General features: G+C 38.0%; 2 protein-coding genes across 2 annotated transcripts; one reads left to right on the top strand and one right to left on the bottom strand.

The window, feature by feature from the left end:
* Window positions 1-15,968: 15,968 nt before the first annotated feature.
* On the bottom strand, window positions 15,969-23,803 carry wnt9b (wingless-type MMTV integration site family, member 9B). The gene is made up of 4 exons (XM_046865412.1): window positions 23,603-23,803; window positions 22,423-22,679; window positions 20,282-20,547; window positions 15,969-18,591 (listed from the first exon to the last, which is right to left on the bottom strand). Exons 1-4 carry the CDS (start codon window positions 23,683-23,685, stop codon window positions 18,121-18,123), a joined length of 1,077 nt encoding a protein of 358 aa, XP_046721368.1. The 5' UTR covers window positions 23,686-23,803; the 3' UTR covers window positions 15,969-18,120.
* Window positions 23,804-36,952: 13,149 nt separating this feature from the next.
* Window positions 36,953-47,723, top strand: arf2a (ADP-ribosylation factor 2a). Its single transcript, XM_046866395.1, has 5 exons — window positions 36,953-37,056; window positions 44,211-44,368; window positions 45,000-45,110; window positions 45,214-45,338; window positions 45,830-47,723. The coding sequence occupies exons 2-5, from the start codon at window positions 44,221-44,223 to the stop codon at window positions 45,989-45,991; spliced, it is 546 nt and encodes a 181-aa protein (XP_046722351.1). The 5' UTR covers window positions 36,953-37,056; window positions 44,211-44,220; the 3' UTR covers window positions 45,992-47,723.
* Window positions 47,724-59,543: the final 11,820 nt, after the last annotated feature.

Below are 59,543 nucleotides of genomic sequence, written 5' to 3'. Positions count from 1 at the left end.
TTTGAAACCCTTTATGATATTATGTAATCAGAGTAATGAGATATTTTTGCATTTCCACAATTTGTAGTCACAGTCTTTAAAAGATTGGCAAAGCTCTGCGCATCTTTACTTCTAAAAGAATCCGCCTCTCTAAGATACACCATTTATACCAGTCATCTTATGCACTTGTTGCCCTGTCCCAACGTTTTTGAGACCTGTTGCAGCCATTATATCCATAATTACCTTATTGTTTTCCTTAAACTGGTACATTTCCTCAGTTACAACACTTGATATGTTTTCTATGATTTTCTATGATATGATTTATTGTGAATAAAATACAGGTTTATAAGATTTACAAATCATTGCATTTTGTTTCTATGTACATTTTACCCAGTGTCCCAACTTTTTTGGAATTGGGATTGTAATATATCTGATAAAAAGTAAGGCCTACATGAGAATCAGAACATAGAACCCAACTTCAAGTGGATTGACCTTTTCAACCTATGGCAGAGCTAATAACACTGCAAGAATTTCTGTATTTCTCTATGACCTGTATCAGCTCAGCGTGTATGTATCTGATTTCTGATAAATATTTCTGATCGAAATACTGGCATCTTTATAGGAGCTTCTCTGTTGTTTTTTTCTTCAATTCTACTTAACAGTTATAGTCAATCAGGTGTCACTGGGAGAACAACAATGGAGCAAGCATCAAGATCATTTGATGAACTTCTTCATTTGCTTTCCATCCAACACATTGTACATACTCATAATCCCTGAAGTTCTCCAAAACGTATTTAATTGGAAGTGATTATACGTGCCTTTTCATAAAGGTCTAGTATATCAGTTTCAACTACGAACCTCCAAAGGCATCTCCTCAATTTCAACCTGGAGTGCTATTGAGATTGTTTTGATTAAATTGTGTTAAATACGATCTCATTGTGGCAGGAAATGATTTATGAGCCACACCTGAATCAACCCAAGATGTTAGCAATCCATTTGACTTGTTTGCCCTGACATACCACTATGTATGACTCTGAAATTCCCCACATATCTGACATCTGTATTAATGAGCACATCATTTTCTCTGTAAGCTGAATCACCCATCAGTTGTACTCTTTTATAAAATCAGGTATTATTTTTCACCACGGACAAAATTGGCACCTGGAGACTGAAACGTTGACTTCACTGACAGGAAGACTAATGACAGAGCATCTCCGGGCTAAATTATGTCAACTCCCACACTCAAGTTGTCTTGACTAATTGTGCATGTTTCTGCAGTTCTGTAACGAAGCAGCAACGAGCCTTTTTTGCCCCAAGTCACAGAAGTGAGTGGTGACATCAAACATTAAATGTGGGAAGAAGAGGGAGAGAGAGATGAAGAGAGAGAGAGAAGTACTGGGTGACAGATTGTTTGTTGACGTGCGTGTCTGAGTTTTTGACATGACAGGGAGGAAGAAGGAAGACATTGATTATTCTACATTAAGAGGTTTTTGGGGGATTTTGGGTGGGTGGGTAGGTGGGGGGGTGTTTTACCCTCTGGTAAAATTTCAACAATGTATTCTCCGATCTCACTATCTCACAAAAAAAACTTGAATTAAAAAGAGGATGCTTTTGTTCTAATTGTATTCAATGCTCTAGTAATAGCTAGAAGTCAGATTTCTGAGATTATCATGTGTCATGGACAGTAGGGAAAGGGGTTTAAATTCAAGTGCTTGATAATTGATGCAAGTAGAGAATTTCAATGGGAAATGGCACAACAATCAAAATGGACACAATGTACAACTCCAATTCCAAAAAGTTGTGACACTGTGTAAAATGTAAATACAAACAAAATGCAATGATTAGCATATAGCCATATTTTAGTCACGATAAAACATAGAAAAACATATCAAATGTTTAAACATAAGAATACACAGTATATAATTCTAAGGAAAAAAAATAAGGTCTTGATGGATGCAACAGGTCTCAAAATCTCGAAAAATTTGAGACAGTGTAATTTTTAGCATCACGTCTTCTGTCCGTATATATTTGGAAACTGAGGAGACTAGTTGCTGAAGTTTTAGGAGAGAAATGTTGTCCCATATGTGTCAGGATGCAGAATTATAGCTGGTCAACAGTTCTGGGTGTCCTTTGTTGTATTTTTTTATTTTATGGTGCACCTAATGTTTCCAATAGATGAAAGGTCTAGACTGCAGGCAGGCCAGTGCAGCATTTGGACTGTTCTACTACAAAGTCATTTTTGCTATACTTTTTATTCTCTCCCATACCATCAGAGTTATGACTTTCTGTGTCTGATAACAAGCCAGATGGTCCTTCTCCTCTTTAGTCCGGAGGACGTGGTGTCCGTGGTTTTTCTATAGAAATTAAAAATTTAATTCGTCTGAACACAAAACATTTTTCCACTTTGCCTCAGTAATATTTTAAATAAGCTTTGGTCCAGAGAGGATAGTGTCATTTCTGAATTATGCTCATGCCATCATGCCTTATAGATATTAAACCAGCATTTGTGAAGGACATGACAAACTGTGTGTTCACAGACAATGATTTCTGGAGGTGTTAACCCACATAGCAATTTTTCTTTGGCCCAGCTCTGGCCCACACAACCAGCTTTTGCTTGGCCCACATACCGCAATGAATTACGGTCCTAGTGTGGACCAGGTCTGGATTCCAGACAAGGGCCACACAAGGGCCACACTCAGCCAAGTTAAATACCCATAACTGGTCCTGAATTGTGCCAGGTCAAAATATGACATTTGAACCAAAATACAACCATAAGTAAACCATATCAACAGCAGAAAGCCCAAAACTTAGCCACACCTGAGCATAATCCAGAGGTTAACTAAACCTGGCAGCCAAAATATGGGCCATAAAAGGGCAATGACAGAGCCATAGCTCACCCACCTGTATGACTATAGCTGGCCCTATTGTGGTCCTATACACTGGACCAGATAGGTTCCACATGTCAGCCTTAAAAAAACCATAACCAGGCCACTTGAAAGACACCCCTCCCAAATGAATAGTCACAACAACGACAGTATTCTGAACAAATATTTAATTATATGTAACATCAAAACATTTAAACCTGACATATACACTTGTACAAACAACTCAATAAAATAGCACCCCGTCAGTTCAGCAATTAAAAAATGACTTTTTTCCCCCTTAAAATGCTGCATTTCCTCAGTTCGAACAGTGTTCTAGGTTCTATTGTGAATAAAATATGGGGTTTATTTCCATTTACATTTTACACTGCATTCAAACTTTTTTCAAATTTGGGTCGTACTTGAAAGGTGACGTCACATTGCTTGGAGCTGCATGACAGCACCCTATCCTTCATTATTTGTCTATAACAGCATGTACCTTTCTATGTTGTATTCCTCTCTTAGCAGATACTTTAATTCAGCATTATAGAACTGTACATGTTAACATTCACACAAATACTAAATGTTGCTGGGATATAGGTGTCAAAAAACAAAACGTAGCATATGGAACGTTATTAGAAAAGTGTTTAGAATGATAACATTCGGAAAATGTTTATAAAACAGAAAATCATTTTCTTTGCTAGGTTTAACAGTTGCGTGTTAAATTTATAACACTAATAATACAATTGTTCCCACTATCTATCTTGCCTTGCCTCGCACTCACCACCAGGAGTGCTCTGAGTGTGTCATAAAGCCAGGAATGAGTGTGTGTATGAACGTGCGTGTGTTGTATGCGTGTTTGTTGTGTATCTTCACAGCGGCTAAGACAGACAGCTATGTAGAGAGGATCCTTGAAAATGCTAGTTGCTGGTTGATGCTTGTCCGCTGTGTCTCTGACACTGTTTCTTCTCTGCCCTCCAGCCCTGACTTCATTCATGCTGCTTCTTGCTCTCTTACACTCTCCATCTCTGTCTAACTCCTTCTCCATCCTCTGTGTCACAACACACCCTGAGGCCACAAGCAATATTTCACAAGGGAGTGTACTTATCCAAAATAATTAGGTATACAGGTGTAAAACGAACCCAAGACAAATATTAAAATGGGGAACACTGATAAGCGGTGGTGCTTAAATTACTACCTGGCATATAAAATATATAATCCAGGTCAGACATGTAGTTAAACCTGCCGAAGGCTGCTTAAGCCTGAGTGACGTGTTATGTCGGGACCTTTTTTTTTCCCTCCTCGGTCTGAGGTTACGTGGGTCGACCTTTCCTGCCTTTCCTCCAGCGACAAGGCATCTTTCAGTCCTCTCCTATCATACACACATACACACAAGCACCTGAGTACCAGAGGCAGAAGATGCTGTCCAGGTGCGTTACAAAGTGTATAGAATGGCCTGGTTGACCCAAAATACCTTTTTTTCTTCGAAAATATGGATAGCAAACATTCGAATGAACAACCATGGAACGTCTCACCTTTCAGATTTGGCATGACTAGCAAGTTTTGTACGTTTGCTGAATACACAGAAGTGCATTTTTTCCCCCTTTCAGAGAGATGATGATAGTTGTTGGTGGCATGTTATTCATTTGTTCACAATTCACATTCATTATCCTGTTCATTAGGTATTCTTACCAGTGGTGGACGAAGTATACAAACCATGTTCTTGAGTTAGAATAAAGAAATACTCAGTGAAATATGACTCCAATAAAAGTGCTCAAACTTTCACTTGAGTAAAAGTACAAAAGTATTTGCCTTCAAATAACTATGATTTATTATGGCTATAATGTTCCTAGTATCATTTTGGACACATGACTCTTTGCTTAATCAACTCAGTTCATGTGAAAAGACTCTAAAGTTACTATTAGCACACTGATCTATTAATAGAATGATATTAATGCATCAAATACTGATTGACAATTGTGTAAATGATCATTAGCCCAAAACCTTCTTATCAACTACTTCAATAAATCACACAAACAAGGCTGCTGGTGTTGTGGCAAGTTCGAGTCTGGAGTTTCATCTATCATTCTCTCTAAATGTTCTGCTTGCTGTTGAACTGACACTGAACTGTATGTTTGTGCGTAGATTGTAGATACCACAGTTCATTACAGAGTGCACGCTCTACCCTGATTGGTGGTTGAGGAGTTACGTTTTTATCGACCCATAAATAAAAAGAAATGACTGGTTTCACAAAATGTAGTTGAGTAAAAAGTAAGTATTTGACTTTGTAATGTAGTGAAGTTAAATGTTTTGTAAATGTTTTCCCTAATAAAACAATACTCCAGTAAAGTACAGATACATGAAAAAGTTACAAATTACATTTACTTTGTTACTGTCCACCACTGATTGTTACTCAGGAAGTAATAAAGGAAGTGAGGATAGTAGCAATTTTGGGGGGCGGCATTCGAAACTATTCTGCTTCTCCACTCCATGACCACCTTTAAACATCAGTTTATTCCACTGCAGTGTTCAAAACAGCTCAATTGGGCTGATATCTGGTTCCAAAAGATGATCTCTTAGCAGCCTATTCTAATCTCTGTTTCTCAGAACAGACACCATTTACAGAATGTCAATATAAAATAGTTATTAGTGACATGCAACAATTCACTGCTTGTTTTTTTTTAATGAATTTATTGCAAACGCTGATGCGATCCTTCGTTCACACTAAACCCATTTATGTAACCCATATGTAAAGTCCATATTGCATCTATTTGTCTAACGTGCACATGTATGTACATTTACACTTACAATTATGGCATTTAGCAGATGCTATTATGAATGTTCTTTTTTTTTTTTACATAAAGACATAAAACACACAGGGGAAATAAGTGCTAGTTTACGTGTTTAATGAAAAGGTACAGTAGGTCCTCACCTGTTGTTTGAAATTCAGACATGTAGCGGAAGTTCATTCCACCACCTACCTACCTTTGTGTCTACCTCTTACCCCAAGAAATGGTGTATGTATGTGTGTGTTTTTACATGTGTGCCCATTTTTATATTGTGGTCAGGCACGTTTTAATACATTTTATGTTCATGGATTTGGGTTGTAGTTAATGCATTCTTCAAAATCTTTTGTCAGAATGAAGTACACATTGACTTGGTGAGGATGGTTCCTACAGCTCCTACAGATCCATGAAGTTACTGAGCAACTTAAGAATTAAGAGGTTAGATTTAAACTGCATTTTATATAAATAGTCTGCTACAATGGTACTGCAATTTGCATGAACAGTTCTGCATTTAAGTGCCTGAACATTACACGTTTACAATGATGGAACTGCAACGAATGAATATTCGGTGCCACCCAGAAAAGGATGGGTTCCTTTGTGAGTCTGGTTTCTTTCAAGGTTTCTTCCTCATGTCATCTCAGGAAATTTCTTCGTGTCAAGCAGCATCATATTTGTTTATATTTGTGCAACAAATAACGCAATGATTTAACATTTTATTTTCCTCAGTATGATTTTGATGATGGTATGTGAAACCCAAATCAGGAACTTGTCCAGGAACTGGCTGCGTTTTTACTTTAAAAAGAGTACCATAACTTTTTAGTCCCACAGAAGGTTCATTAATCATGTTGGAAATTCTTCTATGAAGTAATTTTTAATAGAAGGGGAGAGATTTTTTCCTGTTTTTCCTCACAGGCTCTTTCATTACGTCTGCAACGTATTTTTTTCTTCTAAACACCAGGACCTTGCAGCTGCCAGCAACACACATAAACACACACCATGCCCTTTGGCTATACCACCTGTGAGATGGAACACCTTTGCCCCTCCAGCTTCACCTCCCTACTTAAGAGATGAGCGATCTTGTCTTATATCGCTCGCTCTCTGTCTCAGGACGTTATCGTAAACAACACTTCCTTTTTTGCCCTTGTCCACTGATTGACAGCTTGTGACATCCACTTATTGACATTAAGAGGTCATGTAGGAACGGGGCGCATGCTGGGACTCTAGGTTCCTGTGGGTTAGGGTTCCTTTGTTGCATCCATGAGTTCACACAGTACAGTCAAAAATATATATTAAAATTATTTTCCTTGAAAATATTCTGTATAATATAATATAATATAATATAATATAATATAATATAATATAATATAATATAATATAATGGATTGGATTGAATCTTGGTAAGATGGTTATATAAGTGTGATATAGAGTGAATTTGAATGTGTGTGTGTGTGTGTGTGTGTGTGTGTGTGTGTGTGTGTGTGTGTGTGTGTGTGTGTGTCTGAAGAGAACAGTTCACACTGGCCGGTATCTTTCCTTATAGGAGATAAGGAGGTTGTTGGTCTGGGAAAGTCTTGCTTTCTCTGCTACTGGAGGTCAGAATGGGAGAAAACTTGATGCTTGTGTGTGTGTGTGTGTGTGTGTGTGTGTGTGTGTGTGTGTGTGTGTGTGTGTGTGTGTGTGTGTGTGGGTGTGTGTGTGTGCACAAAACAGAATTTTATGACATATGTATATCATTCCAAACTGATATTTGCTCAGCAGAGGGCACTGCTCTGGTGTGTTAAAGCCCATAGCAGCAGACAGTGTGTGTGTGTGTGTGTGTGTGTGTGTGTGTGTGTGTGTGTGTGTGTGTGTGTGTGCTTCAGGCCTCCAGGTGTTTCTGTAGCACTGCTGCACATATGCTGATGGGAAATCCTCCCTTACCACTTTCCCAGCTCTCAGACACCAAGATGGGATTGCTGGAAGACTTAAACCCAGATTATGTGTGTGTGTGTGTGTGTGTGTGTGTGTGTGTGTGTGTGTGTGTGTGTGTGTGTGTTTGTGTCAAAGGAGCAGGGAGCATGTTTAAGAGACTGGACATTTTAAATAATACATACTGTTTAGAACAATTAGTGATTGTTGAAACTTGAATGGAATAAAGACCAGGTGACTTTTTTCAATCTTCATCAGTCCATTTTTTGTAACCTCTGGATTTCAGCTAAGCAGACTGAAAGCCAGTGTTACCTTCTGCCACTGTTTGACACATTCTTTGATGCTTTTTTGCTCAGTGCAGTTGTAAAGAGTGGCTATTTGTCCATAGCTTTTTTCTCAGCAGTGTTTATACTTGCAAAATAGTTCTCACTGGATGTTTTTTATGTTTACCTCATCATTTTTTTATATATACTGTAGAGGCCATTGTATATAAAGATTGCACAAGGTTTTCTTCCATTACCTGCCATTAACAACCATGCATCAATTAAGTCATTCTGATGTATGTCATGATTGGATAATTGCTTAAATGCCCAGTTCTGCAGTGTCCCTTATAAACTGCACATTGATATATAGCAGGCCATTGGGGCCAGAAAGGGCCTAAATTTTATCAGAAACAATGAATTACATTACTTTATTTTTGTCAATGATTATGTATATAATTATTCCCAATAGCCTATTCTTATCAATTCATAGCATTGCTTTTGTTTCTGCTGCTTCCTAAAGTGTACATTTAGTTTAGAGTTTCTATCCAATCAGATTTCAGCCCTCACATCATGTATTGCTGGGGTCAAAGGTATCATGTAGCGTTAAAATCCATGCTGCTTGAACCTGTTGCTTTAACTAATCAGATTGCTAGCACGTGTATAAGAATGTCAACATTTTCACATCCCAAACACACTTTTGGGTGATCAATCCAATTTTGAAGCAGTGAGTTCAACTATATTTGAGAGGGTTCTCTGTGCAGAGGTATGGACGAAGAGAGGAGTGGATCTAGTTATGAAGGGATAAAAGGATAAAAGGATGAAGAGCAGTATGAAGGGTCAAAATGAAAGGATATGGAAGCGGGAGCGTGTCATGTGGGATGAAAGAAAAGAGAGAGAGGGAAAGAATGGCAAAGGTATGAAGAGAACAAAGGAAGCATGCAGCAGAAGAATGTGAAGGCAGAGGGATGATGGGATGGAGGGACAGAGGTATGGAGGTGCTTAACCCCATCATAGCTCCAGGCTCTGGGTGTTCTTGAGCAACAGCATTAGTCATTCCAAATCTCACTTTTTCTTCTCTCTCTCTCTCTCTCTCTCTCTCTCTCTCTCTCTCTCTCTCTCTATCACACACTCACCTGTCTTCTCTCTCTTGTTTCTTGTTCTTTTGTTGCATTTATGCTGAATGTACAGTGGCCTTTACCATCAGGTTCACGGTTCATATTAACTCGGATTCGCTTCGGGCAGCGGCAGGCTAGCCGCCATGCTACGCTAAACATCTATGTGTACCAATGGGTGATGTATAAACCTGCAATCCACCTAAAAATATGTAACTCACAACATATAAAGGACTTTTGCAAGTAACTAAGCAACAGGAAATAATATTTATGAAAATGTTCAAAAGTCAATGACCCGCTGACCTCAGCCTTCTGCCCCTATAAAGAGAGAGGCGTAATCCTGTGTGACTCGTTTGTGGTTGTCCATTTGCTTTTTAATGCCTTTAATGGCTGCTAGTGTAACTATCAGTGGTTTTTCTCTCTCTCACTTTATGAGTGTGTGTGTGTGTGTGTGTGTGTGTGTGTGTGTGTGTGTGTGTGTGTGTGTGTGTGTGTGTGTGTTGTTTCCTGTTCGTTAGTCTAAAGATGGCAGATAAAGTGTCTCGTCCTGAGGGAGTAGCAGATTTATCTTCTTTACTCCAATGAGAAAACAAGTTGGAGATGTCACTACTCACACACACACACATACACACACACACACATACACACACATGCACAAACAGTTCCCTAGTGGGAGCCTCTTGTCCTTGGGATGTGTGCGTGAGAAGTGGACTATGTTCTCTCTAGATGCTCAGTTTTGGGGAAATGAAGGCTTTACTATTCGTTATTAAACTAGTTCGGTGGCAGGGTCTTCAGACCCCATGGGGGTCACTTCATTGACCTCTACATACACACGTGCACACACAAACACACATGCACCTTCGAATGTATACAGAAAAGCAGCATTGCATTGAAATCTGGCTTTATTGTCTTAAGGAATGTAATCCTAAGAAAACAATACTTTCAGTGATACAATGATATGATTTCCTGAATACAGAATTAAGTATTAAACCTCTTACAGATGTGACCCTAGACTGATCACATCTCAAAGTCATGGTGGTAAGGCTCATTTTACAGGTGTCCTCCATTTAGAATGCTACTACCACTCTGCAATGCATATTATTGTCATGTAAACTAATTTTACAGTATATTTTATATATTTTACATGATGGTTCCTACATGCTCTATTTATTCATTTATGTCCTTCATTGGACATATTTATTCTATTTATTGTCTTCTCCAAGAAGCATTGTAGATGTTGATACTAAAGCCTTGAAGAACACTTTTTTTTTTTACATTATTTTACAATTTTCTAACCTTCAACACCTCGATCAGTTTAATAAAATGACATCAGTTTAACCCTCAAGATCTTAGAAGTATCTTCACTGTACATTATTGTACAATGTACTGCTTTTTATCTTGATACACACCTTTTATGTGACACTTTATGATGTAATTTTGATTCCAATACCAATTTTAGTACTAATCTGGCTCAGGCATTATTGATGTAGCCTGTGGAGTAAAAAGGAAAAGAGAAATACAATAATAATAATAATAATAATAATAATAATAATAATAATAATAATAATAATAATAATCTGGATCTGTGTTTCTTTTTTTTTTAAAGGTAAAAGGTAAAAATAAAAAAAAAATCACTTCAATATACAAATATGCTACATATTTTCCTGATGTGATTAATATTTTAGTCGTTGGATTACACTTCACTAAGTAACAGTGTGGGGGTGTGAGATTGATGTTTGAGATGTTTGCTGTATGCCAATGACCGGCTCTCTGCTTCATTAATCCTCTGGTTTCTATGTTAGAGATGTCAAATAGTGACTCACCTGTCTGCCGTTGTGCATGGCCTCACACGGACACACAAAAGATTTGCACGTCGCAAAAACAGGCCACGTTCAAGCATCACGTTTTGTTTACTGCTGCTCTAATCTGAAAATCCTCATCTCAGGTCCTGTATTTACAATCTGCTCATTCTAAACATCGCTCAGCACTCTGTAATTAATAAAAACGTCTACTACAATGGTTTAGAACCACAGTTTGCATGAACAGTTTTGCGTTTAACGTGATTGAAGTGTAATGAATGGACATTTGGTGCCACCCAGATGAGAATGGGTTTCCCTTTTGAGTCTGGTTCCTCTCAAGATTTCTTGCCACAGCCCATTAGGAATAAACTTACAATTATAAGAAACAAACCTATAGGCACTAAGCTTACACTCTTTTATACAACTTCATAACCTCTTTATCTCTGTAAAGCTGCTTTGAGACGATGTCCATTGGTAAACACACAATACAAATGAAAATGAATTGAAGTGAGTACTGTTCTTCTTGATGTTTCTTCCTCGTAGCATCTTAGGAATCCGCCATCTATCTGCACAATATTCTCCACAATTCTTGTGTATTTGTTTGTTTAATAATACAGAGTTGAGCTGGAATGATAAGATAAATGACAGTTGTCCATCATTCATGCATTCCTTGCAGTGTTTTGTTTCTCTGTTTCGCTTTCTCTCTTTTAAATACCCTGAGGGTCAAAAATTCCTTTGTGAAAGTGTATGTCTGTCTATGTGTTTATCCTTGTGTGAGTATAGATGTGTGTGTGTGTGTGTGTGTGTGTGTGTGTGTGTGTGTGTGTGTGTGTGTGTGTGTGTACAGGAAAAACAAGAAAATATGAACACATTTTTTTAAGTTTTACACTAAATCACCTTTATCCCCAAAGCAAGCCTATAAAGAGGCTTGTTCTCTTGTAGACTTCAAACCTGTTCCACTTGGCCTCCTAAACCCTTTAAATCCTCCTCTTTCTCTCTTGATTGCTCTGTTTAATAAAGATAAATGCTGATAAACAGTGATTAGGAGGGTCTTGTCCATTGGAGGTGCCCCAGCAGCGAGAGTGGGTAATAGCTCAGGTCTATTATAGTCATTACATCTTTACCAAAGAGAGACTGGACATCGTGTTATTACCGTCACACGCATCAAAAAAGCCACGGTGAATACCAATATGCTCACACTGCAGCACTCTGTTTGTGTGTGTGTTTTGGGTTAGCTGTTATGGCTGCCATGGCAGCTAGTAATAAAATGTTGGATGTTTTACACACTAACATCTGCATACTCTAATCCACAATTTGTTCTCATTCTATCATTGCAATTTCTTCTGGAACATTCTTTAAATCTTCAAATTTCTGTATTGTTGTAAATTCAAGACATCTACACGTTGAACAAAACCTGCCGTTCTGTCTGTTAACACACAATAAGACTCCCTCCGAGAGAAATCTGTGGCGAAGAGAAAAGTCAAACTAAGGTCAAGTAGCTTTCAGAGGTCAGTCGTCTTCTCTTTACTGAAATATTTAATAAAACACAGCTCCCTTTATTCCTCTGTAATAGCCCTGACTGGCAGGACTAATCTGGCAAAATTAGAGTGAACATTTGGTTGATGCATAATTGTGCTTTTTTTTTTTTAAAGACATAATTAATGCCTGTCTTATATCTCAGAGGGAAAACTGTATTATCTGGTCTGTTTTCCTGTCAGAGGACTGTACTACTTTTTGGCAATAACATTCACTGGAATTGCCAAGCCTTTGTTAATGTGTCATTGGGCAATTCTCGCAATTTAAACAAAGCAACTAAGCAGGTTGAGTTTAAGAGCATATGTTTTTCTAGTGTTTGGAATGTGAGTTACTATATATATATATATATATATATATATATATATATATATATATATATATATATATATATATATATATATATATACAGTATAGACCAAAAGTTTGGACACACCTTCTCATTCAAAGAGTTTTCTTTATTTTCATGACTATGAAAATTGTAGATTCACACTGAAGGCATCAAAACTATGAATTAACACATGTGGAATTATATATGGAATTATATACATAACAAAAAGTGTGAAACAACTGAAAATTTCATATTCTAGGTTCTTCAAAGTAGCCACCTTTTGCTTTGATTACTGCTTTGCACACTCTTGGCATTCTCTTGATGAGCTTCAAGAGGTAGTCACCTGAAATGGTCTTCCAACAGTCTTGAAGGAGTTTCCTGAGAGATGCTTGGCACTTGTTGGCCCTTTTGCCTTCACTCTGCGGTCCAGCTCACCCCTAAACCATCTCGATTGGGTTCAGGTCCAGTGACTGTGGAGGCCAGGTCATCTGGCGCAGCACACCATCACTCTCCTTCTTGGTCAAATAGCCCTTGATGCCTTCAGTGTGACTCTACAATTTTCATATATATATATATATATATATATATATATATATAGTATTTCACATTTCAGCAACCATTTTATTATATGTTTTCAAGGGTCAATACTATAATTGCATATATTTTAGAGTAGTCAATGTGCATATTGTATAGCAGTACAGATTTACTGTCCTCCGAGGAAAATAATTTTTATCAAAATAGCTGCCAACAAAAGTGAGTACACCCTGAGTGAACATGTCAAATCTGTGTCCAAAGTCTCAATATTTTGTGTGAGCACAGGTTGTTGCTGGGATCCTCTTCCACTCCCCCATAATAGCATGACGGAAATGCTGCATGTTAGACACATGGCGCTTCTCCACTTTCCGCTTGAGGATGCCACACAGGTGCTCAACAGGGTTCTAAACTGGATACATACTTGGCCGCTCCATCACCCTTACCTTCAGCTTAATTAGCAAGGCAGTTGTGATCTTGGCAGTGTGTTTGGGGTCGTTGTTGTGCTGGAAATCTGAAGTTTCTGAAGGGAGGGCATCATGTTCTGCTTCAGAATGTCATAGTACATGCTGGAATCCATGTTTCTCTCAATGAGCTGCAGCTCCCCAGTACCAGCAGCACCCATGCAGCCCCAGACCATGATGCTACCACCACCATGCTTGACTGTAGGTATTCCTCACCAGGGTGTCACCACACATGCTGAACACCATCTGAGCCAAACAAGTTTATCTTGGTTCCAGTAATTAATGGTATTGGACACGTTGTCTTCAGCAAACTGTTTCCAGGCTTTCCAGTAAACCAGCTTTAGAAGAAGCATCCTTCTTGGACAATGGCCTGCAAAACGACTTGTTACAGTGTGTGGCCTACAGTCTGAGCACTGACAAGTGGAACGTCCTCTTCTGCAACCTCTAAAGCAACACTGCAGCACTCTATTTTTTTTTTATGTCTGTTTTTTGAAGCAGCTTCTCCACTTGAAGCACAGCACGAGGAATCAACTTCTTTGATGGACCCTTGCGAGGCCTGTTTCAAGTAGAACCCGCCTTGGAAAACCTCTGTATGACCCTGACCACTGTAATGTAACTCAGTTTCAGGGTGGTATCGATCGTATTATATCCTCGGCATCTTTGTGGAGGGCAAGAATTCTAACTTTCAAATTCTCAGAGTCTTTCCCATGAGGTACCATGTTGAACATCCAGTAGTCAGTATGAGAGAATTGTACTCAAAGAAGCAAATTTTATCTGCTCTAATACAAGATACACAAATTTGTATTTGTAACATGAACATGATTAATAGGAAGTGTGGCTTTGCAAGGTTACACAACGTACTGCTGTTATCACTTAGGGTGTACTCACTTTTGTTGCCAGCTATTTTGACAACGATGGCTGTATGTTGAGTTATTTTTCAGAGGACAGTAAATCTGTACTGCTAGACAAGCTGCACATTGACTACTCTAAAACAGTGGTCCCCAACCAACAGCTGGTACACCCAACTAGTGTGTGGCATAACAAAAAGGTGGAAGATCCCTGGACTAGAGGGTACAACCATCATCAACAAAACCTGGATGGTGTGTGCTGGGCAGGACATGACTTAAATACGAGTCTAATCATTCATGTAAAATTTTCCAGCGAGGTGCGATGGGTGAAGGTGAATTTTCATCGTAGTCGGCATAACCATGGCAGATTCATCCCTAGTAATTACCTGGTCAGGGTTCCAGATAAGTTTGTATATGTTTATATAAATAGCACAATTAAAAATTATGCTGGAGGCTGGTGCACAAGAGTTTCTTCCCCACAAGAGTTTCTTCTCCACAAGAGTTTCTTCTCCACCTTCTTCAGTTGCACAAAACTTTAAATGTTTGTTTCCAAAAAATCGGGTTTTGTTGCTTTATTATATTACACTCAGATCCCAGTTCCGAATTCGTTTCAATCCAGATTTATTAAAAAGTTTTCCTGCTTCCACAAATGTTTTTAATACTTTTATAGTAACATAAAAACTCAATATTAAGAATAAAAATATCTGTAGTTAGACTTGAACCTGAAGCATGGAATGTCCTGAACTAGATGATGTTAAAAATAAATCAATTATATAATTTATTATAAAATATAATAAATGATAAAAAAAACAATATAATAAATATATAAAATATATATAAATATGTATGATAAAAATATAATACATAAATAAAAATATTTAAATGTATATTGAAATATAAATGCGTGTGTATGGGGAAGTGGTGGTTGTGGTTGCCATATAGATTTTCTCCAGAACATTTTTACCCAGTTGCATCTTTTCCACTGTCTGGAACTGGCTTACAACCAGGTGGGTGGGGATCTTTGCTCCAGTCTATTTATATCTTTTCCACAAGATAATAGTTTTGCTATCGATAGTTTATTTCAATATCATTTGTGTATATTTTAAATAAATAACACACCCTTACACCTGCCCCTGTGACAAATACCTGACAGAATTTTCTTTGTCCTACAATTTTATATTCGACAGCTCACCTTCCTGAAATAGATTTTTTTTGTTGTTGTCTCACTGGTCTTTGTAGTTGTATCACAAATATATTATCTTTCCAACCCCAACAATATGTTCTTATCTGGCAACACAGGATATCTTGAGTGTACAAGATTCTCTCATTTCTCAATACTCACAATGTTCTTAGATTTTGAATGTCACATGAAGGGCATATTTACAAATATTTAATGAAATGACAGTCTAAAACCATGGCATGATGTTGAACAAGACACCAGAGAGGGTAGTCACCATTCCCTCAGTGGGCTGCATAGTGATGAGCTCTCATTTAACTAAAACCACTCACACGAGGAGCTTTTACACAGGTGTTCGACCACACAAACAGAGCGATTAGGTCAAAGTTTCAGCTTTATTTGGGGATTTTTCAAAAGCTGATATCAAATATATAAACCAGTCTATACAAAGGTTAACATCATAACTATTATTCAAGAAACAATATAAGTATTAAATAAAGAAATAGGTCAGAATGTGCATTTCTAAAGGTGTACACACTAGCTCTGAGGTGTTTTGCTTGTAGCTCTTGTTTTAAATATCTATTGAGATCTAAATATAACAATTTCTTTTTTCTTAAATATTCAATTTTCCCAAAAAGCAGGTGAGGTAGAAAGAAAAAGGTCCCACAGGAGAAAATGTGCCTTATTTGGAGTAAAATATACTGTTAAAAGATCATGAAGGCAAACCTACAGCTACGTAACGAACGATTATAATAAAACACTGTATGCATTTTACATTTTAGCACACACACACACACACACACACACACACACACACACACACACACACACACACACACACATAGACACACACACACATGGATATGTAAGGAACTGTCTTGCTTCTGCAATGGTTTGGAGACATTTGCATGTGCTCCCTCAATGAGTGTATCTCTCTCACGCTGACATTCAGGCATAATCGCACTTATTGTAAAGATATCCTCAGTCTGGGTCTCTAAAGCTCAAATATTGCAAAGGAAAATAGGATTTAAACAGCTTACAGCTTTTTCCTCATGCTTGTGAATTGAAATGAGTGTGGAGAATATAAAATACATGAGATATATTAATGTCTTTCTTTCCTTTTTTTAAATGTTGACAGGATTACACACAACCTTTGTTTTTGTGTGTTTTTTATATATATATATAGCCAAAACCATATAAAAAACCCTTATGGAAAGTGAAATGTCCAGAAGCAAACCGCGTTTTTACGTCCCTCGGTTCACCAACCGTGAGACTTGGACCTTCAACAGCTTGATTGATGTGGGCGATTTTTTTCTCTTCCTGTGCACACAATCACATGCACTTTTTCTATTCCTTTCTCTCACACACACACACACATATTGCACAAGTAAGAACATATTCTCTAACAGGTTTCAGCTTTGGGTTTGATAATATTTAACTGCATGTAAATGCATATGGTTTCTGAATGTTCATAAAAAGTAGTACTTCAGCAGTAGTACTTTAGCTCTATGACGGATTTGCACAATATATAGAGATGCAAATATGTATGTATGTAACACAAAACACATCCAACGTTAAAGACATTAAGGCTGCATGACTAAGACTTGCTGTGCGGTCCATGTGTGACCTCTGAGACGAGCGCCGAGTGATTAAGAGTTGTTATGTCCTCTGATTAGTAAGAGAGAAAATAATAATGGGGTGCAATGAGAAATTTCAAAGACTTTCGCCAGACATGAAAGAGCTTTAGATGATGCCAAAGTGGGCAGTAAGTTTGTTCTGGGAATGAGGTCATCATATGTCTTTGCTGGCAAAGTGCACTCTAAAGACACTACAATAAGTGAGCAGATGTTTCACAAATTTTACGCAGCTGTCGGAAATCTTGACCGCACACTATCAACATACTGGAGTGCTCACTTGTGTGTTGGGTTGCCTGTTACAGGATTTCTGAACACTTGAGGTCAAGACTAATGTACATTGCCGCGGTGTCAGACAAATGATTGCGTGGTTTTTTTTAAGAATGTGATACAGTATAATGTATAATAATGATACATTAATGATACATTTTCCTCCTACCAAACACACACCAATCGCATGATAAATTTAAGTGCTTTATAATATCAGCATAATATTTGACCCTTATGTTTTTTTTTAAACACAGGCAGAAGGACAGATTGACATACAGGTAAATAATCTGTATACTGTCTCAAAGTTTTTTTCAAATCCATTCGGAGTCCACCAATGTGATTCATGGCACCTGCTCGTGAGGATTTTCCATTGAGTACATTCAGAGAGAAGGAGATAAGACCTCTATGAGTGACTTCTTGCATGGAGCAAACTTGTGGGGTGAGGATCACAGAATTCCCACAATGTTCCTTTTTCTTCCATGCCAGCAAGAGCACAACCCTATTTCAGACAGCGATGCCTTGGTGGGAGGAGGGTTTGGGGGTCTTGTCCAACTTTGCCCAGAAATTGAGGCATTAAATCCATTCAAATCACCTTTAACTCTTTACTCTCTTTCTCTATTTTAATCAGTGCTTCTTGCACGTGTATACCTCCTCTTCTCGGACACAGGTTTGGCATTCGACATGGCAGCACCACCGTACCTGGCAGTTGCAGGACAGCGTGACGAGACGTAGAGCCGTGTTGTAGCCGCGTCCACAGCAAAGGCTGCTGCAGCTCGTGTCCTTGGCGCAGGTGCGACCAGATGTACCGGCTGAGTACCGAGACGGGCGGCAGAAGCTAGGTGACTCTTCTAGGAACACCAGCTCAGAGAGGTGAGGCCGAGGAGCTGTGTCGCCTCGACGTGCAGGTCCGGCCAGCTCGGTGTCACCGGTGGCCACGTTGGTGACACTGAGGACGCGTACGGCCGTGTCATAGCGATACTTCAGGAGCTGGCCTGTCACATAAAAAGGTGAGAGCTGCTTCCAGCACGTGCGGACTGCACATGAGCCGGAGACGCCGTGACACTTGCAGGTCATCACCAGCCCGTTCTTTACAGCCTGAAAGATAAACAGGCTGTAAACATTGGAGTACAGCATAAATATAGCAAAACTAGAATATTACATGAATTAGCAAAAGTTTGGCTTTGTATGTGACATAAATGTGCAGGGTATATCAAGGCTTCTGTGTGTGTTTTAGAAGTCTGTGTGTGTATCCTGGAATGCATTGGTACTGCTAAATCCTGAAGTATTGGTGATAAAGCATGGCATGTGGTGGAGATCTTGGCTGTAGCATCGCTTCCCTGGATCTCCCCTTTCTCGTGCTATCAATCTGTACTCACTTTAAAATGTCTATTTTACCTTTTTTGTACATTCTGCTTTCTACCTCTTCTCACATCAGATGGACTGATAAATCAGAGATATATGGTCAAGAGTTTTGCCACTAGGCCTCCAAAGAAAGAGACAGGAGGGCAGGAAGAGGTCATTTAACCATTCGGTCAGGCGGTGAGGTTGAAACCCTGGGGAAATATGTGAAGAGGGAGGGGGCAGCACACCTTATTCCACCCAGCACAGGTATGAAGTGCCCTGAGGGCCATGTTTTCTCCTCTCTCCCATCTCTCACTCATTTGCTTAGAGATACAGCAAGATGAATAGATAGAAGGAGCAAAGAGGCGAGGGGAGGAGGAGGGGTGGTGACAATCATTTAGGCAACGAGTTTGTTTTTGTCTTTGAGTGTACTCAGGGAAATCTGAGATTGATAATGGTTATCTTCTCTCATGGTGTCACTCTTTCTCTATCTCTGCCTGAGGCTGCTTATTTCCCAACTTTCTCTGTAAGACATTGTAAGAATTTATGGACAGCTTTAGTATGGCCATGTAGAAGACATGTGGCCTAGAAAGGCAAGAACGGAAAAAAAAAATCGGTCATATATTACACAGACCTCTTCCCGGTATAATCATCCCATTAGCAACCCTCTAATTTGGGGGCCTCACAGCATGCCTAGGCCAGAGGAAGAAACACCTGGCTCCAGAGGGGCCAAACAGTGACTATCTATCTTGCTTGCCTAGGGCAAAAAATTTAAGCTTTGGGCAGCTGTCAAGGAGGGTCACATCCCACCAATAAGAAAAACAATACATATCTATGAGATGGAAAGTTGGAGTGAAGCCTTATAGAGGTTTTTCACCAAGGGCAATGAGCAGGACAACTTCACTAGTGACATCTATTAGCTTATATATCATACCTGTGATCGTGTCCCAGGGTGGACCGAACACTGTATATTATAAGAGTCTAGTGCCATTTGTTGACTTCTACATGCAGAACCAGAGTAAAGAGAGTAATTGCAACTATTAGGACAAAAGCAGCGTAATACATGCTTCATGTCCTGTTTATCAAAAAAACTTGTCATGCTTTTAACCTTTATAGTTAATGTCTTGGAATTTCCAAGATGGTTCCTCATTTCTCTCCTGACTCCTTATTGACTGTTACAAAGTGGGAGACTCCTTGACTCCTTCAGAAAAATGTTTCTTACCATGTTAAATATTTAGAATTTCAATAAAACACAATAAAAAAATGTTTATTAGACTTGTTAGACTTATAGATTAATTCCTTGTCCTTGAGTTACACATTGTAGAATCAAATGATCATTTGTATTAGAGCTAGCACAACCCCCAGACACCTTGTCAAGCAGTCAGAATTAAGAATTCATGAGATAATTAAGCGTTCGTCTCCCAAAAGAGGTCGAATGACTTACCCGGATGCCGGCGTTTATATTATGTGAATCGACCTGAGCCCGCAGGTCCTTGCTAACCCGTTTCTGGCCCAGGAACTTCTTAAGGAACCTGGTGCTGTATTTCAGGTTGTCTCCACACACTCCCCACTGCCAGGCTTCACGCTGTTGAAGACCCGGAGTGTCGTCACATGTGCAGCGCTCCATACGGCCTGAACTGCATGCTTTGGCCAGTGTGTGTGACAGAGCTGCTGAGGACACTGCCAGGAGGAATGCCGTCTCTTTGAAAGCTGTTGAGAAAAAGATAGTTAACTTTTATTTGCTTATTTATCTGAACAGACTAAAACATGTCTGTCTGTCTGTCTGTCTGTCTGTCTGTCTGTCTGTCTGTCTGTGTGTCTGACTTTTTAACAGTTTTGTAATCAGCCCAGAGACGACCTCATGGATATATTTCTATCCAATTAATTGTTATTTTGACTAGGGTTTTTTTCCCCCCTTTCCTATGATGAAAGTCCGCCGCCCTTTTCCGTATGGAACCGGGTGCTCTCCCTGTAGTTAAATATAGCAAAACAGGCTTTGCAAAAAAAAAAGAAAAAAAAGCCCCGCCACATTTCCCCTCGAGCCCGTAATTACCATGCAGACCTGCGGATGGATCTCACATTCCCATCCCGGTGACCAGCGTTTTACACACACGTCCTTCTTAAAATAGCCAGCTTTTAAAATGTTAATGTTGTAAAGATATTCCCCATAGAAACATCAGGATTTTGAGGCCATCCCAGAGTTCAAGCAGCTGTTGAGAACAATAATAGAGGTCTGCATCGCAAACTGGACTTTCAGCATAAAAAAAGGGAAAAACCAAAAACATTTTTTACAGTATTTGTAAATAATATCTAATAGGTTACATTGGAAACAGGCAATGTTTATGTGCTTATATATTCAGACTGTATAATTGAGGGTGGAAATGGGTTTTGCTTAATTATCCATTACATACAATTTATTCTAGAAAAAAATGGTCATGTAAAATATTCTGAAATATTCAAAAAATGTTTGTTACACAAATCAGTATGCTTTTGTGGCAGCTACATTATTATATACATGAACTAGGGAGATTTCCTGCATTGTTGCTTTGGCCCACACTACACTCACTGAGCCTCTGCTGTGGTAAAAATCCAAACCCACATCAAAATATCCATTGTTGAAATCACACCAGTGTTTATACGAGACACAAAACAAAGTCTTGATGCGAGCAGTGCGTAGGTGTGAATTCAGCACTATAATGCGAACACAGATTTACAGATTTCACACAACCGCTGCCCCGAAGTCATCGTTTAACACTGAGGGTTTTACTAAGGGTTGATGGCATATGACGTTGCCAAAGCTAACTCAAGTCTAAGCACGTTTTATATAATGTTTTATATGTTTAAAAAACATCACAAGCCTAATCCAAACTCAACGATCCATCAATAGACTGAAAAGTGTCTTATCTCTGTCATATCGGAAAAAATGTACAATTCCAACAACAAGAACTAATTTCTTTTGAAGATGTATCTTTTTTAATTCTTTTAGGTTTTTAATTCTCTTCTCCTGGTCAAAGTGTTAAAAAAAATTTGTGAAAATGTTATCAGCTAAATCAGTAGAAAATTGCACATTATGTGGATAATTAATAACATTCTAGTTGATCCAGTCGAAGGAAAGTTACAAGTCAGATGGGTTTCTATTGATTTGGTTCATTTTTGGGAAATATAATCTCAGAAACACAACCATCAATGAGTATTTGTCCTTGTCTTGAGATTTGACAAATTAATAGATTTCTATAACTGGAAAGATATATGTACAACATAAAATTGCATTTACTGTATTTAGAAGATGCTCTTATCCAGAGCGAACAGTTGGGGGTTAAGGGTCTTGCTCAAGGGCCCAGCAGTAGCAGTTTGATTGTGTTGGGATTTGAACTCACGACCTTCCAAGCAGAAGTCCACTAGAATAATTTCACATGGTATCACCTGCTATTTGAGGTTTTGTGTCTGGCCTGGTTAGTCAGATTATTCATTAGTGAGGACACTCCAGGGCAGGGTTGGTAAGCAGTGAGTTAAGGCATGCAAAATGACAGTTGCATCTCCATATGCATTTCTCCAGATCCTCTCTTTACCTCTCCAAGGTCTTACCTCGCTTCAGCAGGCTTCCTCGTCCGTCCATGCTGCAGTTCCATCGCTCGTTGCGGAACTGGTAGCGGCACTCCATCAGGCTGAGGCGCACCGACTCCCGCAGCGTCTCCGCCAAACCCGGCTCGCGGCGGCACGCGCGCTTTTGACGCCGCGTCAGCGCCATCTGCTCGCACTGCTTCACGTGCGCCTTTCCACCCGAGGACTCCGTACTGCTGTACGGGCCCGACAAGAACGCCAAGGGCTCCTGGCCCGTGAGCCTAAAACAGCAATCAGAAAAAATATTGCATATAAATGCAAGACTAAATGAGATCATTACACAGATATGTGACCATTTTTTTTTTGCTTTTAAAGCTTGCAGCACAACCCCTCACATCTCCAGGCTGCAGTGAACCATTTGCATGCTCTTCCCAGAAGTTTGTCACCACGCGCGTGCTTTGAATGCAAGTTTTATTTGAATACGTGCATTTGAATAGACACTCAGCTGTAGTTTCTGAGTGGTAATGTGCAATCGGAAAATGTCAACACACTACCTGTAGCTATTGTGTACAGTGTTGCGAATAGGGCAGTCTCATTATTTTTAATTATTTTTATGTTTTCCAATGTTTATTAATGAAAATCAGTAATAAACCTAGAGAACTTTATGCACTTTAACATGTTTAACTATATGCACAGAAGCTTGGAGATATGGCAATACGTATGCGTACGAGATATCTTTTTTTTTCTCAAAATCTGAATATTTATGTAAAAATATGGATGCGAAAGTCATAACAAGGTGGGAAGTAACACAGCCTTATACTACTACACGACTAATAATAATAACAATAATATCAATAATAGTAATAGTAATAAAATACGGATGTATATATGAGGATTTATATACGTAAACCTGAAGCAAACCGGTGCGTAATTACGCACAACACCTTCACCATCAAACCTCGCGACCTGTTTCTAACCAGTGCCTTTATCTATATCTATATCTATATCTATATCTATATATATATATATATATATATATATATAAACACTATACTTAAAGGATTCAATATAACATTATTCTCCTCCAATTTAATCAAAATTCAACACTTTGAAAAACTTCCCAAACTTTTCCAAATTTTCCATGTAAGTCAGCAAAGTAATAAACAGAAAGTCTTGAGATTCATTGAGGAAAAAGGCGTCTGACCCGAAGTAAGCTGCTGCTGCGTGGGAGAGCAGGATGATGCAGAGCGCGCTGAGGCGCAGCAGGCAGGCGGTCCCGGCGCGCATGGCTTCGCCTCGGCGATGCTCCTCATCGCGCTGCGTGGCTGCGGAGAAAAAGTGGGGAAAAAATCCCCGCTGCACTGAACCAGCGACCTCTTAAAGAGGCAGAAGTGATTTACACCCCCCAAAACACCCCATCTAACAATCCACACCCAACCCCATCCCTCCCTGGGAGAACGAGATGGGAGGGTAGGATGCGCGTGAGCTCGCTGGGTTGCCAGGTTTCATGCGTGCCAAACTGGTAATTACTTACACTCCTACAATTAAAAGCATACATGCAACCTTGATGGTAACCACAAAGCCCAGTAACAATGAATACAATTTGTTATCTTTCTTTGTGGTGGTTCCTTTAGCTTTTGCACATCTAATGAATATTTCTCCTGGAAATGTAGATATGATGTGAACAATCTCTGGAGTTTAATTTAAATACAATTGTTATGATTGTGCCCAAGAATATGGGTATAGTATACATTTAAAGGTGACTGAAGGTATAATGATAATAAATTGCAAACGAATATCGACTTGAGGATGCCAGTTCATGACAAAGTTAAATTATGCACATTACATCAAAACTTTATATGTTTATAAAGGGTCTCTTAAAAAGTGTACAAATTACTTTAAATAAATGCTGTAAATAAAGCAATACAATACACTTTGTGCCTGGGAATGATAAACACGGATAGAACATTTCTACCATACATACTAGACTCATTTTATGTTTTTCAAAAATGCGATGTGAGGATTTACGACGGATCTGGCAACACAATACAAGCAAAGGCCAGCCGCACACTCACACGCCTCTTACTGATTGGATACCTGCCATTTCCAAAAGGTGTACCTGATGTTCACACACACCATCAGATACACCGGTTTTAAACCTGATGCGCTAGTCACAATTTAATTAAATAAGCTACTTAGTGACCTCAGATAATCCACACTGATTTTGTTTTAATTGCTCACACAATTGACTAAAAAAGGTCATGCAGGATGTGTGCTAAATGTGTTAAGTAGTCCTGGGTCAGTGTAGCAGACTGTTGACATTAACTACAGTCCAATTCATCCTCAAAGCTCTCGTTCTTACTCCAAAATTTCATGGAACCACCCAAGGCGTTGATGAGAAACCGTCCCAAGCTGCACAGATTGGCCTCCAGTCGAAGAGAACACTATCCAAAGGCAGGCCTGGACGAATTGGGAAGATCCACGGAGGGGAGAGGGGCAGGAATGATTTAATAACAATGTAGTCATTCTTTAGCTCGGTCAGACTTAAAATCTAATAGCATGTAGTATGTAGATGGATGACAATTCAACAACCCTGAAGGGCCACAACACTGTGGCATTTCACTTTTCTCTGCTCTAACATCTGTTCTCTTCAAATAAGGCTTGATGAGTAAGATAGGACACTTTAAGACATGCTGTTATAAAAAACAATATATACTTTAACCATGTATAGCTGATGCAGTACACAGTGAAATGTGACAATGTACATCACACAACATAGAGCTACATACAGGACACAGAGCTGAGGACTAAAGTTAAATGTCCTCGCCACATAAACTGCATCGTATGTGAAATCCATGCTGAATTTGGATGCTTGTATCAGTTTATAGTTCATGGAGAATTGCGGTCTAGAAGTCCTAAACTGGTTCATTTCACTAATACCACAGCAAATTATAAAATGAGAATATGTCGTACATCTTACCTTTTAATAACATGATTTAAGGATGATTCCTTCCCTCACCAACTTCTGTTTTTTGTCTCTCTTAAAGATAAATTTTACAGCATTTGGCAGAGTGTTCTACAATGATCTCATTTTCTATAAGTGAGCAGCTGAGTGTTAAGGGCCTTGTTTAAGGGCCCACTAGTGACAGAAAGGTGGGAAAAGAAAGCCACCTTAACAACTACCTAACTATTTCATTCATTCACAAATCTCTCAAAGGACTTTTACATGGTGAAAAACTTATCAACTTCAAAGCACTGAATAACAAACAAACAAATAAATAAATAGTAGAAACAGAATGCTTGACTATACAGTATTTAGGGATTTAGATACGCATTTCAGTGTTTGATTTATATTGATTAATATTGCTGAACATCTTCCAACTGCTTACAGCTCAACTCTACCAGAGTTTGGTTTTATTCGCCATTATTTATGGAGTAAAGGTTTAATTTGAGCGCCATGTTTAGAAACCATGGCTCCATTCTCATTTCCTGTACATCATTAACTCAAAGCACATATTATGCTGGTACTTCAGCCTTGTCATCACCTTACACGATTGGTGGGTCTAATCATAACTGGAATCGTGCCTTATCTCGGTTCACTGTCCCTTTGAGTCTGACCAGCTGGACTCCGCATTTCCAGGATGATGTCACACTCTTTGTTTGTTTTCTGGAGGTGTGTCAGGTGCCCTTCCTGCTACGACACGGAAAAAAAAACAGATGGTAAGTGGCTGATTTTTGGAGTAGGGCTGAAGTGTAGCACTGAGCTGAAGCTGAAGTTACATTACATTATATATATAAACACTATATTGCTAAAAGTACTGGGTTACCTGGTCATTAATATGGTATGTGATTTTTGAGCATTGGATTCCACATTTTGTCCCAATTTGCCCTTTATATTCCCACCACTCTTCTGGAAGATTTTGACCCAATACTTTTGGAAATATACTGTATATATAGTTGGATTCACACAATCGTATGGGATGTCCATGGATGCATTAGCATTACAGTTTCCTTTCACTTGAACTAGATCTCACAATATTAAACGTATTTATTAACTGATCAATCATGCTTTAGTAAATGAAGCACTACAGCATTGGCACATTGATATGGTATCATCTTCTTCTTCTTCTTTCGGCTTCTCCCATTAGGGGGCGCCACAGCGGATCATCCGTCTCCATACCCCCCTCTCCTCTACATCTGCCTCTTTCACACCAACTACCTGCATGTCTTCTCTCACCACATTCATTAACCGCCTCCATGGCCTTCCTCTTTTTCTCCTTCCTGGTGGCTCCATCCTCAGCATTCTCCTACTGATATACCCCATGTCGCTCCTCTGCACATGTCCAAACCATCTCAATCTCGCCTCCCTCACCTTGTCTCCAAAACATCCTACATGTACTGTACCTCTAATAAACTCATTTGTAATCCTGTCCATCGTCGTCACTCCCAACGAAAACCTCAACATCTTCAGCTCTGCTACCTCCAGCTCCACCTTCTGTTTTTTACTCAATGCCACTGACTCTAAACCATACAACATCTCAGGTCTCACCACAGTCCTATAAACTTTTCCTTTCACTCTTTCAGATACCCTTCTATCACAAGCACATTGATATGGTATAAGAATAATAAAATATTTCGGGATATGGTGTTACAGGAAACTGTCACTAGCTCATCGCTGCTTATTTTAGTGTAACAGTAATGCAGTGTGTGGCTTTCAGGTATAATAATCAAACATATATCAAATCTAACTAAAAATGTGAATTTTCCCAAGCCAATGTGAAATTGGCATCACTGATTTGTCCTTTCTAAAGAAAATGGTAACAGCACACCAGGATATTTATGATAAAGGGATTTAATTATACTTGTTTGATTCTTCATGAAATGGAGATGGAAATTATTCATAAATATCCCTACAGATGATTATCCATATCATGGTTTCTCTGCATCCACCAAAAGAACTGTTCTTGACTTAAATTGATCAGTTGTATGTATAATATGAAATTGATAGATTTTCAATCAATCCATTCTAATACTGGTTCATTGGGACACATACTTAGAATACCATCAGAAAACTAAAAATGTGAAGTGGTAGTTTACTGGTTATAGCATTGGATTGAAGCTCATGAGGTAAAATCCTAGCCTCACTAAGATCTGATACCTGAACCCTTGAACAAAGCTCAGTTGTATGAATGAGACTACCTTGGTGTGAGAACAGAGATGAGTCTTGAAGCATGTCTTTCTTTGAACCACAGGATGGTGGAACAAGCACTGGTTGAGAGGTGCTGGCCCATCTCATTGTCTGTTTGGGTTTCCTCCTGGTTGGTCATGGTAAAGGCTTGATGCGCCATCTAGTGGGCAAAAACTAGACCGATAACAATACTGGCACAGAAAATCTATAAACTGGTTCAGATACCACACAGAAAGTCTAAAATATGGCCAAATAAAATCCATTAAGAAAACCAATGATCAAAAGTGTACTTTACATGTGCTGATGCAGGGACTGATGCAGAGGGAGTGTAGGTTGGTGTGGAAACATGTAATGAAGTCAAGTCAAGTAGACTTTTCAACCATATATAGTACAGTACACAGTGAACCGAAACAGCGTTCCCCGAGGACCAAAGTGCTACATTAAACACCCTGAATGAACAAAAGAAACAGCACAAGACTGGAGACACTGCAGCACCAGTACATTACTAGTACAACTAGTACATTTGCATAGATAGGGAAAATTATTTGTCCTTATAATATATACTGTACATGTAAACACATTTTTAGCAGCAATTAGTACAAAAATTTCAGCAATTTTGTGAAAACGGTTAATGGGTTTGTGCGTTTGTGTGTGTGTGTCAGTCCTCTCCCTTTGTACAGAGTAGTCAAATGGTTTGTGTAAAGAAACTGTTACACAGTCTGGACATGGGCCCGAATATTTCGTTACCTTTTTTTTTTATATTGCAAAAGGATGAAGAGTGGGTGTGAGAGATGTGTTTGAGATCAGCCACAATGCCTTGCAGATGTAATGTATGGTCCATGATGGAGGGAATAAAGATCCCGATGACTATAATATATATAAAAAAAACAACAACATATTAAACAGTTGAGGTCGACCGATTCATCTGTTTTGCCAATTAATCTGCACTAATAGTTTATTCCTGGAACCATCGGCTAAAATCCATACCAATAGTTTTTCCGGGTTGCGTTATACAGTACAAGAGCGGCTTTTAGTGGTGAATCACTGACGCCACATGCTGTTTTTTTAAAGTGTCTATTTTCTATTAATTTTGAATGTAACTGTTTTCAGTTATTTGTAGTGTTCAGTTTGAATGCATGTCAATTATTTACCTCAATATTTAGAATTTCTTTTTATTTATAAATTTTTTTTGTAGTTCAGTACTTTTTTACACGGAGTGTTATATTTTATTAAATTTTTTATTTAAAAACTTAAATATTTTAATATTTATTTATTTTAAAAACTACTAATCGATAATTCTGATCGGCAAGTACGATCCAACCCAGCTATCGTTATCAGTAAAATCCATGATTGGTTGACTTCTAGTAAACAAATAATTGGATTTTCACAATAAACGGTGTTACTGAACTCGATAATGAACCAGTAGAATCCCATATCCAAGACTTTTACAGCATGTGAGCACCAAGCGCATATTAATTAGTTTTAATGCATTCTTGCTGCCTAACCTAGTTCTGAAGTCGCTTTGTGACCCACTCATGTCTGATACTGCCTTCAGGCCTGAGCTCCAGGCACCACATCATCAGGTCCAGGAAATCTTTATTTAACAGAAATGTTATCTAGAGTACAGTCATTTTGCTGGTTACGTTTTACAGCTTTATCACACAGGTATAAATGTGATTATTCTGTATAAACCTGCTTGGAAACACGCCAGGTAACAATGTCAGATGCCCAGTCTCAAGGTAATTTTTAGAGAAAAATTGGTAGTGCCCAGATCCCAGATTGTAGCTGGAATACCCATATAAATATACATTTAGAAAATGAATCACTCAGAGGGAGATAATGCAAAAGTTTAAAGGAGAGGAGGAGTACAAACAGCAATGGTGTGAAAAAAGGGTTTGCTGCTTCATTCTCTATGATTCTGTTGCATATATATTTTGATTTGACCTGGAAATATTTGATACGGTCTGAAAATCACCACCAGTGGTGCACAGTAATGAAGTAAATGTAAATGACTAAATTCATTACTGTACTTAAGTAGCTTTTTCACATATCTATATTTTACTGAAGTATTTCCATTTGGGGAGACTTTAACTTCACTACATTACAAAGTCAAATATTGTACTTTTTTACTCAACTACATTTTACGAAATCAGTTTTATTTAAGTGGATTTGTTTTAAACTTGTTTTGTTTGCTACATTGTGGTATCTACTTAGTACAGATATAGCATCAGTTCAGCATCAGTTCAACAGCATGCAGGACATTTTGAGAGGAATAATTGATGGAAGAAACCCTATCTAGCCTGCCAAAAAAAACCTTATTTGCATGATTTTTTGAAGTAGTTTGTTTGACTGCTTGAATTAACATCAATTTATTAATAGATTGTTGTGCTTAGAGTAACATTAGAGTCTTTTCACATAATCTGATTCGATTAAGTAAAGAGTCTTATGACAAATGATAATAAGAACATTATAGCCATAATAAATCATAGTTCTTTTGATACTTATAAGTACATTTGAAGGCAAATTAATGAACATTTAAAGGGAGCACTTTTACATTTACTGGAGTTAAATTTTACAGAGTGCATCTCTACTTTAGCGCAATTACATGCTTTGTGTCACTGTCTTATCTGATCGAATTCTAAATGATTCCTGCTTCCGAAATCAACTTTTTCTGACAAAGAACGATTAAAAATGCATGTCAGGAACAAGATCTATGAAAAATCTATGAACAATGTGGTTTCTGTGGAGCTTATTTGTACCAAGATGATCTCTCAAAAACTCATCATTTGGTGCAGAGGAGCACAAATGTTCTTCCAGAGAAAAGCACCTGTCTTTCAGAGTGTCATTTCCTTTGAGCTGTATCAGAACTACAGTTGCTAGTCAGTATAATACTGGCAAAAACAAAACACGATGATATGCAGAAGCTTAACTGCTATGCAAACCTTTGATGCGTTCTTTCTAACGAAGCTGTAGCTCTTCAATAAAACTGCAAAAGAAACATCATTAACTCATGCATGTTCTGTGAAATTATGAATATAACTGAATTTTAAAACATTATTCCGAATGAAAAGAAAATGTGCTTTAAATAGATATAAGTGGGTGGTGCACTATTCTGTGTTTCAGAATGTGTCAGAAGTTTCAGGCATAGTGGTAAAAGTCATAGTCGACAAAAGCACTTATTTTCCCCATTTCACTGTGTATTGTGTCACTGCATATGGAACTGCATGATACTGACACCATATATATATATATATATATATATATAGGGCTGTCAAAATCATAATTGTGTCAATAACACGTTAACACAAATTAATTTTTACATTTTTGTTATTTTTAAAACCATTCGTGTGGAAACATAGCAAAAGTTCCGATGGTGTCCCGATGATTAACGTAATTTAAAACACCAAAGTTTTTTATGTTTTTCAGTAATTTGTTTACAAGCTGCCCTGGCATCTTAAAATGTAAACTGTTTATGTAGATAAATTACTCAGTGCAAAGAAATATTTGGAAACCTGCCATTTCTATGTTCTTTCTCTTCATGTCTAATAGACATGAACAAGTTCTTTGAAAAATATCTATGACCTTTGAAACATGTCTAGATTCCATGCTCTATGTTGAGTGTGGTTTCCTAAATAATAAACATCTATTTGCATAAAGTCTCCATAGTTGTCCATGCCCATGTTGATTAGAGTAAACCTAAAAAGTATTAAGTCAAGTCAAGTCAAGTTTATTTCTATAGCGCTTTTCACAACAGACATTGTCTCAAAGCAAGCCGTGGCGACTGTGGCAAGGAAAAACTCCCTTAGATGTTATGAGGAAGAAACCTTGAGAGGAACCAGACTTAAAAGGGGAACCCATCCTGATTTGGGTGACATCAAGAGTTTGATCATAAATCTTTCAACAATACAGAACACTGGAGAGTGAGAACTAACATGAGTACAGGAGTATAAGATTATAAGTAAATGTTCTTTCTACAGTCTTTGGTATAAAAGTAGGAGCTACTGAGCTCAACATTTGTGATCATCACAGATCCAGCATCAGCTTCTCCATGCCAGAGCCTTTAAACACTCCCGGAGGTCCAATGTCAAAACTCCACACATGAAGTGGAATCCAATTGGCACTGGTACGTCTCTAGATGGTTCAGGATGTTTGCGAGTTCAGCATCTACTTCTTTAAAGTCCATAATCTTCATGAGGTGGGACGTGACTGGAGCTGGCCAAACCTCAGGATGCCTCGGGATGGGGAGAGAAAGAGAAGCAGTGGAGAGGAATTAGCGTAGCTGCTGTTCATGTTATTAACAGCACAAGTTGATAATGTGCATGTGATCAGATGTTCTGGAGCACAAGGTTATGATGTGATGTGTGTTATGTGTAGGCTTTGCTAAAAAGATATGTTTTTAATCTGCACTTAAACTGGGTGAGTGTGCCTGAACCCCGAACAATCATTATTATTATATATATATATATATATATATATATATATAATAGTATTAGTTTAAGGTTGATTGAGAACAGATCAAAATAAGCGATTGAGTTGCGATTAATTAATCTAGTTATTAGTAATTAGTAATTAGTTAATCTTATGACAATCATGCAATTAATCACAATTAAAGTAAATTAAGTATGCATTCTTATGCTCAGGTTTTTATGTTCGATCAATGCATGTGATCCTTCGTTCTGGGCAAATGTCCGACGAATATGTATATGTATGTTCACTATATTTCATCTGTCTTGAAATATTGTACCTTGTAAAGCGTCCTTGAGCTTGGGAAAGGCGCTATATAAATTAAACATATTATTATTTATTATTATTTGTGTAGGTTATATGGGAGGAGAACGCAGGTCTTACCTCATTAAAGGGGCCAGGAAAAGATCCCTTCTCACAATTCACCAGGTTGTCATCATCAGGTTGGTATACGACGTTCCTGGAGTCAAAACTTCACTTAGGGCTTCAGAGTAATGACTTTAAAGTAATGATTATGTGTATATGTATTAGTTTATCCTACTTGGACTGCACACACCTGGAGCATGACTTTGTGCTCCAGCATCAAATTTGTGCTTCTGTATATCCACCGTTTTCATCATTGGTCTGGTAGATTTTTTTTTTTAGAATTATCAATTAGCAATAAATGTATGATTATTCAAGCTAATTCTTTCAATCTAAATTAGTTAAATTTGTAATCGAGTTCTCAGACAAGCATAAAAGGGTTTCAGCGCTATACCGACTCACCACTAGATGTCACTGTCTCCTTAATAGTAATCAGTATACAGTATACAAATATTCATCTGTTTGAAATGTGCTTCTCATTAACCTTCTATATCATGTAAAAAGTGTCAGTGCTCGAGGAGAAAATATTTAAAGGTAAAGTTTGTACTCAGTAATAAAGTTTTATATGAATCTTGTAGCATTTTTATATATTAATCCCCTCTCCTCATAAGTGTAGTTGACTCACCTCGTCAGTAAAAAGCAAGTGAACAGCTTTTCTCTATGGATTTTGTTTCCAGTCCACCCTCTGAGCTGTAAAAGGAATCAAGAGTTCAAATTGCACAAACATGACGTTTTCAAAAAGCAATCAGATTCTGTAAAGAGCAGCGTTATGAATGTACTCTCTAGGCTTGGATCGATACACACCCATAAGAAACATTCACCGATAAAAAAACAAATCCAGATGAGGATGGATCCCCTTTTGAGTCTGGTTTATCTCTAGGTTTCTTTCTCTTACCATTTCAGGGAGTTTTTCCTTGCCACTTTTACCACTCTGTCACTCATTATGTACTAACATATAAATTCATATTTTATAATTTATTTATCTTTGAAAAGCTGCTTTGGGGCAATGCCCATTGTTAAAAACACTATGTAAATAAAACTCAATTGAATTAAACAATGATTAAACTTAAACTTTTTAAACCGTTACCATATAAACCAGTTTACAGAGAACAGTGTACTGGTTTTAAACACGAAAAACACTTTATTTTGAGAAGAGTGTATCCAGTCTACAGTCTGAAGTTTAGAAACTCATCAATCTGTCACCTCAAGCAAAAAAACAGTAGGTTTTGAATGAAATACATGTAGCTGTGTCAACTTCCACTTTCTGGTTATATTTGGAAAACATGCTAACTCATTGTACACATGTAGGTTACTGAAGGTTTACTAAAAAAGGAAACCAGAACCAACATGGCTGCCATTCTATACTTCATCCCCATGTGATTCCATCTGGACTGCAGCTCTTTGGAATCGACTTCACCATACAACAAGCTCTGTAGGTGTTATTCGGAGCGCAAACGGTCGGTTAGAGTGTTATGGAATGGCCTGCCCAGTCACTGCACCCAAATCTTAACAAACTGCTCTGGGATGAACTGGAACCCATAAAGCAAATCTCCACAGAATGACATGTTCACTAAAAATACAGAGAGAAATATATTAGAAATAGGTTATATCTTATAAATTCATGGTCATGACTGATGATGTTTTTGCACCTTCTTCTTTGGATTGTATTTTACAACTGAAGGTTTTAATTCATCCTCATAAACGGAACCTTCATCAGCCGTTTTTGGAGCTTGGAGGGAAAGTGACTTTGGAGGGAAAGAAATTCGTGAACACCATTGTACCAAGACAAACAAATTGACACGTTAGAAACACTCATTTAATCATTTTTTATTATCAATTTGCTGTCCAGCAGGATCCTCATAGATAACTTGAGTATAGATTATTTTTCTCTGGGCTTCATTGATAAGTGAACCATAGTGGACTCTTGAAATCAGATGAACATTTCCCTGTCCGATTATGATGCTATTATTATTCTTAGACCACCAAGCCCATTATTTTTTGTACGCTGCTCAGAAAACATCATTTTATACCCTAGGCTTTATAATATATAACGTGTTGATTGTAAATACACAATGCAATGAAATTCTAGTGCACCTATTTCTAAAAAATAAGAAAACCAAACAAACAGAACAATTAGTGATTAAAATCTAGTGAATAAACCTGATAGGGTTTTTCCAAAAACTAACAATTGAAAAACTATAAGATTTGTAATCGTATATAAATATAACGGGCATCAGATTGTGTAACAGTTTCTTCCATTAAGCCTACATACAAAATGAACACCTCTGTTGCACTGTAACTGCTGCTAGATCACAAATGTACAGTATTTATATGTATTCATAAAGACAATTTCTCACAGTATGACATGTTTATTTCTGTGTGCTGCTCAGTCCTGTGCTAAAGCCTCATTGTACTATATTGTATTGGTTACACAAATTGTTGTTATCATGTTCTGTTTTTCTTTCTAATACATTTTGTGTCGTCTGGTGTTAATTTATGTTGTTGTATGTAACATTGTAAGTCCTCGGTCCTGGAGGAACGTTTCGCTGTGTGCTGTATTAATTGTATTTGGTTGAAAGGACAATAAAAACCTACTTGTTTTTATTTGACTTGATCTGCTCAATATCAGACAGTGGGACTGCTTTCTTATCATATATTAAAAGACCAGTATCTCATATCGCACAATATTGCTGACTGCTCAGATTATTGTAGTTCAGTTTGTCTCAGTTTATGCACTTTGCCTGTATTTTTCTTGTCTGTATGTAAAAATGTTACATTAGATCTGATTTTTTATTATATGTCTTCATTCTTGGGCATTTCTATTGATATTCAATGTGACGGTGAGATAACAACAGTTCATATGCCATTAAACAGCTTACTAAATATATATATTGTTGTAATATTGATTTTGTAATGAGGCTCAACATTCTGCACTTCTGGAGCTTCTCGCTAATACAGCTTAGATACAACTTTATTGTCATTGCATTGCTTATGACATGCTTCCTTTCCAAAAGCGCTTTCTTTTAAAAACCTATATGTAAAAATAACCAAAACAAAGTGTGTTATTAAGGCCAAAAGACCAAAATCATTTCTTTTTACAATCTACAGGACAATTATATCCTTATTAAAGGCGCAATAGTCAATAAAATTTATTTAATTAAAATAATGTGTACAACTATGTAGAAATGATAAGAAATAATAGATTAAGCCATACCTAGCTATCTATCTCCTTGTCTGGAATATTTGTTTGTATTTTAATTGCCGTCTTGTCAGTCATATTATAGACACACACACACACACACACACACACACACACACACACACACACACACACACACACATACACACACACACACACCTGGACAAATGTAAAACTTCAAATAAACAAAAGTCATTGGCATCCATTATTGTTTATTGCATATTTAATAGAAATAAGATTTTTAATTTTTGCTTCAACATAATATATGAAATAATACAACAAATAAAAAGAGGATGGACAGGAAATGTAAATAAATAAATAATAAATAATGGAAAAATATCTATCTATCTATCTATCATCTATCTATCTATCTATCTATCTATCTATCTATCTATCTATCTATCTATCTATCTATCTATCTATCTATCTATCTATCGCTCTATCGCTCTATTGTTCAATCGTTCTTTCTTTCTCTTCTACATTTTCTTTCTATCTATCTATCTATCTATCTATCTATCTATCTATCTATCTATCTATCTATCTATCTATCTATCTATCTATCTATCTATCTATCGCTCTTTCTTTCTCTTCTCTACATTTTTATCTATCTATCTATCTATCTATCTATCTATCTATCTATCTATCTATCTATCTATCTATCTATCTATCTATCTATCTATCTATCTATCGTTCTTTCTTTCTCTTCTCTACATTTTTATCTATCTATCTATCTATCTATCTATCTATCTATCTATCTATCTATCTATCTATTCATCTATCTATCTATCTATCTATCTATCTATCGCTTTATCGTTCTATCATTCTTTCTTTCTCTTCTACATTTTCTTTCTATCTATCTATCTATTGTTCTTTCTTTCTCTTCTCTACATTTTTATCTATCTATCTATCTATCTATCTATCTATCTATCTATCTATCTATCTATCTATCTATCTATCTATCTATCTATCTATCTATCTATCGTCTGTCTGTCTATCTATCTATCGTTTTATCATTATTTCTTTCTCTTCTCTACATTTTCTTTCTTTCTATCTATCTATCTATCTGTCTGTCTGTCTGTCTGTCTGTCTGTCTGTCTGTCTGGTAAAACGATCATCACAGCTCCTCTTTCTTCTTTCGCATACTTGCATACTACATACTACTTGCATTCTAAGTAGTACTGTAGTGTGCTTCAACAGTCGGAAGTTGGGGAGACGGAGCGCTTTCTTGAAGTCACACCCACATTACATCCGGGTGCTCTCATTTGATTGGACGACACGGGTTGTAGGCGGGACCATTAAGCCACTTTGGACAAATTGATTGGATGGAATCTTATCTTGGACAACGCCCATGGCGCGGCTGCCTTCAGTCCCGGTGAAAGTCGCCATTTTGTCGTTAGCGGTGACGAGGAGAGCAGGGATATTGTTGGAAAGCAGCACTGAAAAGGTACATTTGTGTAAAATCAGCAGGAACTTTTTTTTGGGTTTTTTTTGTGTGTGTTGTCGTTGTTGCTCCTGTTACGTCGGTTCGTGAGACGTTTGTACAAAATCGTAGTCGCGTTTATCTGTATATTTATATATAAAGATCTAAAATAATACATTTTTCCGAGTTTATATTTTGAACTAGCTCGTTCGCTAGCTTGTTAGCCGAGCTAATATTTGACTTGCTAAACCTTTACCTCAGAGAACAAATCTATAAAATGGCATATGCATATATATACTCACACACACACATGCTGTATTATATGATTTTATATATTTTTAAACCTTATTCTGAGGTAATTGACGGCCGACTAGCTGCTAACTCGGTGCTAGATTTGATACGGATGCTAAGAAACGCGACGGAGGAAGGAAAAAAAAGCAACAGGAAATAAATTCGAGCTCGAGATTCATAACAGAGTAATAAAATGAAACCTGTTAGAAAGTAGAAAATACGAGGGGAAAAATACAAATGTGGAGGATAATTGAATTAGTTAGCGAGCTGTTGTGGTGTGGGGCCTTGTGTTTCCGATGTGCCGATGTGGAGACGTCGAGTTCACACAGCCGCATTGTGGAGGGATATGGAGTAGGTCATTTAAATATTAAACATATATATAAAATTTGTATAATGTAAATATTTCCAAACGAAACCAGCAAGTTCAAGGCGAGCTTTTACTATCATTCTAATAAACGTGTCATTTTCATATAATGGATTCTTTATACGCCATACACATATTCAATATACAGTGTACAATCTACATATGTAAATATGTAAATTAGGGCTGCTTATCGATTAACATATTTAATCGCTTGACTTGCCACTAGTCAACTCGCGATTAATCGCAACTCAATCGCGCATTTTTATCTGTTCTAAATCTACATGAACTGTTAATACTTAAATCTACATGGGCAAATATGGATGCATTATGTATGTTTATTATTGGTGAAATCATACTCGACATAGAGCAGGAGGAGAAAATAGTTTTCTGGCTGTTTTTTAAAGTAATTATGGTGTTTGGAATCACGTAAATCATCAGGTCATCAAACAAAACTTTTGCTATGTTTCCACACGGACGGGTTTGATTGGCGGATGTGCCTGTCATGGCGGATTTTGGTGCTGGATTTGAGACATGGCACGTCAGTAAAACGAATGTTTGTTGAACAAAAATGTTTTTTAGTTGGAGTTTATGTATGATTTGACATATATTTGATATATATATATAGATATATATATAGATATAGATATATATAGATATATAGATATAGATATATATATATATATATAGATATAGATATAGATATAGATATATAGATATATAGAGCTAAGTAATGAAAGGGCGTCATGAATAAATGTCGGTTGCGTTGAATGTTCTAATTGTGCCTCTTTCATATTTATTTATATTTTTTATAAAAACGGGCAAACAGAATTGCAAGCTGTCATTCGGTAAAATATTTATTAACGCATTAATTTTGACAGCCCTAATGTGTGTGTATTTATATTTTATATTTATATTATATATAAATTTGCACCAGAACCAGCAGGTTCACAGCCAGCTACCTTACTGAACTCTACACAACACCGTTAGGATACTGATGGCTCACTAATGCGTTACAGTTCGGCTCTGTATATAATTAATACATTCACCACATACCCTAGCTGATCTTCTACATATCTATTTATCATCTTCTACACACAGTGTACATATATTTTTTTGTAAATGTATGTATCTCATATCTCTATCTTTTGAGCCTTACACACATCTCTCTCATATATAAGCTCAACGGTTCCTGCACATTCTTCACTGCCTGACTATCTATTCATCACTTTTTCTATGTCTCGAAAACCTGCTTCCATGAGTTGATCTTGGTAGTTGATATCTGAGAACAGGTTTTTTTTTCTCTATGAATCGATCCTAAAACAAATGACACTTCATCTTGAAATGTTTGTAATGGCCCAGGTGATTTTAATTGGTAGGGTTGTTGGGTTGGCGTTGTATTTTAGTATACCTGTGGGAGATTGTTTGTTTTGTCCAGTGTTGGCGCTGCATGTTACAAAAGGGCAAAATTGTCATTGACCTTAAATAGGAGTGACACAAAGGCAGATTTTGTTGTATAGTCCCTTTTGGTTTGTTGATCACAGTTTTCCAGAAATGTTATAATTGATATTGATGAGAAATACAACTTAATGGCGGTGATGAAAATCCCAGAATGCAGTACAGCTATATGTTCAAGTCTCAGTGAGTTACAGGAGACAGGATGGAACAATGTTTGATGTACTGATTTGATATTTGCACATCGGCTGTTAGTGCCTGGACTTATCTAATTATTTCTCTCCTTTTTTTTTTGCCATAGAGTTGTATGATCGTGCGAAGGTGGTAAAATTATGTTCGCAAGAAGTTTTCATATTGTTTACACCTTAGTGTTCATGGCTTCAAATAAGGACATCAATATAAAGCGGTTATGTTTTTTTTTTAATACCAACACTTTGACTTACTTTTCTTACTGTCTATTTTTAAACATGAAGCAAGAATAAACACATGCTTCTCAGATTTGTATTTTCCGGATAAGAGTAAATGAAACGAAGTCTCTGAAAGTCTTCCTTCGTCAGACATCAGTAGATAGTTGTTGCATAAGCTGATGCCGAGTGTTATATATGCTTATCATATCGTCAGTGGGGAAGACTCCAAATCCTTACATTTCCTAACATTAGGTTGTTGTGTACACACAGCCTATTCATTTGCATCTGGTTTGAAGAGTTGGCAAACACTACTCGATATGCCAGTCTTAGTCTATCTTAGTCTCTGTGGTGCAACCTCGACATTGTGGTGTCATGTGCTTCGCTCTAAGCTTTCATATCCTAGAGCTTCAGCCACATCGCACATGATCACACTAGATACCTGTAAACATGATCAAGCACTGGTGCAGCTCGCTGGCGATGACAGATCATTTTTGTGATATCCATGTTTATACCAGTTGTTAGCGCTCCGTTCCCTTATCTGTCCTGAGTTCAATTCCAGGAAATCCGGGCCTTTTTGTGATTTTGGGCCTTATCTTTCATCAGCACGGTTTCCATCTATTTATTTATCATCTTTTCTCCGCCGCTCATTAGAGAGCATAGGAGGCTTAAAGATGCACGATCAGCAGAATGTCCACACTCTTCGGTTGCGTCATGGTCGGCTGAATTGTAAAAGACCGTTCAGTGAAGGTGTCACTTTTGAGCCTGTTAACTTGTCTTGTGGTCTGTAGACCATTTTCTGGTTGACTGAAAATCTGCAAAAAAAAAAAAAAAAAGCAGTATGTAATTGTAAGTGTTGTTCCAGTGGTTGTGGTGGTCATGGGAGGAGGAGGTCAACCTTGTTTTAACAAGACAGACATTTGCATATGACTCCTTATTACCTGCCGCACCTCCCTTCTCTTGTCCTTTAGCAGTCAATAATTAATCCGTTGTGGACCATGTGAATTAATCATGAGGCTCGGCTTGTCGGTGTTGATTATTAAAGGAGCGGTCTGTGAAATACCAGGATAAACAGTACAGTTTTCTCAACTGCTACAGATTTCTGTCGAACATTACAGCAAATTAAGGAGAACGTTCGTACCTTTTTAGCTTGATGTTTTCGGTGTCAATCCAAAAGTTATTATTCGTTTTAGTATTTGATAAATGTCAGTCACTTGAGTTGAACTGTCTCAATCACGCAAACGAAATTAACATTCAGTGCTAAAACAAATCTACACGTCTGTGGCTCTTCTAACCTCTGTCCCTCTGTGTGTGTGTGTTTGTTTCCAGTATGAGTCAGTGTTCCAGCACACTTCCTCATAGCTGTGCTGCTATAGAGCGCTCTCGGGCCTCTCTGTGCTACAGATGTAGACGAGGTTATGAATAAGTGCAAGATTTAGTCATCTAAGAGACATTTAAGCTGCGTGGGTAGGGCACGTGAAACTGTGCCGTCTTCCGTCACAAATACAAGGGAAATAAAAGCTGCAGTGATATTAACACTTATTTGGTGGTCATAATGATGCATCACAAGTATTCAGCTTAATTTCCACCTCATACATTATAGACTTACCGTTGTCTAAATCTATACAAGACAAAAAACAAGTCTGATTTCTAGGCACAGTAATGAGCTGGACTGGTTTACTGGAATGGACTGTTTTAAGTGCAAAATACTTTACCGGATTTGTTACCATGGTGTATAATCGTGGCCTTCCTGTGTCTAAAGTGACCTGTAGTTTTGCCGAATTAACGTGCTTCCGTTTGCATCCATGCTGTTATGAAATTAGAAAGTGGAAATATTTCATAGTGAGAAACTCATGTTTTAATGTGTTAACGCCGACGGTGAATCACGATTGGACGTTCATAGTGACTCGGTTCAAACGGCAAAAGACTTTTTTGTTTCTTGAATCACTTTGCGTTTTCGGTCCTACATGCGTAGTAAACCGAGGAAACGCGATACGATCAACCTCACCCAGGTGTATGACGAAAGAATGGAATTCACAATGGCTAGAGGATATTCCATGTCAGATCCTGTCCATGCTTGAGTCGTGTAGGACTCAAGACATAATGCCGCAATCAGCAAGTGCGTCGTTCCGGCTGCACGGAAATGTGCAGTCATATGAACTTAGTGCCGTCTCTTTATTTACACTCTCCTGGCTGGTTTTGCAGCCTAATCTAATCTCACCTGTAGGAATGAAGGGCCATTCTAAAAGTGCTGCAAACCCCAAATGGAAAAAAATCTAGGGCGTGGATTTTAATAGACGTCGTGCTATTTAGCGAGGATACAGACTGTCATAACCGTAGTGGTTAAAACTATTCTACAGTTTCGCTTCTAATTTTAAAATAGTTGCGTTCAGTCCCACTTCTTGTTCTTTATTTTGTAAGATCGATCGCTATTTTTATAGCCTCAGACCCTGGGCTTGTTAACTCCATTTAGACACATTTGACTCATTCAGGAAAAAAAAGCAAATACATATTCTTGTATTTCCCCGTTTATAAAATGTTTATAACCACTGCCTGTGCTCTTTGTATGGCAGAGCACTTTCTTCTAAATGTATTAGACCACCCTGTGTTGTAGTATGAGCTGACATTCGATATCATGCAGTAGGCCGGATTCACGTGAATGTTTCCACACTTAAGTTTGTAGATGTCTGGACCGGTCTGCTTTGCTTTACTACATCCACATCTCAGAGCGTTCACCAAGGGACAATTCGCATACACCGTGAGCGAATAGATGCTAATGTAAAGTCATCGTAACCTTTACAATCCACAGCTGCACTTGCCATTTAAACGATAAAGTCAGATTTAATAGGTTCGTGTGTAGGATGTTTGTCTCGTCTCATATATGGCGTTTCTTATTTTCCATAGTCCTGCATTGTTTCTTGGAAAAGACCACCCCTGTGACTGAAACGCTACCTACCTTGTATTTCTTGTGGAGTTTACAGTTATAAGTATCCTATTCCCTGTTTGTATTGTAACCATTTTGTTCGCTTTTGGTAGCACCCAAGAATAAAAAAAGGGATACTATGTAGGGAGTAGGGTGCTGTTATGGAAGGAGCTCTTGCCCTCACTGCTCCCTGCGCTGGTGCTTCATTTTTATATGTATGTATAATAAAGAACAGGCCCTGGTAAGAGAACAACTGAAGATGATCTGTTGATGACAATCATCTCCATTAAGGTTTGAACTTTTTGGTATGATCAGCTCCTTAAAATCGCACGTTACCCGTGTCTGTACGGTAGTAGGCAGTCGAAAGGCAATCCCTCTCTCTGATTAATTTAGGGCTCTGCCGTCTCCTTTTACAGGCTGGTCAGGTTTCCGGTTACCTGCAGTGGCCTACATTCGCCACATCACTGACCTCATTGTTCCTTCCTCCTTCCTGTTAGAGAAGCGATGCAGTGCTGAGCTGTTGCCTTGTTTCTAACCACAGCAGGGGTTTTGACACTCAGCATTTTTTTTCTTTTTTTTTTTTTTTGTGTATAATGAAAGTAAACAGATTTGCAGTTTTAATTTAACCTTCCTAATTTCTAACAAAAGCTGTAGCTTATCTTTGGGTTGGTTATTAGCAGTACTAGCTACACAGGTAAAAATCAGCGTACCGCTAATACACCACAGCGATGAAGTTTTCACAGAAGATGTGGTTAAAAAAGAGGAAAATGGTACATGCGATAAGATCCAGAGGAAGCCGCAGGCACGCTGTTATCCTGTGTCGAATCGCTAGTTCCTGAGGGTTTTCATAACATGCTAAGAATTGGTTTGGCAGTATGGTTTACCATTTAAAAACATTTTTCTTGCTTTATGAAGATGCGTTTGACTACAACTTCCATTTAATCTCTTGCTTTGCCTGATGTTTAATATAGATAGTTTCATTGCAGTGGTGTGTCCTGGGTTGAGCAATGGAGGTTGCGCTAGTGTTATTTAAGCTGAGCTTATAGCCAAGAAGAATGAGAACCATGAAAATATTACATGCAAACAAATGGAAATGCTATAAAATACAGATTTGAATTTTCATGTTTATGTGACACTTCTTTTAAATCTCCATCAGAGAAAACAAAAACAAGCATTTCTACTTTAAATCTCCATATTATTATTATTATTATTATTATTATTATAGCTGCTGTCAAATTAAAACCTTGCCTCTGACGTCGATCTGACGTGACTCTCGCCACAGATGAGTGGAACTAAATTTATGGTGCACTTAAAGCAACCAAATGACCCGCGAATTTTCTTAATCATTAATCAAACGCAGCTCTTATGTGAGGATGGTGGACGGAGCAGATGTGTTGGATGTTGGACAGTTGTTTATAAAAGATTTTGTTATATATCATGATGGTCATGATATTTGTCTGTGTTTGAGGGCTTCAGCACTTTGGTCGACAGTGACTGGAGATTTGTGTGAAACCACTTCACCCATTCAAATTCTATTCATTCGTCGACTCTGTGTGACACCAAATCTGCCTCTTCCTCATTTGGGGTTTTTCCATGTGTGTATTTCGAGAAATGCCTTTTATGCAAAAGAGTCTCAAAAGTGCCTCAAAAAAACGTTACATGTATGATTTTAGGTGATTCTCTCTCTCTCTCTCTCTCTCTCTCTCTCTCTCTCTCTCTCTCTCTCTCTCTCTCTCTCTCTCAGATCTGCCACCATGGGGAACATGTTTGCAGGCCTCTTTAAGAATCTCTTTGGGAAGAAAGAGATGCGAATCCTGATGGTGGGTTTGGACGCTGCTGGCAAAACCACCATCCTGTACAAACTCAAACTGGGGGAGATCGTCACCACCATCCCCACTATCGGTAAAGACTGTTATGCATTATTACCACACAAAAAATTATTTTTCAGCAAAGCAGTCGCAGATAATATCCCAAGCAATTACAGTGCACGAGGAATTTGAGTTACTGCTCGTATTGAAAACGGCTTCTATCCACTGCACATGGTGTATATGATGTACACCGACCAGGCATAACATTAACATAGCATTATGATTGACACTAATTATCTCATCATCATGGCATCTCTTTGTGTGTGAAATATGGTTTGACAGCAAGCGATTATTTTGTCCTCAAAGTTGATGTGTTAGAAGCAGGAAAAATGGACAAGCGTCAGGATTTCACATTTGACGAGGGCCAAATTGTGATGTCTAGACGTCTGGGTCAAAGCATCTTCAAAACTGTGGCTCTTGTGGGACAGTCTAGACAAACTTTGCCCTTTGAATATTAAATATTTGACTTCTTAAATGCATAAACATCAAGAGAATACTGTAGTGTGTGCATGTATTGGTAAAGGGTGGGAAAGGTGAGGTAGTCCAGAGGCTGTAGCAATGAAAACTTGGCGATTGGTGACCACGAGCTGTTTATACTCGGCTCTTCCCTGCCGATCATAACAGCTCATAGGTGTGTGTCTGACATTCTTCTTTTCCCTCTACAGGTTTTAATGTAGAGACAGTAGAATATAAAAACATCAGTTTCACGGTGTGGGACGTTGGCGGACAGGATAAGATCCGGCCGCTGTGGAGGCACTACTTCCAGAACACACAAGGTTGGTTTCTATGTTGAAGACCTTTTCATCTTTATTTACAAAAGAAAGAATTTATTTGTACACCACGTTTAATTTCTCTCTACCCCTTTTTTCCGCTTGTCAGGTCTGATCTTCGTGGTGGACAGTAACGACAGGGAGCGAGTAAACGAGGCGAGAGAGGAGTTGACGAGGATGCTGGCTGAAGATGAGCTCAGAGATGCCGTTCTGCTCGTTTTTGCCAACAAACAGGTGGGTGTGTGAGACGGAGAGAGGAGCGTTTGTTCTTTCTTTATGCCACGTACCAATACTCAGTGTATTTTTTTTCGCTTTATGAGTAAAACCGATGCATAATTATGCCTAATTTTTGCATTGCTAGATCTACATGTAGAAGAACTGCTCTACACCATGTATAAATCATAGACTTAGACACAAGAATCAGTACTGAATCATGAGAATGTCGTAAATTAAATATATTAATAAATATTGAGGACAAAGTCAAACTGCAGTTACACAAAATTAATGACACTTCAAATAACTACCACGTGGGTTCAGTGATTCGCCTCTAGAGGCCGCTGTTGCACTGTTTAATAACCATTGACCTTCTCAGCCTTTATGGATTTTTCTGATAGTTCCAGCTGTAACCTGATTTGAAGTTTTTTTTTTTTTTTTTTTTTTTTCTTGCCATCAAACGATGTTTAATTGGACCACAACAACTTGTCTCCCTTTTCCACCCCTTACAGGATCTGCCTAACGCTATGAACGCAGCAGAGATCACAGACAAATTGGGTCTGCACTCACTGCGGCACCGCAACTGGTACATCCAGGCCACATGCGCTACCAGCGGAGACGGGCTTTACGAAGGCCTCGACTGGCTCTCCAACCAGCTGAAAAACGCTAAATGATCCATTCCACCCGGTCCTCTGCGCTCTGTGTGTGAGATTGTGTGCGTGCGTGAGTGTGTGTGTGTGTTGAGAATGGCGGCGCTGGATTTGGTCTCTCGGTCACCCACTTTATCCATCCTTTCTTCTTCTGTTCGGTTCTGTAGACTTTAGAGGCTCTCCCCAGTGCTGACTTGTGTACACGCATACCAGAGTGGAAGAATGTGTGTGTGTGTGTGTGTGTGTGTGTGTGTGTGTGTGTGTGTGTGTGTGTGTGTGTGTGTGTGTGTGTGTGTGTGTGAGAGAGTGAGAAACGAGAGTGGGAGCAGCCCCGCTGTGCTTTTGAATACACGCTCCTCGTACAGCACGCCTCTCTCTCTCTCTCTCTCTCTCTCTCTCTCTCTCTCTCTCTCTCAATCCATCCTCTCCCTGTTTTTTTTTTTTTTTCTTTTTTTCTTCTTCCTTCAAACCAATACAAAGAATGACCCAGGATGCTGAATGTTTTATTTACCTACACACAAAATAAATGAACATATTGAAACCAAGTCTCGATGATCCATCCTCCGACGATAAAGCAGCCGCGCACGTCTAAGATGTTACGAGTCGCCGTTTCTTTGCCCCACTTATGATGAAACTCATTGTAACCTGCATCAGGTTGGGAGAAAATAAAAACAGAAGCAAGAAAAAAGAGACACAATGCGACGTTTTCCATCCTAGATCCTTCTTTGCGTTATTTTAGAAACGAGGCTCATGAGGTTGCCATGAACACCGCTGTTTCCCGAGGCATATTGAGGCCTGGCGTAACGAAACGTGTTTTTTTTTCTCCCACTCGCCCAACTACACGGTTCTAAAGAGCGAACTAACATTTAGAAATATTTCACCCTGCATTATAACCGTCTCTAACAACAAGCGTGGTCATGATCAGGGGCTCGAAATTAATCCGTCGTTGCCCACGTAGGCAGCGTTTCTGACTGAACTAGCGCTTGAAAGGCTGTTTGTCTAGAAGACAAGACGTGCGTCTGGGAGCGCCGAGGCTGTTCTAGCGTGTATTTTCCTGGTTTTATTAAACGTTCCTTTTCTTTAGCCTCGTCACAACCACCAAAACCACAGGTTTTGAACGCTGTAAAAAAGAATCTGTAACTTATAAAAAAATCACCACTTCCATCATTCGAGTTCTGGATCAGGAATAGAAGCAGATTTAGAGAAAAGGATACCTTCAGCTTTTTTCCCTCCAGATATTCGTGCAAACTAACATCACCGTGTCTGCGTATCCTGTTCAGTCTGCTTGTATGCTCCTTTCTCTCTCTCTCTCCCTCTCTCTCGTATTTAGCATCGTAACCAGCTAGCGACGATGATTCGGACAAACTGACGTTATATTTTCTTCCCTCTCGGTCTTCTCTGTATTCCAAAGGCTTCTTCGAATGTTAAATCGACCCTATCACCCTAAAGGTCACGACCTTGTACTGACCTCTCAGAAAAGAAAGGAACGGGTGAACATGCACCCTCGTCAGTTTTCACAACTGGATGTTTTGCGTTTTTTTTTTTTTTTTCATCGCTTTTTTTTTTCTTTCTTTGTTCCTTTTTCACACCAAAACTCGAGTTTCAAAAACTCAAATTTTTGTTTGTTTGTTTACTTTTTTTGGCCTTTTATTGTAATCATCATGTAGAGACCTACTGTAGTGGATGACATTAACTGATTTATTTGAATGACGCATCATCTGTCTGGAGAGTAAATAAAAACGTGTAAGAAAGTGTATTTTAGCTAGCCTCTTCATTTAGCTCCTTTTTGTTCTGATGTGAAGCTTTAATTTTAAGAATTTATGTTAAAAGGCAAAAAAAAAAAAAAAAACGTGTGCATATGGTAATTTTTTTTTCCTTTTCTTAGATTTTTTTTTTTTTTTTTTTGTTGTTTCTAGCTTTTTTTTTTTTTTTTTTTTTAACCCGTCTTGTAACATCTGAGAAATGCACTATAATAAAGAGATCTCTATTACAAAATGTTTGATTGTATTTTTATAAATGGATAATGTACACATTTCATGGTACAGAATTAAGAGCCTTGTTATCTCACAGCTCCATTTTGCTGCTGGTTCTCCACATGTCTGTGTGGGTTTACACAGGGTTCTCTGGTCCTGTCATATCTTTCCTATTCCCCACCTTTAACTTCGTGTTCCTGTGGTGGACTTTTGATCTACTGAGGCTACTTGAAGAATGAATAGAAAATTTACTTGTAGTACTCAAATGTACCAGACGGCGGCACTAATGTGTTCAGACTTTAAAAAAAGATCTCTCCTGTGTGGCAAGAAGTTGTACATCTTACAAAACATTGACAAAACAACAAATGTACACTGTCAAAAGTATTCGGACACCTGACTTTCCCAGAGGTATGTGGTTCTTCCCCAAACCTTTTCTCATTTTTTTGCAGCATGAAATTTTCCCTTCACTTGAGCCAAGAGACCCAGCTCCATGAAGATATGCTTTACATGGTTTGGAGTGGAAGATCTATAGATCTTCTGACCTTAACCGTATTCAACGTTATGAATTGAAAACACTGACTACACCCCAAGCCTCCTCACATCATCTACATCAGTAAGCTGACTGTACTAATACTCTTGTAGATGAATAAGCACAAATCTCCATAAGCACATTCCAAAATCTTGTGGAAAACGTTCCCACAAGAGTGGAGGTTATTATAAAAGCAAATGTGGTATGTGATGTTTAGAAAGCAATAATAAATCTTATGGTCAGGTGTCCACACAAGTACTTGTGTTCTACAGAAACAGATATTAAAAGATCTCTATTATGGTCAGAATTACTGTTAAAGGACTTTCTGGCCAATCAGCATTGAGAATTCAGCAGCTCTGTGGATAAAATGATAACAGATTTCTGCTGCCTTATGAGATGTGAGCGGGCTCATAATCTAACCGCCTCCAGCAATACACACACTTACACATGCAGTAGTGTCTCCCCTGATATGTCTATTTGAAGGACAGCTGACAGATTTGGGTTAGCTTACAGAACCGTGGCTTTTTGAACGAATGTTTGGGCAACACGCTGGCTTTCTGTGCATTCACTCAGGTACAGTATCTCACCTACCCTGCTGAAAAAAAGACCCAGTAGAATTCCTCTTTTAAAAATGTAAAATGGTTATTCATTTCATTTCAGGTTTATTTCTATAACATTTTTCACAATGGACATGGTCTCAAAGCAGCTTTACAGAATGTAAGAACATTCAACCTGAGGTGACTGTGATGTGGAAAAACTCCCTTAGATGAAGAAGAAACCTTGTGAGGGACCAGACTTAAAAGCAGAACCGATCCTCATTTGGGTGACACCAAGTGTGATTATAAATCATTTGTGATTATAAGTAATATCCTTTCTACAGTCTTCTACAGTCAATTAAAATTGTGAAACCAGGTTCTCCTGAGCAACTCCTAAATTAGCTCAACATCTGAGATATTATAGATTTAACACCAACTTCTCCATGCTTGAGCCTCAAAATGTTCAATAATGGAGAAACAGCAGATGTAGAATGTCATTGCAATATTAATTAATATGGTTTAGGGTCCTCGCGAGGTCGGCATCTTCTCTTTGAAATTCTGAAATCTTCATGAGGTGGGACACAACTGGAGCTGGCGCAACCTCTGGATGTCTCAGGATCCTTGTGTGGTTGGCATCTTCTAACTCCATGAGATGTCGCACAACTGGAGATGGCTCAATCTTTAGGTGCCTTTAATTGGAATTGTATTGGATTTAATGGAAACCAAAACGGTTCCCTGTGGGTTTTTACTAGTTATTTATCATCTTCTGTTGGTCCCATTGGTTGAGTTTTGAGGATCACAAGGACCAAGAGAACAACAGAATATTTATTAATATCTACTGGACACAAAAGAGACCATAAGGATGTCATTAAACAATTAGATTCTAAAATATTTCTACACACACATTTACACCTTGTGATGTAAAAGTCGTCTGAAAAAACAAAATCACGGAAAATGGAAAACTCTGTACAAACACTTATTCAAGCTCAGGAGCAAAACCTGGAGCTGTGAGGCATTCTATCCTCTGCACCATCTTGGTGCTATTATAGCATCTTTTTTCATTAGCATTCTTTTTATTACCTTCTGTTCCTCATTTTACTTTGGCAGTCCACCTCTTAAATCCACACCACTGAGCTTTGGGATGAATCTAAGATGACTGCATGCTTATTGATTGACTAAAGCGATATAATTACGAAAGTTCCATGTCTCTGGGGTTCTTCCCTACCCAGAAATTTTAATTATCGGATGAGTGACACAACAACCAGGGAGTCTTTACATCCTTTGCATTTACTTCCTTGAAGCTTCTGGATCTGTGTAATTCATTCTCAGCAAGTCAAGTCAAGTCAAGTCAAGTCAAGTAGGCGTTTTTCATTGTAATTTCAACCAAGTACACTCAGTATAGGAAACAGTGAAGTCAAACAATGTTCATTGAGGACATAAAACAACATAAAACTAATCAGAACAAACAGACGTATAACCATGACTACATAAAATACATATATGTGAACAACATTTTGTGCAACCACTATAAAGGTTCAATGAAAGAACACAACACAACACAGGGACGATGCACCACCGAGCAGTACACAGAGCTAAATGTGAGACACGGCAAGAAATTGTCAATACAATAATAAATACTGTACATGTAATACATATCCTGATCTTCTGCATGGAGTTTTCTGCCTTTTGACTGGTTGTAGTTGGTCCCTAAAACCCGTGGACGCCTTGAACAATTTCCAAAATGCCATATTGCAAAATCACTCTGTTGGCAACATAGATAAATAAGAATCTGTAGAATATTTAGAATATGAGACACCATACAATATAAATGAGAACTGAACCCATACTGAACTGCACTTGCCAGTTTGGACAATTGCTACTATTTGCAGTTCTGGTAGATGCTAAACTGCATTTAGTTGCACCTGTACTATGCAATTACTATCTATCTATCTATCTATCTATCTATCTATCTATCTATCTATCTATCTATCTATCTATCTATCTGTCTGTCTGTCTGTCTGTCTGTCTGTCTGTCTGTCTGTCTGTCTGTCTGTCTGTCTGTCTGTGTTTTATTGCATAAAATTACCACCAGGTGGTGTCCTACTACACAATGTTCTCCTTCTCACACTTAGGATGCTCCAGCTTGTGCAATTCTTCTGCACCATATATTACACACACACACACACACACACACACACACACACACACACACACACACACACACACACACACACACACACACACAGTTCATTTTACACTTGGTCACTCTTCTTTGTCCTATTTTCGTACATTCTGAAAATAAAAAATAAAATAAAAAACGAGTTCACTCTATAACCAATCTTCAGAAATGCAAGGAGCACTTTTGAACCATGAACTTCTTGAATTTATCCAGAACCCTACAATAACATGTTATCAGAAAACCCTAAATATGCATATAGGAACCCTGAATGAGACAAAAAAACCATTTTAAAACCATTGAATCTTCATTTATAAACATATTTTTTCATTCAATTCAGTTTAACTTTATTTGTATAGCACGTTTAACAATGGATATTGTCCAAAAAGCAGCTTTACAAAAATAAATGGTATAAAATTTGAATTTATACAGTAGAGACCAAAAGTTTGGACACACCTTCTCATTCAAAGAGTTTTCTTTATTTTCATGACTATGAAAATTGTAGATTCACACTGAAGGCATCAAAACTATGAATTAACACATGTGGGTGAAACAACTGAAAATATGTCATATTGTAGGTTCTTCAAAGTAGCCACCTTTTGCTTAGATTACTGCTTTGCACACTCTTGGCATTCTCTTGATGCCTACTTTGAAGAACCTAGAATATGACATATTTTCAGTTCACTTTTTTGTTATGTATATAATTCCATATATAATTCCACATGTGTTAATTCATAGTTTTGATGCCTTCAGTGTGAATCTACAATTTTCATAGTCATGAAAATAAAGAAAACTCTTTGAATGAGAAGGTGTGTCCAAACGTTTGGTCTGTACTGTATGTTAGTGCCTATAAGTTTATCCCTAATAAGTGGAGTGGAGAGGAAAAAGTCCGTGAAATGGAATAAGGAAGAAACTATGAGAGGAACCAGACTTCAAAGGGAACTCATCCTCATCCTTCAATACTCCTATGTCTTTTCTGCTTTTTACATTTTATTTAATTGGACAGGAAATGTAGTGTCCTTTCAAAACACATTTATTGTATTCCTTGAGAAAAGGTTAAAAGTACTGTATGTCCCCTTGTACCATTTTAAAGACAGGAAATTGCAGTTTTATGAAGATTTTTCTTCTGAAGCTTTATCACTGCTAGACATTTGTGACGACCTAAATGATTAAAATCCTTAACAAACACTTCATGACCTCATTAACCTCATCAGCCTGCAAACCATGCGCTTGTCCTTTTGTTTATTCATCTTCACCAAGAGCTTTATCTAAGTTGTGGTAGATCCGGAGTCTATCTTGGGAATACCTGACAGGAATGCAGCCTGGAAAGGACGACAATACGTCACATAGCACAGTACACGAACCTATGGGAAATCAATAATATACAATCCTGTGTTTATAATGAAACCCACTCAGAAGTGTACTGACAATATCCCAGGGTTGTTGTTGTGATGCCACCCTCTGCACCACTGTACCATTCCTCATCCTTTCCCTTTAACTAAAAATTAAACGTAGTAAATCGATACTCATTCTCCTCCATGCCAACACGCTGGCACTTCAGGGCCTTTTTGTGTTTTTTATCAATGACCTGTTGAGTATTTACTGCCTGGTTCGAGAGCACTTAGGCATGATTTAGCCATATGCAGTGATTTAATGCGGCTCGACTCTCCGCCACTCCAAACAAAACACCTCCCAACGCGATGATGAAGACAGCAGGCCACGATAATGAATTTATGCCTGAGATTTATGCTGGTTTGGCTCCGTGAAAGCGGCTTTGTGTTTCTGTGTGCAGAAAAATAATCTCAGAGGTTATCAGGTGGCCCTAAAGTTGTCCCCCATCTTGCATGTTTTCCTCTCAACAAGATTTTCAGGTGGCCCCATCACCAAGGAGATGTTACCTTGGAAACAGCACCTTACTTATTTATTTAAAAATTATTCACAGAGATCCGAGGATTACGTTTTTCTCAGTCGCTTTGGATCGTTTCTCAGATCGGAAATGAAATTCTCAAAACGACTTGTTCAACCTCCACATCATAAAAACATTTCCTGTTGCTTTGATCATAATGCGAATGCTTTTGTACATTCATTTAATCGATTGTGTACAAGTGTCTGCTCTTGTACATGTTTCCTCACATTATCAGTTGTTTATGTTTATGTTGATCAAAATATATTATACTGCTTTCACCTGAATAGTTTTAACCCCAAAACATCTCAGCATCAGTTCATTGTATACGTCATTGAATGCAAAATAGTTAAAACAGTTGTCATCATCTGTCATCTAAAATGAAACTTTTATTTGTAAATGTGTTGAATTAAAGAATTGCACAGATGAATCTTGAATGTCGCTAATGAAGGCGAGTGAACGGCATCAGATCAACCAATAATCCACTCGTTCTCTAAAACAGGTCAAAGGTGAATCTTGTGAACCTTCAAATTACAGATTTTCTCAGTCACTTTCGAATCATCCTTAAGATTTGCAAATCAGTACTCAAAATCCTTAGTACTTCTCTCAAAAGTAAGTATTTGTGTCAATGAACATATCATTGTCATCAAAATACCAAGTCCTTTTATCATTGTTTATGAACAAGATAGTCAGGGTAGAGGACAGGGTGGTATGGAGACGGATGATCCGCTGTGGCGACCCCTAATGGGAGCAGCCGAAAGAAGAAGAAGAAGAAGATAGTCAAAATGTTTATTCATTTTTTCAATCTGAAAATGCTTTATTTTAGTATTTCCTGATGTAAACAATGTTTTGGATTACAAGTATTGAAAATGCACGAGGCTGAATTGGTAACTATGAATGAACAAATTTACACATTACTGTATGTGGGATATTGATTGTAAGAGACTGGACAGGATTCACACTTTTTATTTTTCTTTACTAGTGGACTGACTAAAAAATTACAATATAATGTCATTGTAATAGAAAATAAAAGACACAAATTAAAATTTCAAAAAGGAAACATAGGAAACACTTCTTAGGTAGAACTGCGCATGCCGCACTATACAGTGTAATCAGTCTCTACCCCCTGACGTCCCGGTCTGTCAGGCCACAGATTTTCATCCACATCACAACAGATATCCTCCCTTGCGATACCATTGTGAGGCCATGACTGACAACATGGTCCACAATAGTGGCTCTAATTTCATTTGAAATATATCTCTGTCTCTGGCCTCTTCTTCCTCTTCCTCTATTTTGCCTCCTTACCCTTCCAGCACGCATCCTTATTCTTAGCTCTCGACCATGTTCGTTTCCTAGTTGTTCATCCATTTTCAACAATTGTAAATCTGTGTTTTGCTCTTTTTATATACACTCGCCAATTACAGTAAAGGTTCACGAGATTCAGCCTTGACCTATTTTAGAGAACTAGTTAATTATTGGTTAATCTGACAGTAAACACGCCCCTTCATTAATGACATTCAAGGTTCATCTGCACAATTCATCAGGACACATTTACCAAAAAAGTTTAATAGAACTGTGAAGAAGAAGAGCTTGACAAATTTTGACAACTGGTTTAACCATTTTGCACTCAATGACTTATGCAATGAACTGGTGCCTAAATGTTTTGGGGGTTAAAACCATTTAGGTGAAACCAGTATAATACATTTTGATCAACATGACATAAACAACTGATAATGTAGGAAACAACAGACACTCATACACAATCGATTAAATGATGTACAAAAGCATTCGCAATTTGATCAAAGCAACGAGAAATGTTCTTATGACGAGCACAAATTACTAAATGATGTGGAGTTTGAACAAGTAGTTTTGAGAATTTCATTTCTGATCTGAAAAATGCTCCAAAGCGACTGAGAAAATCTGTAAGATTGAATACAGACAGAGCAAAGCAAAGAATTATACATTCTGAAAATGGATGAACAACTAAGAAACAAAAGAACACTTGTACAGTACAGTAAAAGTGTGAATCCTGTCCGGTCTGTGCTGCTGAAATTCATAGATGTAGAAGGAACTCAAATTTTGGGCATTTTCAGTCATTGTAACCCAAACCGTAATTTATATCAAGAAATCCTGAAACTGTGCAGCGTCATACTGACAACACGACTAAACATTTTGATGATCTTGTTTGTGACCTTATGGCATTTTTTGGCAGAGGCCCTTATCCAGAGCAACTTACAACTGAGCAGGGGAGGGTTAAGAGCCTTGCTCAAGATCCCAGCAGTGGCAGCTTGGTAATTTTTGAACTTGTGACTCTCTAATGCAAATGCCAATGCCTTAACCACTGAGCTACCACCTGCCTCATTGTAATAGGAATGAGATGTTCATTGACACAAATACTTTTTTTTGACAGAGCAACTAAGGATTTTGAGAAAAGTACAGGCTTTTGCAAGAAATCCAATGTTCTGTGCTGTTTGTACAAATTGTTTTGAGAAATGCACTTACTGGTTTGATAATGAATGATTCGAGAAATTGCTCCAAAGCAGTTGAGAAAAACTATAGGAGCAAAGGAATGACTTTAGAAATTATACTGAGCTCTATAAGAGTTAATGAAGCGTCGACAATGAGATCAACGTAAATCAGTGTGAAGCTTCAAGAACTCAGAAAGGTCAAAGAAAATCCGTTCTATTCCCGATGACTCCAACACATTTTGGTGACTTTCCTCTGCTAAAGAACCTAATAAAGCTGGTAATTAAATAGTGGGAACAAATGGACTTTTTATTCTGATGGGAATGTGATGTTGACACAACTGACACAAATACTTACTTTTGAGAGATAATTTAAGGATTTTAAGTAAAGGCTTTTGAAAGAAATCAACAAAACACTGTGCTTTTGTAAAATAAAGAAAACAGACAGGGGGCGCTCTCTGCCATCTCTGTCGTCTCTTTTACAGACATAAATTTAACAACCTGAATATCGCTAAATTTTTGCCTCACACACATAAAATATTTATGAATAAATGGCTTGAAATGTCATAGGAAAGAAATATTATCTGATTGTCATCCGTATGAAAGTATGAAAGGTACAGTTTTCCAGTATCACCTCATTAACCGTCCGTGTGGAAACATAGCAAAGGTTCCATTTGGTGTCCTGATGATTTACGTAATTTAAAACACCATAATTACTTTAAAACCTTTACGAGAATATTTTGTCCCTATGCTCTATGTCGAGTTTGGTTTCATTAATAATAAACATACATTTGCATAAAGAATCCATATTTTTTCACGCACATGCTGATTAGAGTATTAAAAACGTGAAAAGATCTAATTTAAGGTACATTTTGAACAGATAAAAATGTGCAATTAAGTTGCGATTACGTTAACTCATGACAATCATGCGATTAATTGAGATTAAATATTTTAATCAATTGGCAACCCAAATATTATGACATGAAGTCCAGTTACCAGCGTGACACTTAATCAAGTAGTAGCAATAACTACTTTTTACTTAAGTACATTTTAATCCAATTAAAGACTGAATATTTAAAAACTTTCAGTGACTGTGTGATAGAGAAATGAATGCAATTAGTTGTTCTTTTTGAATAATTTTTTTATATAACATTTATCAATCAATCCATCCATCCATCCGTCCGTCAATCCATCATCCATTCATCAATCCATCCATCCATCCATCCATCCATCCATCCATCCATCCATCCATCCATTTACTCTTTTATGCACTGAACCAACCAACCAACCATATATTCTTCCATCCATCCATCCATCCATCCATCCATCCATCCATCCATCCATCCATCCATCCATCCATCCATCCATCCATCCTTTTAGCCAGCCAACCAGCCAGCCAGCCATTCAGTCATCCACCGATCTAAACAACCAACCATCCTATCTATCAAATCAACCTTCCATCCAACGAACTATCAATCCATCCATTTGATTTATCAATTTATATATCTATTAATCTATATATCCATCTATCCATTGGTGCATCCATCCGTCCATCCACCCATTGGTAGACACTGGCTGTGTGTGGTGCAAGGACAAAAAAAGGCAAAGAACATCAACACAATGTTTTTTTCTACTCCAGATACAACCAAAAGGCGATATTTTATTTTCATATATGTAGGGAACCCTACAGGGCACTGCATCTCATTTTCTCCACTGAAGGAGCACCCATTAGGGCACTCTGTCATGTTTTTTTACACGTAATAACACCCTGAAGGGCATAACATTTCTTTGCATTTGAACTACATTAGAGCGCATCATCACATTATCTCCACTAGAGGGCACAATTCCTCGAGAGCGAAAACCCCTCCAACCCTGAGTTCAGCAGTTCTTCTAGTCATCCATTCTTAATCCATAATATTCTCAGTTTGCATCCTGTCACCCCTGGCTCCTCTGTGATTAATCATTTAAACACTAATTTCACAGATTAGACAACTTTTCTGCATAATTCACTCATTTCAAAGTTTATTTTAATGAAAAATTTGCTGTTCTTTAGAAGACAGAATTGTGGAGAACAGCAGTGATAGAAACATTAGTACAAAATATATATTTTAAAAAAGTCATTTTTATGACAAGATTTTTTTAAAACAAAGTAATCTATGTAATATTAATATATATGTGATGGCACAATATTATTATTTTCTTATAACATATGCATTCAAAAGTTTTAATTCTTGAATTTCAGCAAATACCACAGTTTTTACACAAATACTATATTCTTTTTCTTTTTCTTTTTCTTCTTTTGGCTTCTCCCATTAGGGGGCGCCAAAGCGGATCATCCGTCTCCATACCCCCTGTCCTCTACATCTGCCTCTTTCAAACCAACTAATAAACTCATTTCTAATCCTGTTCATCCTCATCACTCCCAACGAAAATCTCAACATCTTCAGCTCTGCTACCTTCAGCTCCACCTCCTGTCTTTTACTCAATGCCACTGTCTCTAAACCATACAACATCTCAGGTTTTACCACAGTCCTATAAACTTTCCCTTTCACTTTTGCAGATACTCTTCTATCACAAATCACTCCTGCTATCACTCCTCTTCACCCACTCCACCCTGCCTGCACTCTTTTCTTCACTTCTCTAACACACTCTCCATTACTTTGCACTGTTGACACCAGGTACCTGAACTCCACCTTCTCCACCTCTTCTCCCTGCAACCACACCACTCCACTGCCCTTCCTCTCATTCACACCCATGTACTCTGTCTTACTCCTACTGACTTTTATTCCCTTCTCTCCAGAACATACCTCCACCTCTCCAGGCTCATCTCAACCTACTCCCTACTCTCACCACAAAACACAATATCATCCCCAAACATCATAGTCCATGGAGACTCCTGTCTGACCTCGTCCATCAACCTGTCCATCACCACTGCAATCAGGATAGGGCTCAGAGCCAGTACTTGATGCAGTCCAACCTCCACCTTAAACCAGTCTGTCGTTCCTACTGCACACAAACACTATATTGACACAAATACTGGGACACCTGTCTTTTCCAGCCATATGTGGTTCTTCCCCAAATTGTTACCCTAAAGTTTTTGTATAGGATGCGTTTGAATGTTGTAGCATGAAATTGTAAAAACAACACCACTGTCCACAAAGCCAGCTCCATGAATATATGCTTTTCATGGGTTGGAGTGAAAGATCTTATCAATCGTTGAACCCTACTGAACACATCTGGGTTGAGTGTTTTACACCGACTGCACCCCAGACCTCCTCACCTCACTTATATCAGTACCTGGCTTTACTTACACCCTTGTGGCTGAATGAATCTCACACAAATCTCCACAAACACACTAAAAATCTTGTGGAACATCTTCCCAGAATAGAGGCGGTATTCTAATAGGAAATGGAGACTAAATATGGAATAGGATGTTCAAAAAGCACATACTGATCTTACGGTCAGGTGTCCACACACTTTTCTTCATATAGTGTATGGAGTTAGTTCAGTACAAGTTAGTTCAGGAAATAATTTGTTATAAATAATGCATCACTCCTTGATCAACTTTTTGTTTTGAAGATGAAAAAAAAAATTCCTTGCACCTTCTGATGCTACCATGAACCTCAAAAGTATTCTTTTGGAATAAATTCGCATAAAAAATCCAATAACCAATCAGAATTGAGAATAGCTACTAAGGTTTCAGTGTCCTATTCTGAAGTACTCTATGAATTTGTCTCAAAATGTAATCAATTACAATTGATTGAAATGCACCAGTCTGATGAAGAAAAAGTGAAAATTGGAAGAATCTAGAAGCAGATAAGCTGAAGGCAAAGTGAAATTTGTGGGGTTTGGAGAAGCAAATGAGCTCGCATGCTTACAGCAATTGAATGTCAGTGCAGTCACCATTGCCAATTCACATAAACGCCACTTATTCAACAAATGTGGACGTGACTGGAGACAAAAACAGAGGTAATACTGCACATTATATCCTTGA

Source organism: Silurus meridionalis, chromosome 14, assembly GCF_014805685.1.
Source record: "Silurus meridionalis isolate SWU-2019-XX chromosome 14, ASM1480568v1, whole genome shotgun sequence".
NCBI lineage: Eukaryota > Metazoa > Chordata > Actinopteri > Siluriformes > Siluridae > Silurus > Silurus meridionalis.
Note: the sequence above shows the minus strand (reverse complement) of the source record. Positions and strands in the feature narration are given on the sequence as shown.

What these genes read in the sequence shown, in the direction of transcription:
- wnt9b (XM_046865412.1), bottom strand. Translation starts at nt 23,685, where the DNA reads ATGCGCGCCGGGACCGCCTGCCTGCTGCGCCTCAGCGCGCTCTGCATC. An exon ending in GCAGCAGCAGCTTACTTCGG is followed by an intron (nt 22,680 to 23,602) that starts GTCAGACGCCTT and finishes TTGCTGTTTTAG; the next exon opens with GCTCACGGGCCAGGAGCCCT. An exon ending in ATATAAACGCCGGCATCCGG is followed by an intron (nt 18,592 to 20,281) that starts GTAAGTCATTCG and finishes TTTATCTTTCAG; the next exon opens with GCTGTAAAGAACGGGCTGGT.
- arf2a (XM_046866395.1), top strand. Translation starts at nt 44,221, where the DNA reads ATGGGGAACATGTTTGCAGGCCTCTTTAAGAATCTCTTTGGGAAGAAA. An exon ending in CACCACCATCCCCACTATCG is followed by an intron (nt 44,369 to 44,999) that starts GTAAAGACTGTT and finishes TTCCCTCTACAG; the next exon opens with GTTTTAATGTAGAGACAGTA. An exon ending in TCGTTTTTGCCAACAAACAG is followed by an intron (nt 45,339 to 45,829) that starts GTGGGTGTGTGA and finishes CACCCCTTACAG; the next exon opens with GATCTGCCTAACGCTATGAA.